Source organism: Hyperolius riggenbachi, chromosome 11 (genome assembly GCF_040937935.1).
Source record: "Hyperolius riggenbachi isolate aHypRig1 chromosome 11, aHypRig1.pri, whole genome shotgun sequence".
In the NCBI taxonomy this organism is placed as follows: Eukaryota; Metazoa; Chordata; class Amphibia; order Anura; family Hyperoliidae; genus Hyperolius; species Hyperolius riggenbachi.
In genome coordinates, this window is record NC_090656.1 from 49432903 (window position 1) to 49504991 (window position 72089).

Sequence of the window (72089 nt, forward strand, 5' to 3'; positions counted from 1 at the left end):
ACATATACTGGCCACATATACCCCTGACTACATATACTGGGCACATATACCCCTGGCTATATATACTGGGACATATACACCTGCCTACATATACTGGGACATATACACCTGCCTACATATACTGGGACATATACACCTGCCTACATATACACCTGCCTACATATACTGGGACATATACACCTGCATACTGGGACATATACACCTGCCTACATATACTGGGGACATATACACCTGCCTACATATACTGCGGACATATACACCTGCCTACATATACTGGGGACATATACATCTGCCTACATATACTGGGACATATACACCTGCCTACATATACTGGGACACATACCCCTGGCTACATATACTGGGACATATACCCCTGGCTACATATACTGGGACATATACCCCTGGCTACATATACTGGGACATATACCCCTGGCTACATATACTGGGACATATACCCCTGGCTACATATACTGGGACATATACCCCTGGCTACATATACTGGGACATATACCCCTGGCTACATATACTGGGACATATACCCCTTGCTACATATACTGGGGTCATCTATACCTCTGGCTACATATACTGGGGACATATACCCCTGGCTACATATACTGGGGACATATACCCCTGACTACATATACTGGCCACATATACCCCTGACTACATATACTGGGCACATATAACCTTAGCTATATATACTGGGCACATATACCCCTGGCTACATATACTGGGCACATATACCTCTGACTATATATACTGGGCACATATACCCCTGACTACATATACTGGACACATATACCACTGGCTATATATACTGGGACATATACACCTGCCTACATATACTGGGACAAATACCCCCCTGACTACATATCCTGGGACATATACACCTGCCTACATATACTGGGACATATACACCTGCCTACATATACTGGGACATATACACCTGCATACTGGGACATGTTCACCTGCCTACATATACTGGGGACATATACACCTGCCTACATATACTGGGCACATATACCCCTGACTACATATACTGGCCACATATACCCCTGACTACATATACTGGGCACATATACCCCTGGCTATATATACTGGGACATATACACCTGCCTACATATACTAGGACATATACACCTGCCTACATATACTGGGACATATACACCTGCCTACATATACTGGGACATATACACCTGCCTACATATACTGGGACATATACACCTGCCTACATATACACCTGCCTACATATACTGGGACATATACACCTGCATACTGGGACATATACACCTGCCTACATATACTGGGGACATATACACCTGCCTACATATACTGCGGACATATACACCTGCCTACATATACTGGGGACATATACACCTGCCTACATATACTGGGACATATACACCTGCCTACATATACACCTGCCTACATATACTGGGACATATACACCTGCATACTGGGACATATACACCTGCCTACATATACTGGGGACATATACACCTGCCTACATATACTGCGGACATATACACCTGCCTACATATACTGGGGACATATACACTTGCCTACATATACTGGGGACATATACACCTGCCTACATATACTGGGACATATACACCTGCCCACATATACTGGGACACATACCCCTGGCTACATATACTGGGACATATACCCCTGGCTACATATACTGGGACATATACCCCTGACTCCACCCACGACCACACCCACATTCTGGTTCGTAACCACACCCATTTTCCACCCCATTTTTTGGCGCGCAATGCGCGCCACACACCACCCGGGGTTATCGGCGCGGCGCACTATGCGCACCGCCCCTCTTTTTCCTCCCCCCTTTTTGCCCCCCTCTGGAAAATTTTCTGCGGACGCCCATGCTCCCCCCAATTGAGTTTCTTCGCCCTGCTAGGTGGAATACCTCTTCTGTCCTCCTTGGGCACCCTTCAGAAGTGCTCGCTTCTCCAAGGGCGTAGGGCCCGTGGTCGCAGCGGTCGCCTTGGCGACCGGGCCCGGCTCCTGAGGAGGCGGGGGAGGGGCCCGGGGGGCCCATCTCCGTTTGGAGGGCCATGCGCCCGTTCGCGCTGGTAGGAGGGAGCCGCAGCCGCGGGGAGGGCAGCCCGACCTCTTCCTCCCTTCCTCTCCCCGGGGCCCCCCCTCAGATGCAGAGTAAGCGGCTAACGGAAGCGCTATAGGCAGAACTCACCTCCCTGCGTTCCACTCGCCGCTGATCTCCTCTCTGGCTGGCTCTGCATAGATGTTGTTACACACGCAGCTTCCGGCTAAACAGGAAGCTGCGTGTGTAAGCATCTATGCAGAGCCAGCCAGAGAGGAGATCAGCGGCGATTGGAACCAGGGACGGAGGTGAGTTCTGCCTATAGCGCTTCCGTTAGCCGCTTACTCTGCATCTGAGGGGGGGCCCCGGGGAGAGGAAGGGAGGGAGAGGTCGGGCTGCCCTCCCCGCGGCTGCGGCCCCCCCTCCATTATGGGGATGGGCAGCTACCTAATCTATCCTGGGGGGCAGCTACCTAATCTATCCTGGGGGGCACCTACCTAATCTAACCTATACTGGGGGGCAGCTACCTAATCTATCCTGGGGGCAGCTACCTAATCTATCCTGGGGGGCACCTACCTAATCTAACCTAATCCTGGGGGGCAGCTACCTAATCTAACCTATACTGGGGGGCACCTACCTAATCTATCCTGGGGGCAGCTACCTAATCTATCCTGGGGGGCACCTACCTAATCTAACCTAATCCTGGGGGGCAGCTACCTAATCTAACCTATACTGGGGGGCACCTACCTAATCTATCCTGGGGGGCAGCTACCTAATCTATCCTGGGGGGCACCTACCTAATCTAACCTATACTGGGGGGCAGCTACCTAATCTATCCTGGGGGCAGCTACCTAATCTATCCTGGGGGGCACCTACCTAATCTAACCTAATCCTGGGGGGCAGCTACCTAATCTAACCTATACTGGGGGGCACCTACCTAATCTATCCTGGGGGCAGCTACCTAATCTATCCTGGGGGGCACCTACCTAATCTAACCTAATCCTGGGGGGCAGCTACCTAATCTAACCTATACTGGGGGGCACCTACCTAATCTATCCTGGGGGGCAGCTACCTAATCAATTCTGGGGGGCAGCTACCTAATCTAACCTATACTGGGAGGCACCTACCTAATCTATCCTGGGGGCAGCTACCTAATCTATCCTGGGGGGCAGCTACCTAATCTAACCTAATCCTGGGGGGCAGCTACCTAATCTAACCTATACTGGGGGGAACCTACCTAATCTATCCTGGGGGCAGCTACCTAATCTATCCTGGGGGGCACCTACCTAATCTAACCTAATCCTGGGGGGCAGCTACCTAATCTAACCTATACTGGGGGGCACCTACCTAATCTATCCTGGGGGGCAGCTACCTAATCTATTCTGGGGGGCAGCTACCTAATCTAACCTATACTGGTAGGCACCTACCTAATCTATCCTGGGGGCAGCTACCTAATCTATCCTGGGGGGCAGCTACCTAATCTAACCTAATCCTGGGGGGCAGCTACCTAATCTATCCTGGGGGCAGCTACCTAATCTAACCTAATCCTGGGGGGCAGCTACCTAATCTATCCTGGGGGGCACCTACCTATTCTAACCTAATCCTGGGGGGCAGCTACCTAATCTATCCTGGGGGGCAGCTACCTAATCTATCCTGGGGGGCAGCTACCTAATCTATCCTGGGGGGAAGCTACCTAACCTATCCTGGGGGGCAGCTACCTCATCTAACCTATACTGGGGGGCACCTACCTAATCTATCCTGGGGGCAGCTACCTAATCTATCCTGGGGGGCAGCTACCTAATCTAACCTATACTGGGGGGCAGCTACCTAATCTAACCTATACTAGGGGGCACCGACCTAATCTAATTTATACTGGGGGCACCTACCTATCTAACCTATACTGGGGGCACTTACTTATCTAACCTGTATTGGGGGCACCTAGCTAGCCTATACAGGTGGCAACTAAACTGGCTACCTATATTGGAGGCACCTACCTAACTAACCTATACTGGGGGCACCTACCTATCTAACCTACGCTGGGGGCAACTATTCTGGCTACCTATATTAGAGGCACCCACCTAGCTAACCTGTACTGGGGGCACCTATCTATCTAACTTATACCGGCGGCGCCTGCCTATCTCACCTATACCGGGGGCAACTATACTGGCTTACCTATGCCTGACTACCTATACTGGGGGTACCTATAGCTGGCTATAGGGATTTTGATATGTGTGTGCATCCGTCGGGTGTTGTCGGGGGAGGGGGGGCTGTTGTTGCCGGGGGGGCCCACATCCAGATTCCGCATCGGGGCCCAGAGGTTTGTAGCTACGCCACTGCGCTTCTCCAAACACTTCCAAGGACAAGGGCATCCATGCTGCACATGTGCAAGGGATTTTTAAATATATATTAACGCGGCTGTGCTCCCATCCCTGTATGAGCATGACAGCACTGGGAAGGCACACTGACAGCCCATGCCTGTGCAGTAGCACAGAGCTGCTTGTGCACAGTTTTTTAATCTGTGGACGCGTTGCTCCATCCATACTTCTGCAGAGGTTCAGGCAATCAGTGCATCTGCGCAGTGCGGCCGCGCTCGTAACCAGATGGGAGCGCGGCTGTAAAGAAGTGGGGAGTCCTGGCGAGCAGCAATGGAGTGAAAGCGAATTGGAGAAGCCCCTGGATCACCCAGAGTCTTCCCTCTACATATATATCTAACATTTTTTTTTTCCCTCACAGGTTCGCTTTGCACAAAAGTTGAAAACATTTTATATAATCAAACTGAAAGTATTGAGTTTTGCTCAACAGAGGCGGAATGTCTCTTCACAGTTCACACACCTGCACACGACTACAGAGCAAACATGCGTGCGTGCTTCTTGTTGTGCTTATAGATGATTTAGAAAGATGACAAGGCGGTGTGGGCGGAGCTAGGGCGGCATTTCAGGAGGCGGGGACCGGCGGCCATTTTCTTGGAGACTGTACCCTACGCGGCGACATTTTCCCTTTTTGTTAGCGAAGGATGTCATACGGAAGCAGAGCGGCATTGGCTGGCCGGAGAGGGAGCGGGATGTGAACTTCCTGCAGGTAGACAGTACAGGACGGGAGCTGTCCGGGTGCTGCGGAGGTGAGTGTGGCCGCGGCTAGCGGTGTGGTGATGAGAGGTGGGCGGGGCCGGGATCGCTGCTATTGCTGGAGGAGTGCGGGGCTGCAGGCGGGAAAGAACCTCAGCTCCCTCCTGTCACGTGGATCCCCAATACTCCTCTCATCGTGTTACTCTTTTTAGGACTTCTTTACAAATCTGCGTGAATAAATGCTGTTGCATTTAGTTATGTTTTTCTTCTGTATGAAGACTTTTTATTGGCCTGTTCCTACTTACCCTTATATAGCAAACTTAAAGTTAGGACAATCACAACAAGTTTAAAGGGGTTCCCTGGGCGGAGGGGGTGTTGAAAAAAAAAAAAACAGACACTTACCTGGGGCTTCTACTGGCCCCTTGCAAACGTAATCTCCCATGCCATCCTCTAATGATCCGCTGTTCCCCGCCGCTGGTCCCGGTCTAACGCGTCATCTCTTGCAACTGCGGCTGCGCGATCATGGCTGCGCATGTTCTCACTCCCGTGCAAGTCATTGGGAGCTTACTGCGCAGGCGCAGTACAAGAAACCATGGTAAGTAAGCTCTCCATGATGCATGCAGGAGCAAGCACTATTCGTCTTGTTAGACGGATATCAGACCGGGAAGGAACGGCGGATTGTTGGAGGATGGTGTGGGACATTACATCTGCAGGGGCCAGTAAAAGCCCCAGGTAAGTGTCTTTTTATTCTCAACCCCCCCCCCCCCCCCCCCCACAGAACCCCTTTAATACAGTACTTTCATAAGGATCTGGATCCTATAATAATTCCAGCATTTGTATAGCGCTTTTCCCCTGTTGGACTCAAAGCTCTTGCGAGGCAGCCACTAGAGCGCACTCAGTAGGCAGTAGCAGTGTTAGGGTGTCTTGTCTGAGAACTCCTAACTGAATAGATGCTGGCCTACTGAGTTAGGAAGAGCTGAGATTTGAACCCATGTCCACTATGTTAGAGGCACAGCCCTTAATCATTATACTTCCCAGCCACTACTATAGAGGCTTCCTGTTCCTCTGCGCTGCCCAATGTTTCTGCGCTGTGCCCAGTTAAACTTCCTCATCTGGCAGTGTTTGAAAGTACTCATCTCTGAGTATTTCCGAAGATGTGCTCATCCGTACTACGCACATGTGAGTCCAGGCTCCTGCATGCGGGATGTTCGAAAATACTCAGGGATGCAAGTACTTACAAAGACTACAGAAGCACCACTCTACCCAGGAGGAATGGCAAGGCTTTATTGCACAGGTGTCGAACTCCAGGCCTGAAGGGCCAGATCCATGCCAGTGCTTAGTATGGACTGAGAAAGAGAAATGTGTTCTACCTGATGGACCATACCTTTCCTGATTCAGACCTATCAATTCATTTGAGCTGTGTCAAAAATGTGTGAGGACCCCGGCCCTCGTAGGACCAGTTTGACATCCCTGCTTTATAGTATCCAGAGCCTTCCTTCTTAGGTAAGTATCAAAGCTGAAGTGAGCTACCCACTTCAGCATCAGTGGTCTGAACCAGTCGCCTGCAGCAATCCGGCGTCTTGATGCAAATGCATTTCTGAAAGCCTGCGGAAAAGCATTTACCAGCTATCAGCGGCTCTTCCTTGCATGCTGCGATTTTCATCCCCGCAAGGGGACGCGGAAGTGTGGTGGTAAATGATAGATTTGTCCAGCCTGGATATGCAGCCCTAAGGTATACGTAACCTTGTAGTCAACCAAATGTGCAAGTGCTTGTGCTATACCTCCAATAGGAGGACAGAGTTGCTCCTTTGCTAGAGATGGGCCGAATGGTACGCACGCAAACGGTTCCAGGCGAACATTGGGTGGTTCGCATTTGCCAGCGAAGGCGAACTATTGCGGAAGTTCGGTTCGCCCCGCCCCCATAATGCTCCATTAAGGTCAACTTTGGCCCTGTACATCAGTCAGCAGGCACATTGTAGCCAAACAGGCTACACTCACTCCTGGAGCCCACTGCCACCCCTTATAAAAGGCAAGGTTCTCCAGCCGTTTTACTCACTCATCTGCCTAAAGTAATTAGTTAAGGGACAGCTGCTAACAGACTACTAGGGAGAGCTTAGTTAGGCTTGTTAGCTTTCTCCTGGCTGATTGTTATTCCTTATATAGCAACCCACAACAGTGTTCTCCCCAGGATTATTTTCCAGCCGGGTGGCATGAAAAAGCAGCCGGGTGGGGAGAGATGGAACTGCAGGGCAACTCTGCTTACAGCATAGGCGGAGGTGAGGAGGTGAGCCGATGACAGTCGGGTGGTCAGCAAATTTAGCCGGGTGGAGCACCCGGCTAAAAGAGCCTGGGGAGAACACTGCACAACAACTTCTCCCTCCTTAAAAATGTAAGCAGACTGCAGAGTGGCGCAGAAGAAGTGTGCTGGGCCCATAACCCAGAGGTTGATGGATTAAAACCAACCTCTGCTAGGCATAATTTCATTTTTGCACCTCGCTTTATCGCATGGGCAAAACGGTTTCCATAGCCCTGTAAGAGAAAGTGTAATAAGGGCCCTGCCTTAATATAGATATTACGGTAGCTAAGACTACTCCTGGGCCTTTCTTGTAGTTGAAGAGATGAGTGAACTGTGACACCACCAAAAAAATAAAAATAAAACAGCAAACAGAGAAGCTTCCCCATATTGGAGCATTGGATTTGGTAAAGTCTTAAGCCAATGAGTTGTAAGACACAAGTAAGCTTTAGGTTAGCAGGAATGGTTGCATGGCCACCTAGCTTTTCATCCTTCCCAGGCCAGCTAGGCTGACTTCAGCCTGTAGTGTTGGTGGAATAGTGGTGAGCATAGCTGCCCTCCAAGCAGTTGACCTGGGTTCGATTCCTGGCCAATGTATGTGAGTTGGCTTTTGACATCCTACAAATCCCTAAGCAAGCTAATTTTTCTCTTGGATATATCACAATGGTACATGTTAGGCTGGCTTCAGCATGTAGCATTGTAGTGTGTTGTGTTGGTGGTATAATGGTTAGGATAGCAGCCTACCAAGTGGTAGGCCTGGGTTTGATTCCTGGCCAATGTATGTCAGTTGGCTTTTGACATCCTAAAAATCCCTAAGCAAGCTCATTTTTCTCTTGGATATATCATAATGGTACATGCTAGGCTGGCTTCAGCATGTAGTGTTGTTGGTGGTATAGCGGTGAGGAGAGCTGCCTACCAAGCACTAGACCTGTGTTCGATTCCCGGCCAATGTATGTGAGCTGGCTTTTGAAATCCTACAATTCCCTGGAAGACAAGACCCTCCGGAGGAGGAGGGGAGGATTACACTTCCTGATGTTGTAAAGCAGTGTAGGCCTGCAATTCAACATTCAATGAAATATCTGACCTTAATCAGCTGGGCGGTATGGACGAGCTCAGCTCGTCCATCACCGCCGGAGGCTGCCGCTCAGGCCCTGCAGTTCCGGCCAGCGCTAAGGGCTGGATCGGAGGCGGCAGACGTCAGGACGTCGGCTGACGTCCATGACGTCACTCCGCTCGTCGCTATGGCGACGATGTAAGCAAAACAAGGAAGGCCGCACATTGCGGCCTTCCTTGTTTATTCTGGGCGCCGGAGGCGATCGGAAGAACGCCTCCGGAGCGCCCTCTAGTGGGCGTTCATGCAGCCAACTTTCAGTTGGCTGCATGAAATCGTTTTTTTTTTATTTAAAAAAACCCCTCCCGCAGCCACCCTGGCGATTTAATCAGAACGCCAGGGTGGTTAAAACAGTCTTTCCCAGGACGTCTATCAGGACAGCACCCCTTCTTGAGACTTGTCTCTCCACCCCACCGCTGGACAGGAAGCTAAAAGATAAAAATTTGCATAGCAGATATGCGGCAGCATAAATACCCCCCAGCTCACCTAGAGCCCTCAGTTGTTTTTCTGTCCTGGACGGAGCGCAGGGGATCCTCCGCGGTGCCATCATTGTCAGGTGGCAGGGGCAGCGGTGTTGCGGGCTGTAGCTGGAGCTGGTCAGGGGAGCCGGCGTGCAGCCCGGACAGCGTGGAGGAGGCTTCTCCCAACTTGGCAGCACCTATATACGCGCATGGGCGCGCAAAGGGAAATTCCAGACGTTTACCGGAAGTGCGTCACGCGCTGCGTCCCGCGTGACCGGAAGTAGGAAGCGTCATTTGCAGGGGCAATTCGGCGCACCTGGATGGAGATAAGGTAATTACCCAACACTATTTAAATAATTAGCAGTACATGTTCCCACCTTTTGGCAACATGGAGGACGCTACAGGCCCTACTCCACTGCTATCTGCTGAGTCTGGCGCTGAACCCTCTCTGGTAAGCGGCACAGGGGTGCTCTAATACCGGGGGTATAGATGTGTGATGGGGTTTGAATGCTGCTGTATAGAGCTTCACTAATTTAGCCCATATTTTGCTTTATTTTAGCCTAAAAAAGATAAATCAAGTTCCCAGCATCATTCATCATCATCTGCATCTGCTTCTACATCTTCTTCTAAAGGGGAAAAGAAATGTCCATTATGCAATACAAAGATGTCCTCAAGTCGGAAATTATGTCACCATTGTACAGATAAAATAGTGAAAAATGAATCTCCTGTGATATTTAAGGATCTAATGGGATGGATGAGATCAGAAATGACCACAGCTATTAAGGAAATCAAGGATTCCGCCATAGCATCATCATCATCCTGTATCCAGGGCTCTCTACAAACACAGGTGGCGCAGCCTGAGGACCCTAATCCTCCTCCAGGATCCCCTCTAGTCTCCTTAAATCCGGCACCAGTTTCTAGGAAGAGAAGGGCTGAGGAATCGGTAGCATCCGAATTATCTGAGGGAGAATTAGGAATTTCATCCTTCGAGGAAATTTCTGAGGATGAGGAAAGAGAGAAATCGGGGAAAAATCAAAAATTTGTTGTATCTTGTGATAAACCGTGGTGGTGGGTCTGATGTGGTCGGAGAGGAGGACGGTGGAGCTAGGTTCATAGATTTTGCTCTCCGACTGGCGTCTCTAATCAGTTTTCTAGGATATTTACGAGCTGTGAATTTTTTGGTCAGTAATTTAGATTGTTCCTCATAGTCAATATTTTCAGTACAGTTGCGGTAAATACGTTTAAACTGACAATATGGGGTATTGAGTGTCCACGGCCGGTGATGATAACTGTTAAAGTGGATGTAGTTATTGGAATCGACTGTTTTAAAAAAGGTTTTGGTTTTTTTTACACTTGGTACTTTTCCATCTCTACTCCGCCCCACAGCAATGACATCATACGTTCCACATGGCAGTTGCTGATTGGTGGAAAAGCTTACACTCCCCCTTCTTAAGACACTGGAGCATTCTATGTGATTACAGAGGCGCTCAGTGTGGTTTTGATGCTGTTAAGGTAAGCCAGTGTTCAGGCAACGCTGGTCTGTTGTTTGATTGTCTTTTTGTTCTATTGTTTTATTGTTTAACAGAGATCATTATCACTACCATTTCTAGTACTATTATACTTTGATTGACCTCGTCCTCATCCTGGTAATAATACATATGTTTACCCTATAGTCTATAGATAATAATATGTGTATATATATATATTTTTTACTTTATATTTTTGTTCTGTATTTTTACTCCATATTTTTACTCTATATATTTTTACTCTTTGTCCTTTTAGCTGTAAATACGTTTTTACCTCTCTTGGTGACACGTTTGCCCTCCCCCGTCTTTCTTTAAATTTAGACCCAATACTGAATCAACAGGTAGCTCCCATTTATTATTATATACCACTTGATCCCATTAAGGAACATATTAATTTACATGCATTTATTCACCTGATCAAATGTACCTCTATGTATAACTGTTGCATGAAAAGCAAAAGGAATACAGTGGCCAGTAGAGCTAATAGGCTAAATCCTGAGTTTTCTACATGAAAATGTACTGCATAAAATCACTTTGCATAGAATTGCATGATTTAAGAGTGTTGCATAATAAGTACCTCTGAATATGTTTTGATGTTCATATAGTTATGTTTTGACATTGAATTGTTTGTGAACATGAGCGATACTCACAAAACCTGCCTTACACTATGTCCTCTGACACTTTGTTTTCAGCTGTATGCTCCTTTTTCATTGGCCTGATGAAGCGGGATTGAGCCCGTGAAACGCGTTGCCTATTTTTACTGTGGAGTATAAATAAATTGTTGTTTGACTGTTGATGCCACAGTCCTTCCTTTGTTTGCTTTGTCCGCATGGATGGGATAGGCCCACCACTGCCCCATCGGTTTTAAGCTCGTTTAAGTGACTTTTATTCTATTGGCGCCTCTGGAAAGCTTCTACATATTGCTTTTTCACCTGATCTTATTAATGATCTATTAGCTGCCATGCATAATACTATGGGCATTGAGTCAGAGAAGAAGTCTCTATCACAGTTGGATCAAATGTATGAGAGCCTATCTGATCCTCATTCCTCAGTTATCCCGGTTCATTCTTCCCTAAAAAATATGATAAGAAAGGAGTGGGATAACCCTGAGAAACGGGCCTTTTGGCCAAGGACCCTTAACAGGCGGTATCCTTTTGCCGTTGAGGATCAGAAATTCTGGGGTCCCTCTCCGAAGCTTGATCCAGCTTTGTCTAGAGTTTCAAAGAATACAGATTTACTCTTTGAGGATTTCGGGCACCTCAAAGACCCTATAGACAAAAAGACCGATAATCTTTTGAGAAGAGCAGGGGAGTCCTCCTCACTTACATTCAAACCCGCCGTGGCGTCTACAGCTGTAGGTAGATCCCTTAAAACCTGGTTAATGGAGACTCAAAATAAAATTGCCACGGGAGTACCTAGGGAGGAAATCTTACAGGATTTTCCTAACCTATTTAATGCCACTAATTATATGACTGATGCAGCAGACGACACAGTGAAACTTACTGCTAGGACTACTGCATTAGTCAACTCAGCCAGGCGTGGTGTTTGGGTCAAAACATGGAGGGGAGACAATTCCTCCAAAGCCAAACTATGTGGAATTCCTTGCGAGGGAGAATTCTTATTCGGGTCTAAACTAGATGAGACATTAGACAGAACTGCTGACGTCAAGAAGAACTTTCCTGTTAAGAGGAGAGTTTTTCCTTCTAAACGTCCCTTTCGTGCCAACACAAAGTCAGAGTCTGATAATAAGGCCCCTACCAGGAGAGGTGGAGAGAAAAGATGGGCCCCTTATAAAGTACAGAAGGGTAAACCAGTCTTTGCCACCCATTCTTCTACCCAGGCTAATAAACAATGATGCCAGCATCCCAGTGGGGGGAAGGCTTACCCACTTTTACGAGACATGGCAGGAAACCTTTCAAAATCAGTGGCTATTAAAAATATTTCTAGAGGGATACAGCATAGAGTTCTCGCAGACACCTCCTCAAAAATTTCTTGTTTGCCCAATTCCAGAGGACATTGTACAGCGTCTAGCATTGGAAAAGGAAATATACTCTCTGCTACACAAGAGAGTGATCAGGGATGTTCCAAAATGTCAACAGGGATTGGGATTTTACTCCCCAGTTTTCCTGGTAAAGAAACCTCAGGGAGAGTTTCGATTTATCCTGAATCTAAAGGAACTAAACAAATCAATAAGATACAGAAGATTTCGAATGGACAATATTTACTCTGTGATAACTCTCTTACAGAAAGATTGTTTCCTGGCATCCCTGGACTTAAAGGATGCATATCTGCATGTTCCAATTCATCTGAATTCACAACAGTTTCTCAGATTTGCGGTGCACCTGGAGGGAAAGGTAAGACACTTCCAGTTTAATGCTCTACCTTTCGGAATTTCTTCTGCTCCTTGGCTCTTCACAAAGATTTTGTCAGAAGTATTAGCAGTTATCAGGGACAGGTCCATATCTGTTCTTAGTTATCTGGATGATTTATTGATTTGGGGGCAATCTAGAGACTCAGTGTTACTACAGGTAGAATCCACTATGGAATTTTTGCAGTCAATTGGATGGCTTATTAACTACTCCAAATCATCCCTAATTCCTTCTCAGCTCATGGAATTTTTAGGGTTCAATATTTCCACTACTAATGAAAGGCTTTTATTACCAGAGAGGAAGGTTTCTGCAATACTTAATACTGTTTCTTCTTTCCAGCAGGCCCACTACATCTCCCTCAGAAAAGCAATGGCGGTTCTGGGACTCCTAACTTCTGCCTTTCCGGCCATTCAGTGGGGTCAATTCCATGCCAGGACCTTGCAAATTTGGATTCTGACAAAATGGAACAGGGATATAAAACTTCTGGACAAGAAGGTGTTCATTCCCTACAGTGTAAAGGTCTCACTCATGTGGTGGCAAGATCTCACACATCTATCAGAGGGTCGGCTGTGGCATTATCCATCTCAGTTAGTGATAACAACGGACGCCAGTCTATGGGGTTGGGGAGCACACATGGATGGTCGTCCAGCTCAGGGACAATGGTCCAACAGGATGAGAACCAGGTCATCGAACAGCAGGGAGCTTCAGGCTGTTTGGTTGGCGCTACAAAACTTCAGTCAGGACATAAGACAGTGTCATGTGCTGATAAGGTCAGACAACAGCAGCGTGGTAGCTTATCTGAATCGTCAGGGAGGAACGAGAAGTTCATTACTGTGGTCCCAAACCAGACAAATCCTAAATTGGGCAGAAAGGAATCTAATGTCCTTAAAGGCCCGACATCTAAAGGGTACAGCCAACCAGTTGGCAGACTTCTTAAGCAGGTCCCCTCTGAAACAGGACGAGTGGTCCCTAAATCCATCAGTTTTTCAAGAGATCAAGGATCAATGGGGGTCCCCGGAAGTGGACCTCTTTGCCAACAAGGACAATGCCAAGTGTCAGAGGTTCTGCTCACTATGTCCCCTAGACAAACCTTGGGCAGTGGATGCTTTTTCAATAAATTGGGGAACACAGTTGATGTACAGTTTTCCCCCAATATCACTCATTCCACAGGTTCTGAACAAGGTTGTACAGGATCAAGCTCAAATGATCCTGATAGCCCCCTCCTGGCCGAAGAGACCGTGGTTCACTTTGTTACAGAAATTGACAGTATGTCAGCCAATTACTCTTCAGAGTCGACAGGATCTACTACAGCAGGGCATAGCCTTTCACCCAAACCTTCAACTTCTTCACCTTACAGCATGGAGGCTGAGTGGAAAATCTTGAAGGCTAGAGGATTCTCGGATAAATTATCCGAAACCCTGATACAATGTCGTAAAAAGGTAACCAGAGATATTTATAATAAGACATGGACAGTGTATCTGAATTGGTGTAAAGAGAAATCTTTAGATTTATCTTTATCTACGTCAGTGCTTGAGTTTCTTCAACAGGGATTACAAAAAGGATTAAGTGTCAGTACCTTGAAGGTTCAGACATCGGCAATCAGTGTCTTCTTGGAAAGGAGACTGGCGGCAGAAGAATACTTTATCAGATTTTTCCAGGCTCTGAAGAGAATTCGGCCATTAGTTCGTTCTCAAATTCCCTCATGGGACTTAAATACTGTTCTCCAGGCTATGTGTGAACCACCATTCGAACCCATAAAGGAAATATCCGACAAATTTCTTTCTTTAAAAACCACCTTTTTGTTAGCCATCACATCAGCCAGGAGAATTGGTGAAATTCAGGCTTTGTCAATTCAAGAACCGTATTGTATTATTGCAGACGATCGAATTACACTAAAGTTAGACAACGCATTTCTCCCTAAAGTGGTATCTAAATTCCACAGATCCCAAGAGATATTTTTACCTTCCTTTTGTGCTAATCCAACCAATGAGAAGGAAAGACGTCTACACTGTCTAGATGTAAGAAGATGTGTGATTCATTACCTTGAAAAAACTAAGGAATGGAGGAAATCTGATTCAATGTTGATACTGTATGGAGGAATATCTAGGGGGAGACAGGCCTCCAAAGCTACATTGGCCAGATGGATTAAAGAAGCTATTACTACATCTTACAAATCCCAGGGTAAATTACTTTCTACTCCAATCAAAGCTCATTCAACAAGGGGTGTTTCCACATCCTGGGCAGAGAGGGCTGGTGCATCCATCGAACAGATCTGCAGAGCGGCCACCTGGTCCAGCCAAAATACTTTTGTCAGACACTACAGGCTTAATGTCTTATCCAGTGCAGACTTAAGTTTTGGCAGAAGGGTTCTTCAAGCAGTGGTCCCACCCTAAGATTTCATCTTGTCTATCTCTCAAGAAGGGGTGCTGTCCTGATAGACGTCCTGGGAAAGACCACATTTACTTACGGTAAAGTCTTTTCCAGTAGTCTGAAGGACAGCACCCCTGCGACCCACCCTGTGTGGGAAATATTAAGGTAAATATACATATGGTTTTGTTTTTTGTTGTATGCATACGTCCATATAATCTTTTTATAACTGAGGGCTCTAGGTGAGCTGGGGGGTATTTATGCTGCCGCATATCTGCTATGCAAATTTTTATCTTTTAGCTTCCTGTCCAGCGGTGGGGTGGAGAGACAAGTCTCAAGAAGGGGTGCTGTCCTTCAGACTACTGGAAAAGACTTTACCGTAAGTAAATGTGGTCTTTTGGATCAAATCTAGGTTTTTTATTGAGACTTTTGACGTGTATCCCACTCAACCATGTCTCTGTCCAGGTTTTAGACCGTTTAAAACATCTTTTTCATCATTTTTCTGGCCACCATAATTATTTCTAAATTTCCAAGTTCGCCTCTCCATTGAAGTCTATTGCGGTTCGCAAAAGTTCGCGCGAACCGAACTTTCGCAGTAGGTTCGCGAACCCAAAATAGGAGGTTCGGCCCATCTCTATCCTTTGCTGCAGAGAATGTACCAGGACAAGCTGGGCTATTTCTAGGACAATTGCTGATATAGTAAACTTCTGATCTAGTAAACCACTTCTTTTGGTCCCTTGGAGTTTACTATAACAAGATTATACTGTATATGCAATTCTTATAAGTTTTTAGGTAGCACATTTTGATTGTTGTTGGTACATTTAACAGGCCTTGTTTCTCCTTTTCAAACAGGTACTGCTTCATAAATATGGGACTTCTGTACAGCCAGAAGTCCTTCTTTCCCCTTTACTCCTTGGAATCTCTCATCAGTCTCTTCAAATGGGAAATTTCACGTCCCGAGCCTGATCTAGCTCTGCTGTCTCTTACTATTGGCTTTGTGGAGCATTTCTTGGCAGTTAACCGAGTGATCCCTACTAATGTGAATAGCATACCAGGAGACCCTGATCTGTTGTCTAAAATAAGCGGTGAAGCAGCAAAGAAAAAACGTGGGGATTTGACGAGCCAAGGAAACCGAGGTGGTCCTAGGGCGGAACAAGGAAAGAAAGGTGCTAGGAATGATAATGCAAAGAAGGGAAGTGTGGGACCCCAGACAAGGAAAGAGAAGGATGTCAGTTCTAAGGAGACTGGTGTAAAACTAGCAAGAAAGGAGACTAACAAAGCAGAGAGCAAGAAAGACAAGGAAGTACTGCATGAAGAAAACACGGCTGCAGATGAAAGTTCAAAGCCTGGAACTGGAAAAGACCGTACAAAGGATTCTGATGAGAATGCAAAGCCGGGGCTCGTGCAACACGGAATACCCTATTTCCCATCCATGGATTTATCAGTAGCTCAGGCACTCCATGCCCGATTCACAGCCCAAGTGAAGGGTGCTGTGGATTTGTCTTCCTATCCTCGAGAAAATGGCTCCTCTGGTCGAGACTTAATCCGCAGAGTGGCTGATATCATCTGGAATGGATTAAGTAGGTCTTACTTTAAGGACAGAGCACATATACAATCACTGTTCAGCTTCGTAACAGGTGAGCACAACTTGTGCCTCCAATTCATATGGCGTTTACTTTCCTAATTATGTATGCTTGTACTGTAAGGGGTTTAAACCACTTTAGTCTTTTTATTAACTTATTCTTGCAATTTTTCCCAGGTTTAACAATTCAGTAATTGTGCTTCTATTGTTTCTCCACTGTGCTGATTATTATGTGCCCTAATGTCCTGGTTGGCATTTCTCCCATTGCCAACTAGGCTTTATTACAGGGCTGTGGTACAAAAATCCTTAAGGTGGGTACACACATCAGATAAAAGTCTTTGGAAAATGAAAGATCACAGACAAATGTTACCCCTTTCTGTGTAGTATGAGGGCATACCTACACAGTCTATTCTATTGAGCTAAACTCCCCATCAGATAATGCAAGATGCTGCACACAAAGATGCTGTACACATGCAACAGATCAGTATCTGCAAAAGATCCGTTCCTGCAAAAGATCACTTCCTGCAAAATGCATTCATCGTCTATGATATCTGCACATCTCATACACACCTTGTTTAAAGAGAATCTGTAACCTAAAAACCTCATATAAATAAACATACCAGCCTGTAGGTTTTCATCTCCTGTCCCCCTCTGTCACATTTTCGCTGCTCCCCACCAGGATCCTGGCCCATAAAAAACAGTTTTATAAACTGTTTTGTAAACAAAAAATATGGCTGCCAAACAGGAAGTTCATCATAATATTGCATGTCCCTGTAAACTGCATTACAGTTTCCATGAAAGGTTATATTATTGAACAATAAATTCAGCCTTTAGAGTTTATTTCATAGTTTAGAAAAAGATTTAACTCGTAAAGAATGCTGCAATCTTTAGTAGTGATTACTGATAGCAGGTCCGTGTCTGCATTCTGCAATAGTCTATGAGCTATGCTTCTCACAATTATCAGCTTTTATCAGTAGATGATACTGAGTTACTGAGAGCAGGGAATGTGTGAGCTCTGCTTTTCACAGTTTTCAGTGTGTGAAAGACTCAAAGAAACTCAGAGCCGGGCTATCAGTGTAACCTCCTCCTGTCTGTAAACAATTACAGCCACTTCCTCTTTGGGCTGACAAGCCTAACAAAGGAGAGTAAATTTGATTTATTATAGAAATGGAGCAACTTAAAAAGGTTGCAGTAAGCCAGAGCACTTTAGAATAGATATAGGAACTTGTAGGATAGTAGAAAAAAGGCTGAAAAATTTGTTACAGAGTCTCTTTAACAGACATTCATCTGCAGATCAGATCCACCAGGATGGATCTTCAGATGATTGTCCGTTAAACAAGGTGTGTATGAGATCTGCAGATATAGACTATGAATGCACTTTGCAGGAAGTGATCTTTTGCAGATACTGATCTTTTGCAGATACTGATCTGTTGAATTGTGCAGCATCTTGCAAAGATTTCTGATGGGTAGTTCAGCTCAATAGAATATACTCTGTAGAGTATGCTCTCATACTACATGGAAGAGGGAAAAATTGGTCTGTGATCTTTCATTTTCCAAAGACTTTTATCTGTGTGTACCCACCTTAAAGGTGAGTACACACGCACTACTGCCTCCAACGACGGGTCCGTCAGACTCTCCCGCTGGGCGGACTTTCAGGCGACAGTAGCGCGTGTGTACACACTGTCGGCAGACTGAGAAGGCTGTTTCTGAACGATCCTCCCACAAGACTCATCAGTTTAAGATTACACGAATTTAAAGGGAAGGTTCAGGGAGTGGGAAAAAATAAAATAAAAATCCATATCCACTTACCTGGGGCTTCCTCCAGCCCGTGGCAGGCAGGAGGTGCCCTCGCCGCCGCTCCGCAGGCTCCCAGTGGCCGACCCGACCTGGTCAGGCCAGCAGCCAGGTCGGGCTCTTCTGCGCTCCGATGGGCTCTTCTGCGTTCCACGCGGGCGCGCTGACGTCCTCCGGGCTGTACTGCGCAGGCGCAGAACTACTGCGTCTGCGCAGTACAGCCCGGAGGATGTCCGATGACGTCAGCGCGCCCTCGTGAGGCGCAGAAGAGCCCGACCTGGCAGCCGGGCCTGGCCATGTCGGGTCGGCCACCGTAGACGACAGGGAGCCTCCGGAGAAGCGGCGAGGGCACCTCCTGCCTGCCACGGGCTGGAGGAAGCCCCAGGTAAGTGGATATGGATTTTTATTTTTCCCACTCCCTGAACCTTCCCTTTAAAGGGATACTGTAGGGGGGTCGGGGGAAAATGAGTTGAACTTACCCGGGGCTTCTAATGGTCGCCCGCAGACATACTGTGCCCGCGCAGCCACTCACCGATGCTCTGGCCCCGCCTCCGGTTCACTTCTGGAATTTCTGACTTTAAAGTCAGAAAACCACTGCGCCTGCGTTGCCGTGTCCTCGATCCCGCTGATGTCATCAAGAGCGCACAGCGCAGGCCCAGTATGGTCTGTGTCTGCGCAGTACACTCCTGGTGACATCAGCGGGAGCGAGGACACGGCAACGCAGGCGCAGTGGTTTTCTGACTTTAAAGTCAGAAATTCCAGAAGTGAACTGGAGGCGGGGCCGGAGCATCGGTGACTGGCTGCACGGACACAGGATGTCTGCGGGGGACCATTAGAAGCCCCAGGTAAGTTCAGCTCATTTTCCCCCGACCTCCCCTACAGTATCCCTTTAAGATTGCACCGACTCCTGTAATTTGCATATTACAATCTTGTTATAAGGTAGTATCCTACTAATATTATAAATGGGAAAGTTTGTATAGTTGGATGTTCGTTACTCGATCACGCAAAAAATGACTAAACGGATTTGAATGAAATTTGGCACACACATAGTATACTACCTGGAATAACATATAGGATACTTTTTATTCCCATAACCAAAAAGTGGGCGGAGAGAAATATAAATTTCACTGGGAAATGTAAAAAGCAGCCATTCTTACACTGTTAATGCTGGGGTTCTCAAACTTTACACAGTTGGTAACTGGGATTAATATTTTGAAGAGGGTGGAGCCTACATAAGCCAATCAAAATTCACCTATTGATTTTTAAAGGAATACTTAAGTCACTTAAAAAAAATGACTTTTACTCACCTGGGGCTCCCCTCAGCCCCCTGCAGCTGAACGGTGCCCTCGCCGTGTCCCTCCGATGCGCCTGGTCTCGCCGGCGGCCACTTCCGGTTTGGCCGTCACCGGCCGACAGGCTGTGAACGCGGCTGATTATCCGCATCCCCGGACGCAATAGCGCCTTCTACAATGCTATTGCGTCCGGGGACGCGGATAATCAGCCGCGTTCACAGCCTGTCGGCCGGTGACGGACAAACCGGAAGTGGCCGCCGGCGAGACCAGCCGCGTTGGAGGGACACGGCGAGGGCACCGTTCAGCTGCAGGGGGCTGAGGGGAGCCCCAGGTGAGTAAAAGTCATTTTTTTTAAATGACTTAAGTATTCCTTTAAGGGAAATATTTTATTGCTGTCATTCTTGCACTGTTAATGGCACAAGCCTCAAACCTGGTACAGTTGGTCGTTGGGTGACTGGGGTTCAATTTCAGAAAAGTGGGTGGAGCCACAAACAGCCAATCCAGATTTTTCATTTTAATGAAAATTATTCATGCCAAAGACCACAAATCTCACAAACTTGGTCATTGAGTAATTGTGTGTTAGGGTCCATTCACACTTGCGTTTGCAAAACGCCGGCGATTTTTGCGGAAAAATCACTGAACACTGCGGCGATTTTTTTTTTTATTTTTTTTTTCCCCCTGTGATCGCGTTTAGCACTTCTATAGCACTGAAACGCGATCTCCGGGATATCGCCTGAAAATAGTGCAGGCTACGCGTTTGCGTTTGGCGGTTTTGGGCGATTTGCGGTCATTAGCGCAAATCGTCTAAGAACGGGCCCATAGGGTTTCATTGCACTAGCGCTTTTAACAAGCGCTAACGTTTGAGCGTTTTGCCGAAATCGTGGCAAAACGCTCAAGTGTGAATGGGCCCTCAGGGTTAGAGAAAGTGGCCACAGCCAAAACCAGCCAAATACACACCCGGGCAATGTCAGGACATCAGTGGACGGAGACAAATACAAATTTCACTGGGAAAATGTAAACTGCAGCCATTCTTACACTGTCAGTGGTAGAGTTCTCAATATTTGCACAGTTGGTCACTGGGTAATATTCAGAAAAGTGGATGGAGCCTACAAACCAATCAAAATTCACCTATTGATTTTTAAGGGGAAATATTTCATTGCTGCCATTCTTGCACTGTTAATGGCACAAGCCTCAAGCCTGGTACAGTTGGCCTTTTGGTGACTGTAGTTCAAATTCGGAAAAGGAGGTGAAGCCACAGCCAATTAGATTTATTTCATTTCAATGCAACTCATTGATGCCAAAGACTGCAAAGCACACAAACTAGGTTATTGAGTAATTGTGTGTTAGGATTAGAAAGAGTGGGCAGAGCCAACACTTGCCAAATGCATACCCGGGCAACCAGCTAGTGTAACATAAAAAGCATCTCATCACTGCCAAAGCATATGAATTTTAAAGTTATATGAAGATGGCATCTGCTTTTGGGAACAAAAAGCTCCTGGCCAGGAAGCTGACACTTTACCCTGTCAGCCATCCTGGCCTGTCATTGTCAACGTGAATGCCCCAGTATGTTGTTTGTATAATATGATTCACCGGAGCCCCATATCAGCTGGGTTCCAGCGTGTAGCCCTGCCACCTTGCAGCAAAAGCCTCTACCTTTTCTATGGGCCAGTGCACAAAAAAACCTCTATCAGATCTGTAAATGCTAGAGGTTTTTGAAGCAGAGCAATTCCTAGGCATGTTTAGGGCCCATTCACACTTGAGCGTTTTGGCGGCGATTTCTGCAAAACGCTCAAACACTAGCGCTTTTGAAAGCGCTAGTGTAATTAAACCCTATGGGCCCGTTCTTACTTGCGCTAATCGCCGTAAATCACCCAAAATCGTGAAACACAAGTGCCTCGCCTGCACAATTTTCAGACGATTTCCTGGCAATCGCGTTTCAGAACTATAGAAGCGCTAAACGCGATCGCGGAAAAATCGCTGCAGTGTTCAGTGATTTTTTTTTTTTTCCGCTGAAAAATCACTCGCGCAAAGCGTGTTGCGCTTTCAAGTGTGAATAGGCCCTTAGAGAGATTTTCTAAACCTGCCTAGCGTTTTTTGGAGCGTTTTTGTGTAGCAGTAGCAGATTTCAAATATTGTTACAACAAAGCTGTTACTGAACAGCTACTGTAATAAAAGCGCCTGGAAAACCGCTCTGATCTAGCATTTTTCAGAGCTGTTTTCCACTTTCCTATACTTGCCTCAGAAATCTAAAAAATACTGCAGCCTCCGAGTTTGCGTTTGGGGGAAAAACTAGCCGCTCTGGTGTGCACCAACCCATTGAAATATATTAGCCAAGCGGTTTTCTATCCCCAAGCGTTTTAAAAATACTCAAGAACCAGCCCTAAATCTGATATAGAAAAGGCCAGGGCAGATCTATGCATTGGAACCCAGCTGATACGGGCCAAAATTGGTCTTGTTGATCGGGCATGCACTTGGCAGCATCAAACGGGTGGTCAATCGGAACCCAAGTTGTCTGATGTATGGCCACCTTAAAGCACCAGGTTCTGTATCCTGCCAGGAGACTGTATGGACTCTGTATTCTTTTCCCATGTTTCCTGTACACACTTTGATTTCCTCCCATTTCTCAAAAACATACCGGTACTTGTACTTTAACTGGCTTGCCTGCAAACTGGTCTCCATGATATGGTAGGGATACTGACTATGACTATAGGGCTGTGGAGTCGGTGCAATTTTTGGGTGCCTGGAGTCGGATGATTTTTGTATCGACTCCCCAGCCCTGGATGCCTATGCTAGTACCACTAGACTGTAAGCTCTTTTATAGAGCAGTTAGTGACATGATGTGTCATTGACCCATAATTGGAAATCTATATTTAACCCTTGTGCTGAGAGATGTCTCTGCAAGCTTAGGTTTGCTGTACTGGATGCGTGTTGATACCAATTAGGTTTTCTTCATCTGTCTTTTAGGCACAAAACTTGACTCCCCCGGAGTGGCGTTTGCAGTTGTGGCTGCCTGTCAAGTCCTAGGCCTCTCCGATGTACATCTAGCTCTTTCTGAGGACCATGCATGGGTAGTGTTTGGGAAAAACGGGGACCAGACAGCAGAGGTGACCTGGCATGGCAAGGGTAATGAGGATCGAAGAGGGCAATCTGTCAACACGGGTATAACGGAAAAGGTGAGTGGAATTTCATATTATTTTTGTTGTTGTCAATTTAGATAACTCCATGTTCCTTCTGATTTTCTGAAAGACTCCAGCTTCTTTTACGTTAGGGCACTTTTTTGTGTTGAATTATCCTTTCTGCATGCAGGGTAGCACAATAGCAAAGAAAGTGTACGGGGCTCAGAACACTAACTGCGTCATGACGCATTATGCCGGAAGTACATGAAGTTGACCTCCTGCAAAGTCAACCGCACCTTACTGTGCGACTTCAACGGCACAGAGGTGGCAAATTGCATTGAAATCGATGAGTGACAAAGACATTTTTAATTTGCTGGCAGCAGTGCAGCACACATGTACTGAGCCTGAAACTGGTTGAAAGTGTTCAAATTTTAAAACCTATTGGCTTAAAGAGAAACCGTGACCAAGGATTGAACTTCATCCCGATCAGTAGCTGATACCCCCTTTCCCATAAGAAATATTTTCCTTTTCTCAAACGGATCATCTGGGGGCTTTGTATGGCTGATATTGTGTTGAAACCCCTCCCATATGTGATGTCTGGACCATGGTGCTGACATCACACCGTGAGAGCCTTGTTGCATTGTGGGAAATAACAACCAAAAAAAGCAAGCGGCAGCTACTTCCACTGACATCACCTGCCAGCAGTAAAAATGTCACCATATAATACATTTACGAATGTAAATCAGGGAGAGGAAAGATGTTGCAATGGGCAAACACTGACTAAATCATTTATACACTAGTAGACCTAAGCCCTTTTTAAAAACGGGCTCTAGGTCTATCTCGCGCTGCCACTGCTGCAGGTCAGCGCGCGCTTTCATTTCAAATTAAAGTGAAATTAAAGTGGAGATAAACTGATGAGATAAACAGTTGTATCTACCCTTCGTTAATCAGCGTTCTGTTTTACAGCTTACGTCTTTTGCTCCTTCTCTCCTTTCTTAGAGCTGGCTGTATTTAAATGGGCAATTTCTGCGCTGTGACCGGCACATGGAAGTGGCCTTCATGGTCTGTGCCATTAACCCTTCAATTGATGCTCACACAGACAGTTTGGAATTACTGCAGCTACAACAGGTAATCGCCCTTGAAGTACTGATGCTGATATTGCAGATCGCTTCCAGATTATTATTATTTTTTTTTTTTTTTACAATTCTCTGGTATGCTGGCAGAACCATGGCCTGCCGAAGTGAAAAAAAAGTGTTCTTTTTCTTTATACACATATTTTATGCTAGGTACACACCATACAATTTTTTGACAGATTTACTGTTCAATCGACTATTTCCAACATGTCTGATCTGCTTTCCGATAGATTATTCGTTCACTTCTATGGAACATCGATTGGAAGAATGATTTGAAATCACATTGGACATGTTGTTGTAAATAGTCGATCTGACAGTAAATCTGTGAGAGAATTGTATCGTGTGTACCTAGCATTAGATGCCATGGACCTGCCAGTAATCATTTTTATAAGAAACTTCCACAGTGATTCAGAAAATGTGTTGATTTGTATGGTATTTATCTCCACCTGGGATTTACCGGTAAAAGTTTTGATTGTCACATAAAATCTTCTATCAGCTGATCCGCTCAGTAGTGGTTACATCGTGGCCCTATAAGTGCTTTGCTTACTTAGCACTTACAGCTAGATGTTTTGGGGTTGTTTACATTAAGAATTTATACCTACCGGCCCACATTTCATGTAGGCTAAAGGCTTTTTAGGGACAATTCAGTGTGCGATTGACTATCTCCGATGAAGGACAGTGTCCAATACGTGTGAGATTAGGCGCAACAGACGGGCCTCAGTGTGCGGCTTGATCCATCTCAGGGTGAGTGTGTATTTACAACAGCTCGAGTCATTCATTTTGTCAGACTATTGCTATGAGGAGTCACGCTGCAGCATTTGTGATCTGCTGTGTTTGACACTATATATAATCATTGTACTACTAGTAGAACTCAGCCCGTGTAAAAACGGGCTCTAGGTCTGCCACCGCTGCCATCTGACAATGCACAAGCACACGTAGCCGGCCCCCTGGCCCATCCTGCACCTGTCCCAGGCTGTCCGTGTGGCACATGCGCAGTAGCGCAAACGCACAGACACACACACGCACAGGGACGCAGAGACACGGGGATTATTCTATAGGATTCCTTGTGACTCCTCATCTTGTTGGTGGGCATTATTTTGCAATGATTGTTATTGCCGCGCTCTGTCACTCCCATCCGCTTTGCCTTGTTTTAAATTGTTTTTATGGGATATGTTCCTTAATAAAGATTTATTGATTACACATATGGGGCTTGATTCACACTAACTCATAGCACGGTCGCGCTAGCAGTTTACGTGCGCAATCATGGATTTTTGCATGTTAATGCAAATTTTCCTGTGGAAAAATGTGCGTTACCGTGCAAAAATCCACGATTGCGCACGAAAACAGTTGCTCGCGTTATAACGTGCGCAAAACGCTAGCGCAACTGTGCTATGAGTTAGCATGGCTTTGTGAATTCTGTGCAGAGAGCATTAGAAACAGTGCATACATGTTCACCTATATATTTTGTCATTGCAGAGTTTGCTTTGGGTGCTGTATGATGGAGGACATCTGGAAAAGTAAGCATTACTAGGGTGTGTGTGTGTGTGTGTGTGTGTGTGTGTGTGTGTGTGTGTGTGTGTGTGTGTGTATTATTATATAATATAATATTTTTTTTTTTATTTGGGTACAGTGTCTTTATTGTATGTATGCAAGTGAACTTTTAAATCATAATTCACATAAAGCTTTAAAAGTAAGCCTGGAGCAATAGTGCTAAAATGTAGCATTTTTTTGTCTCAGTATTATGCATTTTCCTCAGTGCTTTAGAGAGTCCATTGAACAATTTCAGTCATAAACTGTCCCTCAGAGGGACACGCATTCTAATGTCCTACCATAGTCTTATATCCATGGTATATTCTAAGACTTATTGTGGGGGAAGTCTGCCCATTGGTTTTGGGGCTATGGGAGGAAATCGGAGTGCCCAGAGGAAACCTGCACTAACACAAATAGACCATACAAACTCTGTGCAGATAGTGTCTTGGCCACGAGTATTCAGACCTGGGACGCTTCAATGCAAGAATGCTAATTGCTTAGCCACACTCATTCTGGTCAGCCTTGAGGAGTTAAAGAGAATCTGCCTCGGTAGCAGTCTCGCTGTGCCCATCTGAACAGCGGGAATGTAAATATATACCTTCATGGCTCCAGTGCCGGTGCAGTAGTGGCTCTCCACTCGGAAATAGGCGGAAATAGCCGATCTGTCGGTCCGCCCTACTGCGCAGGTGCAAGTCTCGTGCGCAGTAGAGCAGACCCGACTGGAATCAGCTATTTCCGTCTATTTCCGTGCTGAGAGCCGCAACACCGCCACCCGCTGGAGCTAGGAAAGGTAAATATATCAAGCCTTGTCAGGCTTGTCGAACGAGGATTGCGGGTACAGAGTCTCTAAAGCAGACGTGGGCAGAACAGAAAGGGGGAGAGGAGGGAGAGAGTATACTTGCCCCTTGCCCTATGCCGCTTAAAATCCACATACAGATCATGGTGAGGTTTGTGGTCTCATTTCCACTCTTCAGAAGAGCTTATGGAGCTGTGTCCAGGAACAGTGCTTGCATCCATGGCCTGTGTATAGAGGAAGGAGGTCAGTATACTCTCTCCTCTCCCCAGACAGTTTTTCAGTTTTAACCAGTGATGAACTTTGTGGGTTTAGCCTAGCTTGCTTTCTGGTCAGAACCAGTCCCAAATGCTGCTTACACAAGTGGATTCAATTTTCAAATTTCCTTCTCAGCAATTTAAAATGATGCCGACTTTCTTAAAGAGCTGCATGATACTTGGACTGACTCTGTGGTTAGTATGTAAGCTGACCTTAGTGTGTTATTTGTATTAAAGCGGAATATAACCCTGCATTTCAACTTTGCTCTAAAACATTATTTACAGCATATTATATGCAAAAAGCATTTTTTTTTTAGTAGACCAGCATTGGAAGGGTTAAACACAGAGGTTTTAAGTTCCGTGCAGACGTTCAGATAGTTACATTCTATTTAGTTAGATGTATCTATTGATGAACAGTTACACACTCTTTGGCTGTCCTCCAAGCTCCTTCTCAGTGAGAGAGATGAGTCACAATAAACACTTAGATACTTATTTGTAAACAAAAAGTATCTAACTGAAGTTCGGATGCCTCTGCAAAAATCTCCAGGGACTTTAAAGCCCTGTGTAACCCTTCCAATGCTGGTCTAGTAAAAAAAAAAAATGCTGGTTGCATATAATATACTGTAAATAATGTTTTAGAGCAAAGTTGAAATGCAGGGTTATATTCCGCTTTAACTAAGCTGCAGATCTGGGCAGGGAGAGTACTGTAATTGTACAGTGGAGTCCCGGTTAGCCAGATGTCAGGCAACCGACACTCAAGTAATTGGCTCCTACGGGGGCTATTTTGGCGTGCCTCTCTCCCACTAATGCAGAGCAGTGTGCAGCAGAAAATGCATGCCAGAGCTCTGGGTTCCGGTCATTTTTACTTCGGCTCCAGATGTATGTCACCTGACATGCATGTGTGTATTGGGAGCGGTATGGAGGATGCAGCAGAACAGCCGGCAACTGTAAGGACGGTGCCTGGAGCTGTGGTATGTGTTTTCTGCTGTGCACTGCATGTAGCGGGAGGGGGGCCTGCGGTAGGTAAAGTGGCACACTGAGGCAGCACCTGTTTTGGAAGCGCATTACTGGATAAAATCAACAATGAAAGATATTTGCATAATTGGTCAGGAACTGCTTCTAAAACTGCCTGTGAAGAAAGTGCAGCTACTATTAAAGCTAGTGAAGAAGAGGCGTGCCACACAATGTCCAATGCACAATATGAGCCTTTAAACCAAGTTCCCAACCACTGTAGTACTATTAAGCTCCTTAGCATGAGCTAGACTCTGGGTGGAAAACCGCAGCTCAGAGCGGTAACCCCGAGCTACACTCGTGGCAGCCGCTGGGAGGTTCATGCAGGCCTTTCCTCTTCCTCTCCTCCAAGGCTCTGCATCCTCCTGGTGAGATTGCCGACTGTCATCTTGACAAAAAAAAAATGGCAGTATTTGTATAGCGCCTTTCTCCTGTCGGACTCAAAGCGCTTGCGAGGCAGCCACTAGAGCGCACTCAGTAGGCAGTAGCAGTGTTAGGGCTGGAACCCACAGGAGCGCTTTTGGCAGCGTTTTGGCAGCACTGCGATACGCTAGCAGTTTGCCAAAACGCTGCGCTAATGTTAATGGATGGGGCAACTTCCACAGGAGCGTTTGCGTTTCCCAGAAACGCAAACGCAGGACCTGCAGCATTTTGGGAGCGTTAGCGCTTCAATGTAAAGAAACGCTAGCAGAAACGCTCAGCAAAACCTAAACTGAGCGGTTTTGCGGTTCAGCACACTGTAACAAAATGAAAAATAATTCACAGGACCAATCAGGATAAAAACGCAAAACGCTAGGCACCCGCTGGGGAAAAAAATACAATGTTGCAAAACACGACCAAAAACGCGCATGAATCCGCTTGCAAACCGCTCAGACAAAACGCTAGCGGTTGCGTTTTGCGTTTGCGGTTTTCAGTGGGTTCCAGGCCTTAGGGAGTCTTGCCTAATGAACTCCTTACTGAATTACTGGCTTACTGAACAGGCAGAGCCAAGATTCGAACCCTGGTCTCCCGTGTCAGAGGCAGAGCCCTTAACCAGTACACCATCCAGCCACAACAGCTGGCAATCTCACATTAGGGTTACAGCACCACCCGGAGGACGGAGGGAGAACTGCAGTGCTGGATCCCAGGGAGGTGTGTAAGTGCAGGGACGGCTCCAGGCTCTCTCGTGGTTTATTTATTTATTTTTTCTTGCTTTTAGGGTCTAAAAGCACATGAAAGAATTGCACTGCTTTTAGGCCCTAAAATCAGGAAGGAATCATACTGCCAGGGAGGTTAAAGTGGACTTGAACTCAGAACGTCCTCTCTGCTCTAAAACATACACAACAGCATAATAACATTCAGACAAAAAACATTTTTGTTACAGCTGATTTAAATTCTAAAATAAATGTGCACTGTTTCTTCTTCCTGATTCATGGAAGCAGACATAGGGCCTGATTCACAAAGCGGTGCAAACTTTTTCGCGGACTTTTGCGCGCGCAATTTGCCGCGAATTGCGGCAAATTCTGCGCGCAAAAGTCCGCGAAAAATTTTGCACCGCTTTGTGAATCAGGCCCAAATTGTTTACAGCCTGTGCTTTCAAATCAGCTTATCTGCCATTGGCAGTCATGTGACACAGGAAGATATCAAATTTACAACTTGTGATTAGATACAAATAAGGGGGAATTAGACAAGCTAAACCGTCTAAATACATACAGGGTGCATTTCTCTCTGTATTCTTCTGTCCTGTTCAAGAGTTCAAGTCCACTTTAAGGCTGCTTTCACAGTGAGACGTTACAGGCGCGCGGTAGTGCAGCCTGTAACGCAGCCCACCGCACAGCAATGATAAATCAATGGACTGTTCACAGTGCCCACGTTGCGTTACATTGTAACGCAGCAGCTAAAATCAAAGTGCTGCATGCTGTGCATTCTACGCGGCTAAGCCGCGTTAGACTCAGTGATATTGGAGGAGGAGGTCTCCCGTCTTCCTCCGCGGCCAGGCACATGGCTAATTAATATTCACTGCACGGTGTGACGTGCAGTGTTTACTTCCTGGAGCGCCGCTCTGTGCGGCGATTGGCCGGCGGGACCACGTGATGCCGTATGTGTCAAATAGTACACATCACAGGACGCATGAAGAGGCGCTTAACGCGGCTCGATCGGACGTCCAGCTTCTAGCCCACTATGCGTTGCGTTAGGTGCACGTTATGCGACCTTAACGTAGCATCTAATGCAACGTCTTCGTGGGAAAGAAGCCTAAAGCTAGCTATGCATGGCTCGATTATGAGCTGATGTGCCTATCTCTGACTCTCTGACCTGATTGGATTGTGATTGATTTCCTTCCACAGTACATCGATTAACAGATTCCAGTAAGGAATTGATTGAAAATCGGTCGAACCATAGCACTGCATTGTTCAATGCAGTTTAATGCTACGACCCTTAGATCGATTACCAATCCTGCCCCATGACCGATTGATGGAAATCTTTTTTTTTTCCTGTCCAATCGATACTTCCGTTACATTTTTTGCACTATATCGCTGTCAGGGGTTTCATTTTAAGGAGAGTTGTCACTGCTGTTTTGCTTTGCTGACAGCACAGATAAAGCATGTGGTTTATTAGTTCCTGCAATGATAAAAACAAAAGGGAACGCAGTCAAGTTCTAAGTTGGACTGGTACTATATGTATATATGTGTCTGTTTATGCTGAAACCAGGATATTTAACGTAAAAGTGGTTATCCTGAATAATTTACTACATTCTAACCAGGGCTGTGGAGTCGGTCCAAAAATCCACCGACTCCGAATTCTCAGTTTAGGATTCCACCGACTCCTCGACTCCGACTCCTCTAATTTGCATATTACAATTTTGTTGATTTAAAAGTATGTAACATGAAATTCGTCTCTTAACTGCCAACGCTTAGGAATTTTACAAGACAACTGAAGTGAGAAGGATATGTAGACTACTATATTTATTCCCTTTAGACTAAAACTAGTCCTTGGTAAGAGTACTTGTAAAAGGTACAAACCGGAACAAAGAACATCTATCAGTCCCTAGGCAATGTAAGTGTGGGTACATGTAAGAATGATGTGCAGGTACTCTGCAGGGGAATGAGGAGATTCTTCCTCTATTACACATTCTTCATGCACAATCTGAACAAGGTTTATGGGTGACAGACAACACCTCTGTGTTCAATGTGCACAGCATTCTCAGTGGATTTCCTGCAGCTCTGTGGGGAGTGCATATGTAGAGTATAGTACTACTGTGTGACAAAGTAAACCTGAGACAGATGAAGTTAAAGTTTTATACATACCTGGGGCTTCCTCCAGCCACCTTCAGGATAATCAGTCCCTCGTTGTCCTCCTCCACCACCTGGATCTTCTGCTATGAGTCCAGGTACTTGAGCCAGTTGGGCGTAGTGCGCATGCACACACTCCACCGCCAGGAGCATATTACACCTGTGCAGCACTATTGCGCAGGTGCAGAATGTTCCTGGCTGTGGGAGCGGCATGCGGCTGGACAGCGCTGACTGGCTGAATTACCAGGACTCATAGCAGAAGATCCGGGTGGTGGAGGACAGCGAGGGACTGATTAGCCTGAAGGGGGCTGGAGGAAGCCCCAGGTATGTATAAAACTTTACTTTTCATCCGTCTCAGGTACCCTTTAATTTGTAGTCACCAAACCAGATTTTAACAACCTATCAAATTATTTGATTTCATCAGCAAAGGGAGTGCATACATTTGCATTAATCAGCATCAGTGCAGAATTATTTCCATCTCGTTGACCATCTCTATTAGTGACACAGCTACACATCAGGCTTTATTCTTACAGCATAGATGTTATTTAGTATATATAAGAGATTCCTGTGTACACATCATATATACAGTCACAATCAGATATGTATATCTGACCTTAAAAATACGGGGACTGCTTTATTGAAGCAGCACAAGTAACTAATTTTGATTGGTTTATTTCATTTTTGTGGACTAAGCACAGCTATTACTGTATATATACATTATTTTTAATGACTATTATCTGAGAAATAGAACATTTTATCATATTTTCTATTTTAATTACAGTTACAAATTCATTAGGAGTCGGAGTCGGTGCATTTTTTCCCGACTCCGACTCCAGGCACCCAAAATTGCCCGACTCCACGACTCCGACTCCACAGCCCTGATTCTAACTATTGTGCCTCTTTACATAGAGGTCCGCAGTGTTTGGTGGAACATTACTCCCTCCACATCCATGGCTGTAGTAAAGCCTGGTACACACTTACAATTATGATTGAACAATCACTGACCAATGTTACCACCTTCATGTAGTATGTGGATCAATAGATACAGAATGCTAGGAGCCAGGGCCGGATTTACCATAGGGCACTGTAGGCAACTGCCTACAAGCGCCTGATGATGGAAAGGCATCCCACTCCCCTCTCTGAGTGCCTCTCCCCCCTTCCCTATGCAGAGTGCTGATGGGTGTAAATGAGAGGTTACTCACCCTGCCCTCGTCATTCCACTAATGAGATCTCCCTTCAGTCAGGGGCACCTCTAGCTACTTAACGTTGAGTGTACGTCTGGCTACCTAATACTAAGGGGCACCTGTAGCTACCTATGACAGGCAAGGGATGTAAGGGAGAAGTGACAGCTGTTTCTGCTTTCTTCGGAACATCTGCTGACTAAGGGCAACCTCCTCTTCAAAGTCAATGAAGCATGTTCGCTGAGCACAAACTGACACAGACCTTAGAGCACTTAACCACTTCCCGACCGCCTAACGCACAGAGGCGGCCGGGAAGTGGAGCCCTGAAGGACCGGCTCACCCACAGAGGCGGCGGTCCTTCTAAGGGCATGGGCGGAGCGATCGCGTCATCCGTGACGCGATCCTCCGCCGGCGCCTGTCACCGCTCGCCCGCCGCAACATCCCGCCGGCTATACGGAAGCGCCGGCGGGATGTTAACCCCGCGATCGCCGCATACAAAGTGTATAATACACTTTGTAATGTTTACAAAGTGTATTATACAGGCTGCCTCCTGCCCTGGTGGTCCCAGTTTCCGAGGGACCACCAGGGCAGGCTGCAGCCACCCTAGTCTGCACCCAAGCACACTGATTTCTCCCCCCCCCCCCCTGCCCCAGATCGCCCACAGCACCTCTCAGACCCCCCCCTGCCCACCCCCCAGACCCCTGTTTGCACCCAATCACCCCCCTAATCACCCATCAATCACTCCCTGTCACTATCTGTCAACGCTATTTTTTTTTTATCTCCCCCCCCCCCCCCCCTGCCCACTGCCCCCTCCTGATCACCCCCCACCCAGACCCCCCCCCCCCCTGTGTACTGTATGCATCTATCCCCCCTGATCACCTGTCAATCACCTGTCAACCACCCATCAATCACCCCCTGTCACTGCCACCCATCAATCAGCCCCTAACCTGCCCCTTGCGGGCAATCTGATCACCCACCCACACCAATAGATCGCCCGCAGATCCGACATCAGATCACCACCCAAACGCAGCGTTTACATCTATTCTCTCCTCTAAACACCCACTAATTACCCATCAATCACCCATCAATCACCCCCTATCACCACCCGTCACTGTTACCCATCAGATCAGACCCTAATCTGCCCCTTGCGGGCACCCAATCACCCGCCTACACGCTCAGATTGCCCTCAGACCCCCCCCCCCTTATCAATTCGCCAGTGCATTAGTTACATCTGTTCTTCCCTGTAATAACCCACTGATCACCTGTCAATCACCCATCAATCACCCCCTGTCACTGCCACCCATCAATCACCCCCTGGCACTGCCACACCCATCAATCACCCCCTGGCACTGCCACACCCATCAATCACCCCCTGGCACTGCCACTCATCAATCAGCCCCTAACCTGCCCCTTGCGGGCAATCTGATCACCCACCCACACCAATAGTTCGCCCGCAGATCCGACGTCAGATCACCTCCCAAGGGCAGTGTTTATATCTGTTCTCTACCCTAAACACCCACTAATTACCCATCAATCACCCCCTGTCACTGCTACCTATCAGATTGGACCCCTATCTGCCCCTAGGGCACTCAATCACCCGCCCACACCCTCAGAATGCCCTCAGGCCCCAGCCCTGATCACCTCGCCAGTGCATTGCTTGCATCTATTCCCCACTCTAATCACACCTTGAGACACCCATCAATCACCTCCTGTCACCCCCTAGCACACCTACCCATCAGATCAGGCCCTAATTTGCCCCGTGTGGGCTCCTGATCACTAGGCCAAACCCTCGGATCCCCCTCAGACCCCCTTCCGATCACCTCCCCAGTGCATTGATTGCATCTATTTTCCCCTCTAACCACCCCCTGAGACACCCATCAATCACCTCCTGTCACCCCCCCTAGCACTCCTATCCATCAGATCAGGCCCAATACAACCTGTCATCTAAAAGGCCACCCTGCATATGACTGGTTCCACAAAATTCGCCCCCTCATAGACCACCTGTCATCAAAATTTGCAGATGCTTATACCCCTGAACAGTCATTTTGAGACATTTGGTTTCCAGACTACTCACGGTTTTGGGCCCGTAAAATGCCAGGGCGGTATAGGAACCCCAGAAACGGACCCCATTTTAGAAAAAAGACACCCCAATGTATTCTGTTAGGTGTATGACGAGTTCATAGAAGATTTTATTTTTTGTCAAAAGTTAGCGGAAATTGATTTTTGTTTTTTTTTCACAAAGTGTCATTTTTCACTAACTTGTGACAAAAAATAAAATCTTCTATGAACTCGCCATACACCTAACGGAATACCTTGGGGTGTCTTCTTTCTAAAATGGGGTCACTTGTGGGGTTCCTATACTGCCCTGGCATTTTAGGGGCCCTAAACCGTGAGGAGTTGTCTAGAAAACAAATGCCTCAAAATGACCTGTGATTAGGACGTTGGTCCCCTTAGCGCACCTAGGCTGCAAAAAAGTGTCACACATGTGGTATCGCCGTACTCAGGAGAAGTAGTATAATGTGTTTTGGGGTGTATTTTTACACATACCCATGTTGGGTGGGAGAAATCTCTCTGTAAATGGACAATTGTGTGTAAAAAAAAAATCAAACAATTGTCATTTACAGAGGTATTTCTCCCACCCAGCATGGGTATGTGTAAAAATACACCCCAAAACACATTATACTACATCTCCCGAGTACGGCGATACCACATGATTGGCACTTTTTTGCAGCCTAACTGCGCTAAGGGGCCCAAAGTCCAATGAGTACCTTTAGGATTTCACAGGTCATTTTTGTTTCAAGACTACTCCTCACGGTTTAGGGCCCCTAAAATGCCAGGGCAGTATAGGAACCCCACAAATGACCCCATTCTAGAAAGAAGACACCCAAACGTATTCCGTTAGGAGTATGGTGAGTTCATAGAAGATTTTATTTTTTGTCACAAGTTAGCGGAAAATGACACTTTGTGAAAAAACACAATTAAAATCAATTTCCGCTAACTTGTGACAAAAAATAAAATCTTCTATGAACTCACCATACTCCTAACGGAATACCTTGGGGTGTCTTCTTTCTAAAATGGGGTCATTAGTGGGGTTCCTATACTGCCCTGGCATTTTAGGGGCCCTAAACCGTGAGTAGTAGTCTTGAAACAAAAATGACCTGTGAAATCCTAAAGGTACTCATTGGACTTTGGGCCCTTTAGCGCAGTTAGGGTGCAAAAAAGTGCCACACATGTGGTATCGCCGTACTCGGGAGAAGTAGTACAATGTGTTTTGGGGTGTATTTTTACACATACCCATGCTGGGTGGGAGAAATACCGCTGTAAATGGACAATTGTGTGTAAAAAAAAATCAAAAGATTGTCATTTACAGAGGTGTTTCTCCCACCCAGCATGGGTATGTGTAAAAAATGCACCCCAAAACACATTGTACTAGTTCTCCCAAGTACCGTGATACCACATGTGTGGCACTTTTTTGCACCCTAACTGCGCTAAAGGGCCCAAAGTCCAATGAGTACCTTTAGGATTTCACAGGTCATTTTGAGAAATTTCGTTTCAAGACTACTCCTCACGGTTTAGGGCCCCCAAAATGCCAGGGCAGTATAGGAACCCCACAAATGACCCCATTTTAGAAAGAAGACACCCCAAGGTATTCCGTTAGTAGTATGGCGAGTTCATAGAAGATTTTATTTTTTGTCACAAGTTAGCGGAAATTGATTTTAATTGTGTTTTTTCACAAAGTGTCATTTTCCGCTAACTTGTGACAAAAAATAAAATCTTCTATGAACTCACCATACTCCTAACGGAATACCTTGGGGTGTCTTCTTTCTAAAATGGGGTCATTTGTGGGGTTCCTATACTGCCCTGGCATTTTAGGGGCCCTAAACCGTGAGGAGTAGTCTTGAAACGAAATTTCTCAAAATGACCTGTGAAATCCTAAAGGTACTCATTGGACTTTGGGCCCTTTAGCGCAGTTAGGGTGCAAAAAAGTGCCACACATGTGGTATCGCCGTACTCAGGAGAAGTAGTATAATGTGTTTTGGGGTGTATTTTTACACATACCCATGCTGAGTGGGAGAAAGATCTCTGTAAATGGACAATTGTGTAACAAATTGTCATTTACAGAGATATTTCTCCCACCCAGCATGGGTATGTGTAAAAATACACCCCAAAACACATTATACTACTTCTCCTGAGTACGGCGATACCACATGTGTGGCACTTTTTTGCAGCCTAACTGCGCTAAGGGGTCCAAAGTCCATTGAGCACCTTTAGGCTTTACAGGGGTGCTTACAATTTAGCACCCCCCAAAATGTCAGGACAGTAAACACACCCCACAAATGACCCCATTTTGGAAAGTAGACCCTTCAAGGTATTCAGAGAGGGGCATGGTGAGTCCGTGGCAGATTTCATTTTTTTTTTGGTCGCAAGTTAGAAGAAATGGAAACTTTTTTTTTTTTTTTTTCACAAAGTGTCATTTTCCGCTTACTTGTGACAAAAAATATCTTCTATGAACTCACTATGCCTCTCAGTGAATACTTTGGGATGTCTTCTTTCCAAAATGGGGTCATTTGGGGGGTATTTATACTATCCTGGAATTCTAGCCCCTCATGAAACATGACAGGGGGTCAGAAAAGTCATAGATGCTTGAAAATGGGAAAATTCACTTTTTGCACCATAGTTTGTAAACGCTATAACTTTTACCCAAACCAATAAATATACACTGAATGGTTTTTTTTTAATCAAAAACATGTTTGTCCACATTTTTCGCGCTGCATGTATACAGAAATTTTACTTTATTTGAAAAATGTCAGCACAGAAAGTTAAAAAAATCATTTTTTTGCCAAAATTCATGTCTTTTTTGATGAATATAATAAAAAGTAAAAATCGCAGGAGCAATCAAATAGCACCAAAAGAAAGCTTTATTAGTGACAAGAAAAGGAGCCAAAATTCATTTAGGTGGTAGGTTGTATGAGCGAGCAATAAACCGTGAAAGCTGCAGTGGTCTGAATGGAAAAAAAGTGGCCAGTCCTTAAGGGGTAGAAAGCCCTAGGTCCTCAAGTGGTTAAAGAGACTCTGAAGCGAGAATAAATCTCGCCTCAGAGCTCATAGTTAGCAGGGGCACGTGTGCCCCTGCTAAACCGCCGCATACGCGCCGCTAAACGGGGGTCCCTTCACCCCCAAACCCCCCACTGCGACACTTGGTTGCAGGCTTGGTCGCTCCTGGAGGCAGGGCTAACGGCTGCAGCCCTGCCTCCATTCGCGTCTATCAGCGGCGCATCGCCGCCTCTCCCCCGCCACTCTCAGTGAAGGAAGACTGAGAGGGGCGGGGGAGAGGCGGAGATACGCGCTGACAGACGCGCGTGGGGCAGGGCTGCGGCGGTTAGCCCTGCCCCAACCAGGAAGCGCTCCCCCGCATTACGGAGGGGATTTGGGGGATCAGAGACCCCCGTTAAGCCGCGGGATAGCGGCGGTTTAACGGGCACACGTGCCCCTGCTATATATGAGGTCTGAAGCGAGATTTATTCTCGCTTCAGACTCTTTTTAAGGGGAACTTCAGCCTAAACAAACTTACTGTAAGTTACATTAGTTATGTTAATTAAAATAGATAGGTATAATCTCTTACATACCCCGTTTTTTTAAAAAACAGGCAAATGTTTGTGATTTCATGGGGCAGCCATCTTTGTCATGGGGGCAGCCATCTTTTTGGTTGAAAGGAGGTGACGGGGAGCATGAGACACAGGGCCAGATTTATCAAGTTGTCTGAGACAAAACATTGGTAGGTTTTTAGAAGTCCATGCAGAGCTGTCTCGGGCATCTTAAGAAATCATTAGTGCAGATTCCTTCTAAAACTGTTGTAAAATAGGAGGGGCTAGGAAAGTCTCTCAGACAGTACAGTGTGTGAGGGGAATTGCTGTTGCTGAGGTAACCAACACACCTGCTGTATTGATAGCAGCAGGCTCTGAGGAGGAATTCAGCAGGGGGGAGGAGGACATCACAAATCATGTCTAGCCTGCTGTTCTACACCTGTTGAACTGCTATCAAGCATTTCTTAATCTGCGCCAGTTTAGGGGTTAGATTTGCACTTTTCTTAAGGGCCCTTTCACACCAGAGGACTTTTGCGTCGTTTTAACGCCACAGCCGAAGTTGGTGTTTTCCAAGGTAAAATGAAAGTCCATAGACTTTCATTTTACCTTTCACATCTAACTCGGCGTTTTGGAGCGTTGCGTTTCACCGCTCCCAGGAGCTTTTTCAGGGCTGTTTACAGCCGAAGTTGGCTGTTGGCGTTTCAATGATGGTCAATGGAAAACGCCAACTTCAGCGTTTTCAAAGCGTTTTACAGCTGACTTGTTCACTTATTTTTATAGAAGAAAAAAAAAAGACGTATTCATATGAGCTGTAGAACGCTTTGAAAGCGCTTTGAAAACGCTATGTATTGGCGTTAAGCAAAAGGCGGAGTTTCAGGCTTTTCTACCGCAGCCTCTAGTGTGAAAGAGCCCTAAATGTAGTGCAACTCTAGACATTCACACACACATGCAGAACTGTTCTCCCTGCTTGTTAGAACAGATTAAGAAGAAAAAACGGTAATCGGTAATTCGTTGATAAAACTCCCCCACAGTTCCAACTGTCCTGTGTCCTGATCACCCCTCCCAGCTGCACACGCTAGGCTTCAAATCTCAAATAAAAAAAACAAAAAAAAAAACAATTTGCACCAAAACAGCAGAACGAGAACAACAATATGCATGTAGAAATTATTCAGGATAATAATTTGTTCTCCCAGTGGTGTTTAGCCTAAGCTGTTTTATTATGTAGCCTCCTCCCTGTGCACTCTGGGAAACTAGGTGTTGTTTCTGCTCTTTGGAACACGCAACAAACATACATTCTGAAGTGATGCACCTTGCCAGCTGTAAAGATATCACCACGTGTTCTAAATTTTAAAGTGTAAATCGGGATGGGGAAGATGTTATAATTGGCAAAAGTAATATAAGAGTGAAGGTTAAATTCAACTCTGTAGATGTAGCAGTAATTGTGCTTCCGTTTGTAACATTCCAAGGTATCCAATGGCTCTGGGTAATCTCGCAGACCTTGAAGACTTGGCTCCAACACCCGGGCGTCCAAAAGCACTAGAGCTCTACAACAAGGTAATGGTCTGTCTTCACTCCTACAGAACCATATGTGTGATATTTCATGGGTATGAAAACATTCTACATGTTCTATGTTCTAAAATGAGGATTGCGATTGCGTACATAAAAACCATGCCCAGAAATTTGGGTACCTAGAAAAGCTGATAATAGAATATTGGTAAATCTACTGATCTACTGTTGGAGGTGGAGGGTCTAATTTTCCTACTGATTTTCCTAAGTATATTCAGGATAATGAAATCTATTTTGTGGCTATTATTAGTATTTTCTATTATACATATGTGTACTGTCACAGAGATCTGAGTGGTTTGGCGTGATGTCGGTGGAAAACCACAGTTCAGAGCGGTAACCCCGTGGTAGCCGCCGGGAAGTCCATGCAGAGCATTGCGCACAGCAGGCGATTTCACCTACCTCCCGGGCGATCCAGATGCTGGCGGCCATTCCTCTTCCTGTCCACGGAGGCTTTGCATCCCCCTGGTGCAATCGCAGACTGTCGCCATGACGATAGCTGGCATTCTCACTATAGGGTAACTGTGCCACCAGAAGGATGGAGGGAGAACTGCAGCACGGGATCCCAGGGAGGTAAGTGCTGAGCTGCTCCAGGCTCTCTTGTGGTATGATTTATTTTTTTCTTGCTTTTAGGGTCTAAAAGCACATGAAAAAAAATTGTACCGCTTTTAGACCATAAAATCAGGAAGGAATCATACTGCCTGCAGGGCCGGAGCTACAATAGGAAAAAATGGGCAATTGCCCCAGAGCTTGTAGGGGCCCCCAAGGTGTCCCTCCCCCATCTTAACTTTTGCTCCTCAGGGACTCTGCAGAGTCTGTTAAGTTGGGAGGTGATTGGGGGAGGGTCAGCAGCCAGCTCAGGGAACCAGGAGGGAAATTTGGCTGCAACAAAGGGCCTCTAATGACGCTTTTTGTTTGGGGGGTGTCTGTTGGGGGGCCCCCAGGCTAATTTTGCTCTAGGGCCCAATTGTTACTTGAACCGGCCCTGACTGCCTGGGAGGTTAATTGAGAATTAAGTCCGATGGCCGATACTGACGGACTGTGGATGAGTTTATTCTGGTCATTGAGGGAAACATGCAGGCTGCCGCTTTTCTAAGATGTTAAAGCGCTCTCTTAACTGAGATAAGTCCCAAAGGATAAAGCTCACCATACAGTATTTCTGCATTCCATTAGACAAAAACATCTAAAGTAATTGAACAAAAAGTGTTTTCTTTTTGGCACCACAACATTACATAATCTGGAATGGCAGTGTTGATTGTGGGGCCAGTCGTATAGTGCATAGCAGACTTTATTCCAAAATTTTCTGACTAATTATAACATTTCAAAAATCTGACCAGTGTGTACCACACACGTTAAATTTTTTCCCAATTAAGAAAAAAATGATTGAAAACTAAGAAAAAAATTGCTTGGGTCTGTACATCAAGAAATTGACAATCTACCGTACACCATTCAATTTTCATAAAAATTGATCTGAAAAAGCGAACACTCTCGATCTCCATTTATCAAATAAAAATGTAAAATTGGATCAGAATTCTCGAACGAATGGAAAAAAAAGCTTAAGATTTTTCGGTACAACCGATCGTATTTTTGTACTGTCTGTGGCCACCTTAAGGCTAGGTTCACAGTGGGAGCTGCATTTCGTTGCCTGTAAGAGCAGAAGCGCAACAGATTGGAAAAGCATCACCACATGTTATCCATGCGTTGTTGCATGCAATGTATAATATGCTTCTTTGTTAAAGAGAACCAGAGATGAAGCACCCTCATGTATTTTACTACATTTATCAGTGGGAACATGACAGTAAATACCCTGTTTTTAGGCCTAGTGCACACCAAGCTGTTTTGGTTGCGTTTTTAGAACCGCTTGCGGATGTGGAAACGCTTGGGTAATGAATTTCAATGGGCTGATGCACACCAGAGCGGTAGGCGTTTTGCAGAAACGCATACTCCCGGGCTGCAGCATTTTTTGGATTTCTGAGGCGTTTCTGCCTCCAATGTTAAGTATAGGAAAACCGCAAAACGCTTGATAAAACGCCAGATCAGAGTGGTTTTCCAGGCGTTTTTGTTACAGTAGCTGTTCAGTAACAGCTTTACTGTAACAATATCTGTTATCTGCTACACAAAAAAACCGCTACACAAAACCGCAAAACGCTTCATAATAATAAGAAAAAAAAACACCTTCAAAAACCGCTAGCGTTTTGCGGATCTGCTAGCAGTTTTTGGTGTGCACTGGGCCTTAGTTTCATTTTTTCTCTGCTCAATCTGCCTTTTATCAGCTGTGATAAGAATCCCCGACTGAGCATTCAGTCTAGGTTTGACCTGGAATCATTATAGCGGAGTCAGTCTTCTGTCAAGTCTTTTCAAGCCTGCCCACTCCTGGCTCAGCTTTCCTGCTTTGCATACTCAGAGCTCTGATGACATGGGAGGGGCTGCTCTGCTGAGAAAGAAGACAAGTGAAACAGACAAGTGTGGCTGCTGTGTGATCTGTGTGCACTGTGCAGTCATTTTCATTCCAGTGAGAGACACTTCCTACAGGCAGCCACACAGCATACCAGAATAATAAAGTTGCAAGCGCCCAGTTGCAAGCGCCCAGTTGCAAGCGCCCAGTTGCAAGCGCCCAGTTGCAAGCGCCCAGTTGCAAGCGCCCAGTTGCAAGCGCACAGTTGAAAGCACACAGATGTGCTTGTCTAGAGCGTAGACAGCACATCCAGAACAACTCATAACCTGGAAGCAGAAGGGATATGAGCTGGTGGCCATATTGGATTTTTCCTGGAGCAATAATGGATAAACACTCAAAGGCACACCAGGGCGGCAAAATTATCAGGTAGAGCATTTATTCTTTACAAGCTATCGACTGATATGTTTATTTTGTGTGAAACTTTCATCTCTGGTTCCCTTCAATGTGCACGTTTGCAGTAATGTGCTGCATTATGATGCCTCATGCCGTTATACTGCAATGCACCAACCGTGCTGTGAATGTCACATAAGTGGTGCACATCAATGCGGCCGTTATACTGCAACGCACCACTGTGAGCCTAGCCTGAAGGTTTACTGTTCCGTCCAAAAGCAGAAATTGGTGTTAGAAGAAAGGTTACTCTTATGGTGCCCATACATTGTGTAATAAAAATGTTCGATTTTTCCCTTTTATTCGACCAAAATGATCGAATTGAATGAAAGTAAAAAAAATCTTTTTTTTTTTTTTCCCCCCCTCAAGAAAAAAACCAATGATTATCCCGTTTCTTTTAATAAAAATCCTATTTGACATGTTTGAAAAATCTTTATATTTGATCTAACGGAATAATTGAACAAAATTATTTAATCTGAAAAAAAAAAATTGTACCATGTATGGGTTTAATGATAGAAATTTTAAAATCAAAATCTCCAGATATTATAACAGTAGTAATAAGCGATTGAATTTTAGCCTGGCCACGTGGAAAGCAGTATTGTCTCATTTCTGTGACTGGATAAACGCTTCGTTGGTCGCTCTACAGTGTATATCAGTACTAAGGAGACAGTGTTGTCATTTCATCTTTTTTTTTTTTTCTCCTAAAGGCTATACAGTCTTCCAAAGTACACTATGAAAATCAGCACTTATATCCGCACATTTATTTGGCTGCTTATCACTGCCGCAACAAGAACGTGATAGAAGCTTTAAAGGCCTGGGCTGAGACATCTGCAGTTGTTCAGGAGTAAGTCTTATGCTTTATTTATTATCACTCTGAATTAATTTGTGATATTTTGTACCCTACAGAGGGAGTCTCTGATATCTGGTACCCTACTGGGGATCTCTTAGATTTGGTACCCTACCGGCGTTCTCTTTAGATTTGGTGCCCTACAGGCATTCTCTGAGATCTGGTACCCTACTGGGGATCTCTTAGATTTGGTACCCTACAGGCGTTCTCTTTAGATTTGGTGCCCTACAGGCATTCTCTGAGATCTGGTACCCTACTGGGGATCTCTTAGATTTGGTACCCTACCGGCGTTCTCTGAGATTTGGTACCCTACAACGAGTCTCTGAGATTTGGTGTCCTACTGGGAGTGTCTGAGATGGATAACCCTTCATTTACCTCATAAAACAGTCTTGGAGTAAATCAAAAGCCATCAATGTTATATATTATATATGAATATATATATTATAAATTAATATATTCCTGTTTTTAGGTATAATTATTGTCGTGAGGATGAAGAGATCTACAAAGATCTTTTTGACATTGCCAATGATTTAATACCTAATTTATTGAAAGAGGAGGCCTCATCAAACAGTCAGGTCAGTGGCTGCCATGGTCTTGATTAAGCTGCACTTGATAAGAATACTCTATCAACATTCTCTCCCCCCCGCCCCCCCCCCCCCCTTCCTCTCTCTAGACCAGTTGTGCTCTTCAAGATGCAACCAGCTTTGCAAACCTCCTTCGTTTTTATGATGGAATCTGCAAGTGGGAGGAGGACAGCCCAACGCCTGTGCTGCATGTAGGATGGGCAACATTCCTTGTGCAGTCACTTGGTAGATTTGATGCTCAGGTAAATATCACTCTCAATTTAAAAAAAAAAGTTATTTGACTTGTACCCACAGAGTCCATACCGTTCGTATCAGTGGTTTGGTCGTAAGTCTGGGACTACCTGTAATACATTCTAAACCTATCTGTCTAGCATATAATCTGCTTTTTTCCATGACAAGTGATGTTATGACCATGGTCCTGACAGGTTGCTGTTTGTGAACCTTGTTGCATTGTGGGAAATAACAGCTGTTTCCAACTGCCAAGCAACCAGTATCTCCCTCTGCATAGAACTCTCAGTAACGAACATTCTGTATAGATCACCTCGCAGGACTGAAGAGGTCTCCACCAGTGGTAAATCTCAGAATGTAAATCAGGGAGAGGAAAGATTTTACTGTAGGCAAACACTGACTAAATAATCTGCAAATGAATGTTATGAAAAATAAGCAATTTTATTCATTGTTCTTTTCACTACAGTTCTTCTTTAACCCTTTTGCAGCCAATGTATTTAGAGGCTTGCAAGTGCTCCAGGCCAATTTCTTTTAGCACAATTTGTATTTCTTATTTTGTTACATATTCCCTCCTCCTAATTAGTATTGCTGTAATGTGTATTTATGGCCACGTGTCACTAGGGTGCAGTGTGAGACAATAACAGAGGACTTCTACTTTCGGTTTCTATATTTTCTGCTAGTAGAGAGAGATCAAAGCATTCCAAGAATTTAGAGCACAAGTTCTGCAGACTGAGGTCAAAAGCAGAGCACTTACCTCAAACGAGATAACTCTATTGAAGCTGCGAATCTGTTTTGTGTATGCTTGACTAGCCTTTTTTTCACACACAGGTAAGACAGCAGGTCGTCCTAATAAACTCAGACCCTGCTAATGAAGACGATGACTCTGAAGAAGTAAGGCGAAGAGCCCCTCGGCGAGACGCGAGGCCTGGGGAGCTGGTTCCCCCTGTACAGCGACCAACACAGGAGCCAAAAGGAGAAAGTCCAGAGCTTGCCGAGTCGGTCACAATTGCTTTTCAGAGTCAGAAAATGAAAGGCATGAAAGAGCTGCTGGTAGCTACTAAAGTGAACTCCAGCGCTATAAAATTACAACTTACTGCTCAATCCCAGGTGCAGCCGAAGCGGGTACGTGCCTCTGGGCCCAGGGACTACAATCTGGGATACCTGAAGAGGCAGCGCAAGGGGACCTGAGGCCAGAGTGAAATGAAAGGACCCTAATGTAAAAGGCAATAGTTAGCCTAGAAGAAAGTAAAGATTATTTTTGGAACATATTTTTTTAACACTTTAGGATGTTTGCATTTGTAACATGTGAATATGAATAAGAGTTCAATAATTTGTATGCTTTCATAGCTGAAAATGGAAATGGGTTCCTGTTAGAGAAGAATCGCTTTTCAGTGATTTCCGAGTTCGGAGTAGTGAAGGCCCAAGTCCAGGCCGAGCAAACTGTACAATATGTAATGTGCATATGGCCACTTGCGCATTTAACGGCCACTCAGTCTTGCTGTTCTTACATTGCAAAGCTGTTCTTCTGTTAAGGAACAGAAGGATGCTTTTCTAACTTGCCTGGGCCTAGGCTTTAATCCTTTGAAGACTGCTGTAAGCTTGTCATTTAGCGCTGCATCAGTTTAATCCATAACAACAGTTAACACTTTGCGATATGCATCTGAGACTGTTTTCCTGACAAACGCAACATTTATTAGTAGTACAATCAAATATCTGTTTCAGTTTGCAAGTATATTTAAAAAAACGAATTGACAAAAAAACCCACCCATTTTTGTTAACCTTACAATTTAGTGTATAAAAATAGTACATTACAAATAACCTGACCTAATAATTTTTGTACATTTATTATTAAACTTTTTTTTTATAAAGTACCAGCATATTTTTGCAGTACTTAATATATTAAAGCCCAACTACAAGCACAGATGTTCTGACTGTGTAGAGGTTCCTTCATTAGCTGGTGATAACCAGATAAGAACCAATACACCAGGTATCTCTAGTAGCATGGACATTCTCAGCTCCGTGCCTTAACACCTTACAATCGGTGTGGCATGTGATGCAGAGCTAAGCAGTAAACCCATTTCCCCAACTTAGGGCCGGTTCACACTTGAGCAGATGCAGAACGGAAATGGTAAGCGCATCCGCTAGGCAGATGCATACCATCCGTTCCACATCCACACCTCATCCATTCTGCGTCCGCTCCTGCGTCAATAACTTCTGCCTGTATCGCCACTCACCTATCCCACCGCTGTTCGGTCCCTTCAGCCCGGAGGCCAGCAGAAGCATGTGTCTCATCATAGGCTGCAGCAGATCAATTCTTCATTGCAAGTGAGAATTTTCATTGGTCCAACATGAACCAATGAAAATTCTCCCTGTGGCTGAGGATTCCCATTGGTCTTTCTCAGAGCGTCATTTCGGACAGCATCCCTAATGAGACTTGTCTCCCTCCCTGACTGTGGACAGGAAGCTGCTAAGATTCAAACATTTGCATAACAAATGGGCAGCAGCATATAAGTACCTTCAGCACTTCAGTTTAGTTTCCTGTCCTGGACTGAATGCGTGGGAGACCTCCATTTGGGCCATCCATTTTAGGCGGCAGGGGCGACGTATGCAGGACTCCAGGGCAGACTGTTCGGTGAGATGGATTGGAGTCCTGCAGCGTGGAGGAGGCTACTCCATTGGTGGCAGCAGCTTTATGCATGCAGACGCGCGCACGGGAAGTTCCGGTCTCCGGACCAGAAGTTGTCATGCGCTGACATCCGGTGTGACGCGTATACCCAGATGCGCATGCGTACAGCCTGTAGTGGCTGTTTGGCGGCATGGGCCGCGGCTGTGATTATCCACAGCTGATCCAGGTTAGTGAAATGATTTAAGTGTTGGCTTGTTGGTCCATGATCCTTCTTCACTTCAGTTGTGATCATGGTGGATGTCTCTGCTCTTCCTCTCTGCAGTCTGCAGAGCCTTCCCAGATCCCTCTCTGGCAAGTGGGTGTGACCAAGGCGACAGCCCCAGGACTGCCTAACGCCAATTGGCATCAAGTCCTGAAGCGGGATTTTGCAGGAGATCGCGCACGCATCTCCGCATGAATGACGGAGCTCCGCTCTGCCATCAGTCTCCCAACGGTGATCGCCGCTAGGATACTGTTAGATGGTGAAACCTCCGTCTAATAACACTCTACAGCACTGCGATATAAGGGAAATATTTACAGAAAAATAAACACCCCAGCACCAATCGGAAAGCTCTGTTGGTGGGCAGAAAGGGGGGGGGGGGTATCACTTGTGTGCTGAATTGTACAGCCCTACAGCGAGGCCTTAAAGGACAACTGTAGGGAGGTTGCCATGTTTTTTTTTCCTTTTGTGCAATACCAGTTGCCTGGTTGTCCTGCTGATCCTGTCTCTAATATTTTTAGCCATAGACACTGAAAAAGCATAGAGCAGATCAGATGTTTCCGACTTTAATGTCGGAACGGACAAGATTAGCTGCATGCTGATTTCCGTTGTTATGCAAACATTACTGCATCCAAATAGATCAACAGGGCTGCCAGGCAACTAGTATTGCACTAAAGAGGAAAAAAATTGCAGCCTCCGTACAGTTGTCCTTTAAAGTGTGTAAGCCCAAGGTCCTCAAGAGGTTAAGTTATGTTATTAATGTTACCTAGTGCATTTGCCAGGCCTAAAAAATGACAATTTTTTACAGTTTTGGATGTGAGGTTGAGGCCTACACTGCCCTAACCTGGCTGTGCCTAATGGGTGGGTTTTTTAATTCCTGTAACTATATCTCCAATGATTCCAGTGGGCAACCATTTTCTTATTCAATTTAACATACATAATTAACAGTATAATAATCCTGTATGTGATGTGACTTGAGCAGCTACACACAATATTTACATTACTGTATTACTGACTGTCAGTTGAGCTCTGTTGCCTCCCACCTCATTTATACTGTCTCCATCTTTTAGATGTTGTGGTGAAATATTACAGTTGACTAGGTGTGAAGAGCAGGTAACTAAGGATTTATTGTGACATGCTAACAAATCATCCATACACATAAAACTGTTAAGAGATGGGCTCTATAATAGAAGAGGCAGTCTATTATAAAGAGACACGTTTTGTTCATTTAGGGCTCATTCACACTACACAACCCAAGCATGAACACGGTTTCGTGCTTGCAATGCCATCGCACGGTCAACGCTCGGGGAGCGCTAGAGCGTAGGCGCCGGCAGACGTACCCGTCGGGAGACGTGTGCGTCGTGCGATTTTGTCCCCAGAAGCGTTACATCGTAACGCATGGGAGCACACACCTGTAGTATGAATGGTAACATGAAAGTCTATGGACTTTCATGTTGCCATGTGGATCGTACACTATAAAGTGTAATTAGACCCATTCAGTAAACAAAGAACAAAATAAATCACAAGTACATAAAATGAGTAGCAGGATGGAGAACTTAAAACAATGAAAAATGTAGGTAATGTTTTTACACACAGTCTGACGTAGAAGGAGCCTTAGACTTATAGAGATCCTATTCCTTGTTGAAGGGGATGTATATTTTTGTAATGTTTTATTTATTATGTTTAGTATTAAAAAAAAAAAGTATGAAAAGTTGTGTTTTAATTAGAGCCTTGAGTATTTCAAATTACATTGTCTTTTCTTTTTGGCAAACTTTGACATTCGAAAACATCTTGCTTTAGGGTGCATTTACACTGAATCAGTTGCTGTCAGTTATAACTGATCGTGCAGTTCAGTGTTCATTTTTCCCGATGGGGCAGTTTTTGGGGTTGAAACAGCATGTCAGTAATCCTCAGAGGTGTGCAGTGACCCACCTCTTGTACCAACGGGGTTGGAGTAGCTCTGTTGAAGATGAGGGTCCGCACCACATCCAAGTAAAATTCTGTCCTTTATTGAAGATTCATGTATGCTGTCAGTCATGTATGAGTCAGTACACATTATATGCGTTGTAACTGAAAGCTTTTCACAATACACTGCTATGGAACAACCGATTAGTTAAAATGCTTCTGTTTTTTAGCGTTCTTTATGATTAGGAATTTACTGCTGTAGTAAAAAAAAAAAAATAGGGTCCAGGTTAAAAAAAAATACCTTTTTCTCTTGAGTTTTCTCGCAGGGGAAGTTTTCACACGCAAGCAATAAAGTACCTAAAACTGGTTGTCATAAATTTTCTAAAAGGAAACCAGAGACAATCTCTATAATAAAAGTTTTATACGTACCTGGGTGTTTTCTCCAGCCCCATGCACATGGATCGCTCCCGCGCCACTGTCCTCAGTCTGCTGTATCTCTGGTACTGGGTCCTGTAACTTCGGCCAATCTGTGCAAGAGAAGTGCGACCTCTATGTATCTCTCTAACAGTTGCCGGAGAGATATGTAGAGAGAACTTCTCCTGTGCAGATTGGCCACGACAGGTTGAAGTTAAGGGACCCAGTACCGGCGCTACAGAAGACTGAGGACAGCTGCGTGTATGTATAAAACTTATTATAGATTGTCTCTGGTACACTTAAAAAGGTGGCCACACACCATGCATTTTTGTTTTTAGATTTTAAGAATTCAGATGTATTTTTCCAATTGATTGTAACTTCTGAAACATCTGACTAATGTACACACGTAACGAAAACTTAAAAAAAAATTAGTTTGGGTCTATAAATAAAGAAATTGAAAACTCTATCCTATACTATTCCAGTTTCTGAAAAGTGTATAAAAATGTTCCTCCACTTCAGATGAGCTTGTATCAAAAAAAAACAAAAACTGGAGCGTTGATCACAATTTAAGATGAGGGGGAATAATAAAACTTGATTTTTCTGTACAACTGTTTTTATCGAAAAACAGAAAGCTGAATATTTTTCTTGCGTGTGTGGCAACTTTGTTTGATATTACTTTTTTAGCACCATTTCATTTGCTAGGAGATGAAAAGGTGTTTTGAATGTAACATGAGAAAAAACTTAGTATCCAAGTTAGTTGAACAAGGGTCCTAGTCTCCTTGAGGTTTGTGAGACTTGCATCTTCTGGCATAATGGGAGATACTAAAACACTCCAAAAGGTAGTACCAGGGAAACAATATGCAACATGTTCCAGTGGAAAGGCCTCCATATACCTGAGAACCAGAATCAGCTTTATTTGCCAAGTATGACAACTGTCATATCAGGAATTATTTGTAGTTCACATGGCATTGACAGTAGACACAGAACATTTATATTGCGCTTTTCTCCTGGCGGACTCAAAGCGCCAACAGTATAGACAGACATTGCATGGACAAATATTTGAGATATACATTGAAGCAGGCAGAAGAGAACTTACATTTAGAGCAGTTGGGGACTTGTGAGACTTGAGTGCCACAGGGATTTGGGGGGGACAAGTTCAGCAGGACTGCTCGGGGGAAGAAGGTGCATTTGTTCCTGATGGTTCTGTAGCAGGTGGCCTGATGGGAGGAGCTCAAAGAAGCTTCTGCCTGGGTGGGAGGGATCGTGCGAAAGCCGTGTGGCCCTAGTCATCATTCTAGAAGTGTATATATAACTTTTATTAGATCATAATAACTAGCAGAAATTTGCATAAGTGAGAGTTTGCCATGCAGGGACCTGTGGCCAGTTTCTTTTGTATGGATCACTCTGACTTTGTTGGTGTGATCAGCCAGAGAATCACATAATGGTATATACAAGCATGGGAGGGTTGGTCTAGCTCAATTCATAAGAAAACCCTACTCGCATACACATATGAAAGACCGTCCCCCCTGGCATAGCTGACTGGGAGCAAGGACACTAGTTTAGCTGGACAGTGTGTGAGTGCACTCAATTGTGTTCTGTACACTACAAACTACTTAACATGTTTCACCCTTTTGCAAAGACTTCATCAAAGACGTCCCCATAATGGTAGCCATACATGGTACAATTTTTTAGAGAAATTTTATCGATTATTCTGTATGGTTGGATAGTTTTTAAAATTATTTTTGAGGTACCATACATGAATGTTTGATTTTTCTAAAAATCTGAGAAAAATTATCAAATATGAAGAAAAAGTTGGTTTATGTAATAGTATTTTCTTATATAACCTACCAGACACTATACAATTTCACAGACAATCAGATTTTTAGTTTATAGAAAAACTGAATAATCGTTTGTTTTTTCTGGATCAAAGAAGATTATTTTCAATTTTCCCTCTATTTGAAAGTTTTGGTTGAATAAACTGGAAAATTTAACGTTTTAATCACTTCACCTCGGAGGAAACCCCTTAACCCCTAATCCTTAAAAAACAGCGCAATTTTTACCTTTCAGTGCTGCGTCCATTCATCTGCCAATAACTAAATCATTATTTCTCAGTTTTCGGCCATTATAGTTTTAAAATAATACATGCTACCATAATTAAAACCCACACATTTTATTTGCCCATTTGTCCCGGTTATTGCAAAGTTAAAATGTATTCCCTAGTACAATGTATGGCGCCAATATTTTATTTGGAAATAAAGGTGCATTTTTTCAGTTTTGCTTCCATCACTAATTACAAGCCCATACATTTAACAGTAATATACCCTCTTGACATACATATTAAAAATTCAGTCCCTAAGGTAACTATTTTTTTTTTAATTCTATTTATTACAAAAACATTTTTTGGGTAACTATTGGGGAGTGTGGGATGTAAGGGGTTCATTTTAAATGTTAATGAAAAAAAATGTTTGTAGATGTAATTTTACTATTTGACCACAATATGTCCTCGCGCATAAATTTCCTGTGCTGTGTGTGTGTTACTACGCAAACAGGAAGTAATGCGTGGACATGTAAGTATTGGTTCTTGTGAATGATGGCACTCATTAATGGTGACGTTCATTCACACGGTGACTTAGATCAATGAATGGGAACTGTGTTCCCATTCATTGATCTCCCGTCTAACGATTGGCGGCGGGAGGGGGAGTGCACGGCAACAAGGGAGGTAGTAGCTAGGTCCTTGTGCAGTGTTATGAGATTTTGCAGGGATGTAGTTACTTGTCCCGGGGAAGGGGAAGTGAGTGGTTAATTGTACAGTGTATGAGCAGCATAAGTGTATGGTGAATAGAAAAAAATATATATATATATACGGTACATGAGAGAAAGAACACCACCACCACAAAAGAACGTTGTCATAAAGACATGACAGGCTTGAAGTAGCTCCAATAAAAGCTCTATTACAAACTACACCAAATTCGTATTTAAATTGGTGTAACTCCAAGACACAATAAAATCATTTGCACCCCTCATGTTATCCTTACAAAGTATCGATTTACTGTTTAAATAGGCTATTAACGTCCATACAATTCTTTCACGTTTGAGCCAGTAAAGACTCAAGAAATAGATGATAGAACGCAAAGAGCATGTTAAAGGAGAACTGTAGTGAGAGGGATATGGAGGCTGCCATATTTATTTCCTTTTAAGCAATACCAGTTGCCTGCCAGCCCTGCTGGTCTATTTGGCTGAAGAAGTGTCTGAATCACACCAGGAACAAGCATGCAGATAATCTTGTCATATCTGTCTAATTTGTCAGAAACACCTGATCTGCATGCTTGTTCAGGGCCTATTGTTGAAAGTATTAGAGGCAGAGGATTAGCTGAATAGCCAGGCAACTGGTATTGCTTAAAAGGAAATAAATATGGCAGCCTCCATATACCTCTCACTACAGTTCTCCTTTAAGGACCTCTAAAATTCAGTGCATATTCCCTAAACATTTGAACGAACGTATGCATTTGGGCCAAGACAAAAGATCCTGAGGCAGGCTCTGTAGCAAGGTTAGTAGAAGGTCCTAAAAAGGCCAGAGAAAGCAAGAGGAGAGTTCTGACAGTATATTTAAAATATAAAACCTAACCTGCAGATGCTGGGATCAAGATGGCAGGATGAGTAACTGCAAACAAAGTCAGATCTATGGAAAATTTTAGGTGAATCACAAAACAATGAAATTGATGGAAATTCAGAAAACCAGAATCTGCAAATAAGTAATACAGAAAGTATGCAAAGTGCTAGTACTAAATAAACAGTGTTATGAATCACTTAGGGCTCTTTCACATCAGAGCTTGCGTTGGAGAACGCTCAAAGCATACATTTTGTTGTATGCGTTTTAATGCGTTTTGATTTGCGTTGCACTGCAGTGAGAGTGCGTTTTTAATCCGTTTTCAATGCGTTACAGCACATAGAAAAAGGTAATTATTTTTTCTTTTAGTTTTCAACTTTCTAAATTGTTCCTCTGTTGCATTCTAGGACTGATTGCCTGCATTAACGGATTAAAAACGTGCATAGTGTGCGTTTTACATTGACTAACATTGTAACACATAAAGCTAGCGTCGGCCGAAAAACTGCGCCTGGGTGCAGCGTAACGCAACGCACAAAAAGGCTGCGTTATATGTGAAAGCTAAAATGAAAGTCTATGGACTTCCATTTCACCTTGGGTAACGCAAACTTTACCCTTTGCGTTGAAACGCAGAAAATCTGCCCTAATGTGAAAGAGCCCTAACTTGGATGCAGAAAGTCTATGATTAGAACCAACGTACAAAATCACTAGTGAGGAAAATAGATCTGAGCACCCTGTACTAACTTACTTACTTAAAGCGGATCAGAGATGAAAAACGAATTATACAAGTAACTTGTCTATATATCTTATCTAAAGTTTACACAGCAAATATGGCTGCATACAGCTTCAACAGTTAATGATTATTTATTCCTGTGATACAATGAGAGCAGCCATGTTCTGTTTGTCATCATTACACAGGTAATCTGCAACTGCATCTCCACCCCTCAGCCTGTGAAAAATTCACTCCTCTCTCCCCTCTGCCTCTGAAATCTCTGGCTAGTAACTTCCTCCTCCTCCTGCCATAGACTGAGCTCCCATAAGCCCTTGCTACATGGGTCTGAGTGCCTTGGCGTTTTGGAGAAGCTGTGGGCGTGGCTTGTTTAGTTTGTAGGGAATTAGAGTATTAAAACAAAAACAAAAAAGTATTTGGCTTGAGGAATGCCCTATAATGTAAGGAACACAATTATGCAATGAATAAAAGTTCATCTCGGATCCACTTTAAACATACTTTGGACAATGAAATGCTCATTGCATGAATCACAAAATTCACGTTCTTCCTAAGTAGGCATCTCCCAGTAGCCGAGTAAGGGCTGCCAATAACACCTGTGATGCAGCTGGCATTGACCAAGCAAAGGCTGCATTACCCACCCTTCCATGACTACTGCAAAGAAATAAAGCTTTTTTCACGCTATGGCCCATATGCAATTAACTTTTACACCTGAGTTTTCTCCTAGGTGATATTTTCACAACGTGTGAATAAAGTACATTTTACACCATCAGCAAGCAAAAAAATGCTCAAAATAATGTTGCCAGTACTTTCTCACCTACTTTTTCCATTGCAAAGTGCTAAAAAAAGTTAATTTAAATTGAAGATGAAAAATGATCTCCTAGGAGAAAACGTGAAAAGGAGAAAAAGTGAATTGCATATGGCCCTATGTATGTTGAGTTGCTTCTGACTATATCATCACAATGCAGATGTAATGATTTGCCTGGATTCCTTGATTACAATGTGGCGGGTTCCGTCAGGGTAACACACAGCGACAGCGTGCAGTGCGTTTACAGTGACAGTGAGGTATGGTGTAAATTATTATTTTTTTCTTAATTAAAAGCTGATCCAGAGCTAAACTGTATAAAAGGGTTGTATTCTGAGAATATGTAAATTTTGACCAAATGTCTGCCTTAGAGCTGAATTCAGCTAAATATGTGATGAAAATCTCACCCCTACCCACATTGTATAAGAATGTCAACATTTTATAAACAGCTGCTAATTAGACGAAAGAAGTAGTAACCACATAACCGTAATGAAACCGTGACCCATACAGGCTAGGGGGCGTGCCCTTCCTAGCAGCCTGGAAACAAAAAGAAGAGAAGACATATGGAACACCAATATAGTGTAAAGGGTGTATTGGAATACAATAGAACCTCATTATAATAAACTCTGATAAAGTAAACATCTGGCTATAGTAAACTCAGTCCGCAGAGAGAAAGGGAAAGAAAGAGTGGAAAAGAAAGAAGAGACAATTATGCACTACCCATTACACACTGGTTTCAATTGTACGCCCCAGAGCCTCGCAGTGTAATGCCCCAGCTATAAGTTTGTTGTTGCCATGAGCTACTTTTTTGTCCCTGTCTGCTTTAAAAATTGCATCAACCCCCTTGCCCCACTCATCAAAGGCTGGGATATTTGTACTCAGACAGTATTTTATACTTAGTTTTTCACTCCTCATCCTCCAGATCTGCTAAATACATGAGAGATAGCTGGCTCTTCCCCAAAGGAAACAAACCTGATACAGAATTTTGCATGAAGCCACCCCATCCACACCACTTATCAGTTCTGCTCCTCTCCCCCTCTAGTCCTGGAGGCTTGCGTGTGAGCTTGCGTCGGAGACAGCTGGGTTTTCTTAGCCATTCAGAGTAACTACAAGGGTTTTTTCTTCACCAATCTTACCCCTTCTATTTGTGACCCTGAATAAGCTTGTAAAGTTGCCTAATCTTGAAATAATACCAGTGTTGTTATGACATAGAAAGGATTCTATTTTTCTCCATAGGAAAGTTAGGTTGGGGCAAGTCCGCCAGATGTGTAGATGGTGTCTTAGATCAAGATTGCATCGCCAACACTGTTTGTTTTTGGAAAAATTGATGCTGGGCATTGAGTACCATGGGTTGACTGGTTTCAATTGTAGTAGTTGTAGACCAGGTTCTGGTACTAGCCAGATACATTGAATGGCTCATGTGCAAGTATCCTCTGTTGTTATAATATTATTATTATCATCCCCACCTCCACCTCACAAGCCACCATTTAAAGACCACCCATGCGACACACTTGTGGTATGTAACCTCAACGATTATGGACTTTGCTGAATAAATTTACAGACGGAAGGTGCCCGGACGTTTCTCTTTCCTCTTTGTTTCTTGAATAATATTATTAAGATCAGCTGCCCATTTTTCACACCGTTTTTCCTTATGGTTTAGTATAGCAGGAGTGAGGGAATTTATAGATTTATGAGAGAGACCTCTGTGGCATATTCTTTGCCGCAAAACACTTCTCAAATTCAGAGAGATCACCATCTAATAAGTCACTAGATTTCTTTATTTTCTTCATACAGTCTTTCAATTGATTCTCTCCCATCTGTGTATTAAAGTGTAACTGTCGGGCATAACATGAAAAATCAATTCTTTATTTCTATGGTAAACAAGTAATAAGGATGCTAACCAGGCAATCCAATAGTTAAAAATCACGATCACTTTTCTTGTTGATAAATGATCATTCCCCAGGTTACCTGACTCTTATTTGGTACATTGCCGCACAAAAGAAGTTGCAGGGCATGCTGGGTTGTCCTTTCTTGCTTCTCTACTTTCCCCTCAGACTTAACTAATGCAGCCTGATTGGCTGAAGCCTCTTTCCTTCCTGTTTTCCCCTCCCACACCTCTGTTCCTCTCTGATTGGCCAATATTTCTCATGCTGAGACAATGCACTTTCTATTGCAGAGCTGGGTGGGAGTGACTGAAGACTGGGAGGAGGGCGGGCAATGCATACACAACCAGGCAGAGGAGAGTAAGGGAGGAAATGACATCAGGATTGGCTTCAAAATAGATAAAGTTAAAATGGAGAATCCTAAAAAGGATTTTCTCTTTTTTATTATAGAAAAATCACTAAAATCAAAATGTGGACAGTGCAATACATATGTTATGTAAGTAGAGCAAGTATTTATCTACTTATATATGTGTTTTTTTTCCTGAGATAGTATGGCTGACAGCTCTTTAAGCTTTCCTATTTCTATAGCGATCTTTAATTTGATTAAGTCTTATCTCCGGGTCTAGACCATTGCTTCTAAACCATCCCGGCTTGTCTGCAAAGGGAAACTAGCAGAGGATTTCAGTATGGCTATGGTTGACGTTCGATTTGAAGGGTTGGTTTCCGTATGCACTTTAATATTTCATAAATAGCGGGTTTTACTAGAGGCTGGTCACAGCATGTTGCCAGCATGTTTAATTTGTTTTATGTTGGGGGAAAATAGTTTGTTGGTGTCAATATTTGCCAACTAATCGACTTTCAAGTTTTGAACAAAGTTTAATCCCGAGGTATTGGATTTGATGATATTCCCACATGTATGACAAATTTGAGCTATATTCTGTCTTGTCGCTGGTTTACAACCGATATCTAGCAGAAAAGTTTTATCTATATTTAATTTGAAATCTGAGAGTTGGCTTAAGTCTGCCAATGTGTCCTGCAGTTTAACTTGGGAGTCAATCAGACTTTTAAGTAGGTCATCAGTATAGGCAATCGCCTCAAGGTTTTGTTCTCCCATCTTTAGCCCCTCAATCTGGTTATTGTGTTGTACAGAAATAATTATTATCTCAACCTCCAAATTAAAAGTATCGGGAAGATTGGACAACCCTGCCAAACTCTGTTTTTTTTTTTATTGGTAGTGAGTCAGAAATATACCAGTTGACTTTTACACAGGTAGATTGGATACTATATTGTTTTTTTTTTTTTTAAATCTAGATTTAATGTCCTCCTCAAATCCACATTTCCATAATGCCAGGAATATAAATGATCTATTAAGCCTGTCAAAAGCTTTTTCCACGTCAACTGCCATGGTTATCACCTCCTCGGCATACAGTGGCTGGATGGTGTATTGATTAAGGGCTTTGACACAGGAGACCAGGATTCAAATCCCGGCGTTTCCTGTTCAGCAAACCAGTATCCTATTCAGTAAGGAGTTCCTGGGCTAGACTGTCTAACACTGCTACTGCCTATAGAGCCCTAGTGGCTGCAGCTTTGGTGCTTTGATTCCACCAGGAGAAAAGCTCAATATAAATGTTCTATGTCTCATGTCTTGGTGGATAAAATTCACTGCCAAATATGTATTGTCAGCCACATGTCTTCCCTTTACTAGGTCCTGACTGTTGAGGGCCTAATAAACTGTCAATTACCCTTTCGACCCTCATTACCCGTATCTTAGCATACATTTTGATCTTAATTATGGAGAGGGGTCTAAAATTGGCACAATTATTGGTTGGCGTGCCCTCTTTTGGGATTTCTGACATGACTGCTCTGTTGGTTTCTTCACTGAAGGTCAATATCAATCCCTGCCATGTACTGAGGAGGACCAAAAGTCCGAAACAGGCTGTCTACATGTGGAGTTGATGTGGCTGTGTAAAATGTAAAGCTATAGGCTTGCTATAAACCAGCTGTTATGGATGCTAGCTTGGCTTACAGGGGCAAAAAGAGATAATTTGCATATTCAGTAGTGGTGCATTGTGGGTAACCACAAATGTTCACTTATAGCTGAATTATTGCAAGTTTCCTTCTGTTTTAAGGAGGCAAATTACACCAAGCATTACTTTAACCAGTTCGGCCTATCTGGACGAGCTTCCTCGTCCAGATAGGCACTGCTGCTGGCGCCGGCTAGTGCGCGCGATCGGGCGTGCCCCCGCGCGCGCTCCCGCTGCCCGCCGCTAGCCCCCCGATCAGTGAATGGGAATATAATTCCCATTCACCGATCTAACTTCCCCGCAGAAATACCGACGCTTTCTCTCCAGAGAGCGCGGTATTTCTACCCCCAGGAAACTTCTCCCCAGCATTTTAGTTCCTGGATGCGAGATTGTTCACATCCAGGACTTTTTTCACTGTGGCCATCTTGTGGCCAAATAGTAAACTGCACCCACATACATTTTTAATTAAAAAAAAAAATTATTATTTTACATTTAAAATTAGCAGTGTCCCTCCCACACCAAAAATTACCCACATATATTTTTTTTTATTAAAAAAAAAAATACAATTAAAAAAAAAAACAAAAACAACATAAATAGTTAACCAAGGGTCTGAACTTTTTAAATATGCATGTCAAGAGAATATGTTATTATATTATTTAAAATTATAAGCTTATAAATAGTGATGGAAGCAAATTGAAAAAATGCACCTTTATTTCTAAATGAAATATCGGCACCATAAATTGTGATAGGGACATCGTTTAAACGGTGTAATAACCGGGACAGATGGGCAAATAAAATACATGCGTTTTAATTACGGTAGCGTATATTAATTTCAAACTATAATGGCCAAAAACTGAGAAATAATGATTTTTTTTTCCGTTTTTTTTCTTATTCTTCCTGTTAAAATGCATTTACAGTAAAGTGGCTCTTAGCAAAATGTACCCCCCAAAGAAAGCCTAATTGGTGGCGGAAAAGACAAGGTATAGATCAATTCATTGTGATAAGTAGCAATAAAGTTATAGGCGAATGAATGGGAGGTGAACGTTGCTCGGATGCATGAGATTTTCGGCACTGCGGTGCTGAACCGGTTATAGTAGGAGCGCTTTTCGGTCTCTTTTAACCCCCTATACATTCCTAGTGGTTTGGGTCACCCCGAGCTTCTTGGTTTACTCTGTTTCACTGAAGGTTACTAATCCAATGCTTGAATTAACAAGCATACTAAAGTGTTCTGCCAAATCATCTGCAAAAGTTTGATAGAATTCCCCTGGGAAGCTATCCAATCTTGGGGACTTCCCTCTGTTTGATCCAAAACTGGGATATATTCAGTAAGGACGGCAGGTTGGTGAGAACCATCAACAGCAGGTGAGTCTAAATTATATTGTTTATTGTAAAAATATTGAAAACAGTTGGTTATTTCCTATGTTCCAAAACAAGTTACATATTTGTCACTTTACATCGTTGTCACTGCATACTTTCAATGAATCTCTGCTCTTTGCTTTTTAATTTTATCCACCTTGATGCAAGGAGGGTGCTTTTTTTATTTAGGGTGGCTTCAGGATTACTTAAAGTGTTCTCTTGCCCTTGGTGAACTGTGCAAGCTACTTTTTTCACCTAATAATTTCTGGCTGAGTACCTGGCTAGAGCAGAATCAGAATCAATTTTATTTTGCCAAGTAAGTTTGCACCTACAAGGAATTTGTCTTGGCAGTTGCTTAACAAACACAAACAAAAACAATACAAGGGCAGACAGTGTGTATATTACAAGTCAAGGACATAATAAGTATAGTGGCAGTAAGCAGTGTGAGAATTGTTCATTTTCAGTTCTGTGCTGATTACTTTCAAGTCCTAGCTGCTCTAGCGTGGTTCAGCATTAAGTATGGCTACCGCTTGAGGAAAAAAGCTGTTCCTGTGTCTGGAGGTTTTGGTAGCGATTGACCGGAATCTTATTCCTGAAGGCAAGCGCTGGAAAATGGAGTGAGCAGGGTGAGAGGGGTCAGAGGCAATTTTGGTTGCTCTTTTTCTGCACCTGCTAGCGTAAAGATCCTGCAGGGAAGGTAAGCTACAGCCAATTATCCTTTCCGCTGTTCGGATGATGCGCTGCAGCCTCCCCTTTTCTAATGCTGAGCAGGAGCTGAACCATACAGTCATAGATGATGTTATGGTGGATTCAATAATTGCAGTGTAGAACTGCACCATTAAATTTTGAGGTAGGCCAAACTTTTTCAGCTGCTGTAGATGGTACATCCTCTGTTGCGCTTTCTTGACAATAGTGACCGTATTGTTATCCCATTTTAGGTTGTGTGAGATCGTGGACCCAAGAAACTTGAATGACTCTACCTGGGTTATTGTGGAGCACCTTTTAACAGCACTCACTTGGAGCAACCATAAAAGTTTTATGACTTTTCACCAACTTTCCTGTTCTGCATACTGGTTCCAGGGAGAGTGGCTCAAAGGAAACCAGAGACCAACGATACTTACCTTTTTATACATACCTGGAGCTTCCTCCAGCCCCATGGGCAAGCATCGCTCCCACGCTGCCGTCCTCCGCTGCCTGCAGCTCCGGTATCGGGTCCCGTTACTTCAGCCAGGGCGGCAGGCAGCGGAGGATGGCGGCGTGGGAGCGATCCACACCATAGGGCTGGAGGAAGCCCCAGGTGTGTAAAAAAATGTAGGTATTGTTGGTCTCTGGTACACTTTAAATGTCCCTGTAACCAGAGGATCAGCATTACTGACAAGAAATTATAGCTTTGTAAATGTCAGAAGGATGATTCCATCACTCCCTTAAATCAAGGAAGCTTTAAAGCCACATATTGTCAAAGTACTCTAGGCCTATGTCATCATCGCCTCTAACAGATGTTGTTGGTCCCTTCCTGCAGTTTATCTTTGTTTTTTTACCAGTGTACTGCCTTCTTTCTGAAGAGGCACTGAAAGAGCCAGAGACTCTTGTTGTGTTGTTGCTTTCTTCAGTACTAGGTCTGGCTATACATGATACACTTTCAGTTGCTGCAGACTCTGTAGAGACTGTTTGCACATCTGTGCTAGGCCCAACTTCTGACTCTTCAGCTGGACAAAGCCACAAATTTTGCTTTTTTTTTGGAACAGCTGTGGGGATGGTTGTCATTTGTGGCATTTTGTTTGAGAAGTTTGCACAGTTCATTAAATTGGTGACATACACATTTGAGGCAGGATGTTGAGTTATGGAATGGATGCCCATGGACTTCTGGTCTGTAGCAATTTTTCTTATAATGCTGAATAGCTTTTCACCAGAACCATCACTGTGAGGTATCAAAAGTAGAAATTTGTCAAGTAAGCAAATTATTTCATATCTGCACCGGCCTGTCACATGATCTTTCACTTGTCTTGATGGAACTTCACTTGTCTGATATTCACTAAATTCTGCATCCAGTCTATCCATGTTTCAACTAATATTTGAAATCTGGAGACAACAGTCAGATAACAGTCTGCAGATTATCAATAGTTGCAGATTACTCTGGACTTTGGATTTAGGAAAGGTATATTTTTAACCACTTGAGGACCATGGGCTTTACCCCCCTTAAAGAGACTCTGTAACATTAAAAAGATCAATGTTGCAAAGAAGGAAATGCTAAAACGATGGCACTGCAGACAACAAACTTCTATTGGGATGGAGGGAGAGGGGCAGGCAGCTCATACCACACAGTCAGGTACAGTCTGGTGACACCATGCGTGCTCAGGCATCAGAGAGTCTGTATGTAGAAGGAGAGGGATGAAGCGCCGGCACTGCTGTAAGTCACGTTTATTTAGGTCAGCAAAACATCAAAGTGCGTATACATGCAGGCATGAAGACATAATTGTGAAGACACGTACCCCTTGGTGGATGATGGTGGCGTGCTGGTGGGTGCAGAGGGAGGAAGAGCCTGACGGCCGTTTCGCGCTATGCGCTTCTACGGAGGCTGCAAATGAGGATGTGGGACACGCAGCTTAAATACATTTACTAGGCGGCGTGCGGCGTTCTACCGCTGAAGGTCCCGCCCCTCTATCATCACTGGTCCTTCCGCCTCGGCTGCGTACAGCGGAAGCAGCTCGGGGCGGATGACGTCAGGTATTCCCCAGCGACGGTGGCCCGAATAGGGAAACACTTAGATTAGGTTTCCCAGGCAACAAATGCATCTCGGGCCACCCCGTCATCCGGGAAGATATACTGCCATCATGTGGCATATTTTGTAATTGCAGCTTCATAGACGGCCATACGTGCAAAGTGTGACACGTGGACAGAGGGCATCATGTGATGAGCAAGTGTGTGCTAAAAACATGTAAAAAATTTGGGACTCTGAATGGGCCCTATAAAGTGCAAAATTAGTACATGGATAGATATGTGAACAATATGTAGCAACCACAAATTGTGTGTGTGGGATAAGGCCATGAGACATGCAAAACTGGGATCATGGCAAGGAGGTGCTGAAAACATCCATATTTGTGTGTGATGCACCCTGCACATATGACTGTAAACAAACCTGAAGTGATGATTAAAAATGGGGAGAGGGGAAAAAAAATTTAATTTAATTAAAAACAACCAATCTGGAACGGCTATTTGGAGGAAAGCAGGAGGGGGAGAGAAAAGGGAGAAAAATTACATAGTGTTCTGGACAATATATCCTCATCATATTTGTATCTTTAAATTATATCTTAGGAGCAGGGAGTGGCCATTTTTTGTCAGGGAGTAGGCAGACATATATGTAACTCCTCTGTAGGGGTATTATTAACATTCAATGTGTTCAAAAAGACAGAGATAGACTATAGCTAAGGGCTCATGAATGCACATGGCCCACAATTATCATATCTGTGGGTCCAAAAAACATGCAAGGTCCGTGTGATCATTCATGCCCAGGGGGCCCATCGCATCAGACTGTAATATTATCCGTGCTTCTTCTCTCTTTAAAATACTTTCCCTGTTGCCTCCACGTCTCGGGGGCAACACATGTTTCAAACCGGCAAAAGTCAATTTTGTGGGGTCCCCCTGATGGACTTCTCTAATGTGGGTAATGACCCGAGTGGAGCCTTTGCCTGATTCAATAGAATGGAAATGCTCACGATATCTCCTTGTGAGTGGCCTCGTGGTCTCTCCTATATAAAATCTGCCACAGGGGCACCACAACGCATATACTACAAACGACGTTTGACACGTGATGAATTCCCGGGTGAAGCGCGAGAGGGGACCCACTTGATGTCGGGAGCCAGTGGCCATAAACTCGCACGACACGCACCTACCACACCGGTGGTTTCCCTGTGGCAGATGGTCACTTAACCAGTTCCCGTTCTTTTGCGAGATAAACTCGCTCCTAGTGACTCTGGATCCAATTGTTGGGGCCCTCCTATATGAAAAAAGAGGTCCATCCTTAACTAGGGGCCTCAAAAGGGGATCCCCAAGGAGAATATCCCAGTTTTTCTTCGTAATTTCCTTCAATTTGTTGGCCATAGGGGAATACTGAAATGTGAATGGGACTTGGCCCTCATTGAGGGATCTTCCCTTACGTTTCTGTCTCATAAGGAGGTCCTTCCTATCAATCTTATGCACTGCCTTAAAGGCTTTCTGGATTGTTTCCTGTTCGTATCCCCTACTCAATAATCTACCTCCTAAATCCTCTGACTGCATGATGAAAGCGTTCTCCTCTGCATTGTTCCTCCGCAGCCTGAGGAACTGACTGTATGGTATTGACTGAGTTACATGTTGGGGATGGAAACTTGATTTATGTAGGAGGGCATTTGAGGCAGTGGGTTTCCGAAAACCTCTGGGGACCAAGATGTCATTTTGGACGACCAGTTCCAGATCTAAAAAGGGCACTCTACTCTCACTGATAGTGGCAGTAAAGGCCATATTCATTGGATTATTACCAATGTACGCCACAAAATCATGGAAAGCTGCACAAGTCCCGGACCAGAAAATGAGGATGTCGTCCACGTACCTGGACCACATCCTGAGTTGCCCGCGGAAAGGATTGGCATCTGTGTGGATGTATATTTCCTCAAACCATGCCAAAAAGATGTTGGCATAGGTGCAGGAAACCGCCGTTCCCATGGCTGTTCCCGCCACCTGCCAGTACCAACTCCCGTCGAAAAGAAAAGCGTTGTGGGTCAAAACAAAGGTGAGACATTCACACAAAAAGTCCTTATATTCATTACTCATGTCAGTTCTGTCTAAGAACACTCTCACAGCCCGCACCCCCAAATCATGGGGGATGCGGCTGTATAGGCTCTCCACGTCTATAGTGGCAAGGGTGTCGCCCCGGATCCACGTGAGACTTTCAATCCCCCTGAGGACATCCAGTGTGTCCCCCAGGTGAGATGGAATCTCATCTAAAAGGGGTCTCAGGACGTGGTCCAAGTACCTGGACAACCGTTCCGTCACCGACCCAACGCACTTTGATGTTTTGCTGACCTAAATAAACGTGACTTACAGCAGTGCCGGCGCTTCATCCCTCTCCTTCTACATACAGACTCTCTGATGCCTGAGCACGCATGGTGTCACCAGACTGTACCTGACTGTGTGGTATGAGCTGCCTCCCCCTCTCCCTCCATCCCAATAGAAGTTTGTTGTCTGCAGTGCCATCGTTTTAGCATTTCCTTCTTTGCAACATTGATCCAACTTGATTTCCATACGGTTGAGCACGCAGTAATGACATCCAGATCATCTGATAATTATACAACTTATGTTGAAACGGAGAATGATGATTCATCCAGTGGAGACGAGCAAGAAGGAGTGGCGGTGGAGAAGGGCAGGAGCGATATAAAAAGCTTCTTTAAGAATCCTGCCGCCTCCACAACAGCCAACAAAACGGTGGGTGCCAGAGTGGCAGAAACTAATCTGGAACGGCTATGTGAAAAGGAGGTAAAATTATTCTGGACAAAAACAACCTTGCAGCAGTATAAGGATGACGGCCTAACAGCCAGGGGTTTTAGACGTTACACTGAACCCTCAGAGTATCAAGACGACGAAGATTTCGTCAAGATATGGAAAGGGGCTTTCATTGAACAAGCTATTCGCTTGCAAGATATAGTCTTGGAGCGTACCAAACAAGAACATTCCAAAACAATTAAAGAGATAGAAACAACAAAGGCTCAGTATCAAGGTCTGGTGAGCCGGGAGCAATATATGAAAACATTAAAACGCATAGACAAAAAACTGACCGTGCTACAAGACACTATTAAAGAGAGGAAGTTGCGGAAGTTCCAAAGAGATAAAGAGGACTATTCACTGAAGCGTTTCTTCTCTTGGCAAAAGACCAGAACATCCAAGAGCCCAAGGAGGGGTAGAGGCCACTGGACTACCGACTCCGAGTCGAGTGACGAAGAGAGAGGGAAACCAAAAGGCCAACCCAGTGATTCCAACTCAGAGACCCGCCCTTTAGGCGGAGGACAAGGAGGGGGAGAGGCAGGAAGAAAACAACAACAAAAAAGGAAAGGGAGAAGGATCTCCTGGGAGGACAGGAGGAATCCAGCCCATCCGAAACGGAGAAAGAACTAACTCTACTGGATCAGACCAATGAACAGTTGGAGATTTTGAATTTAACAGACTGCCAGTTACCTGAAGGCACGATCTCCCTGTTGCAAAAAGGCCTCAATTTCAGCATTTCCACCAACTTTGACTACAGCCAGTTTAAAATTGACCTGTACAAGAATATAAGGCGTATGAACATACAATTACAATTCCTGAAGAGGGATTCCATCACCAGGAAACAAGGAAATATGGGTCGACATTCCACAGTAATTAGTGCCTTGGGATTCAGCCCTGGAATAGAATGGGATCAACAAGATATCCTAAATTTGGAAATCCTACGGGAATTAGAGGGAACAGATCTCCATCAGCCGGAACAACCTAATTTTAGGGCTTGTAGATCGACATCACCATTCCCTGTACAGCCGGGTTCAAGTCTGGACATTTTCCAAAAGATAATGGAGAAAGATATGAGAGCTGAGATATATCCACAACCCCCAGGGAACCTAACATTACAGGAAGAGAGAGCCCTAAAGTGGCTACAAAAGAGGCCTGACCTCCAGATTAAAAATGCAGATAAGGGAGGAAGCATTGTTATCATGACAGAACAGCAATATAAGCAAGAGGCCCTAAGGCAACTCCAGGATACTAGCACATATAGGCCCTTACATCAGGATCCCACAGTAGGCTACCAGGCTAGATTAAGATCCCTCCTAAGACGGGGCGCAGAGCAAGGTCTAATTAATATCAAGTTGGCCAATGATCTGCTCCCCGATTTTCCCATTAGGCCAGTATGGTACCATGTACCGAAGGTGCACAAGTCCCGGACTAGTCCCCCGGGCCGGCCCATTGTCTCTGGCATTGGGTCGGTGACGGAACGGTTGTCCAGGTACTTGGACCACGTCCTGAGACCCCTTTTAGATGAGATTCCATCTCACCTGGGGGACACACTGGATGTCCTCAGGGGGATTGAAAGTCTCACGTGGATCCGGGGCGACACCCTTGCCACTATAGACGTGGAGAGCCTATACAGCCGCATCCCCCATGATTTGGGGGTGCGGGCTGTGAGAGTGTTCTTAGACAGAACTGACATGAGTAATGAATATAAGGACTTTTTGTGTGAATGTCTCACCTTTGTTTTGACCCACAACGCTTTTCTTTTCGACGGGAGTTGGTACTGGCAGGTGGCGGGAACAGCCATGGGAACGGCGGTTTCCTGCACCTATGCCAACATCTTTTTGGCATGGTTTGAGGAAATATACATCCACACAGATGCCAATCCTTTCCGCGGGCAACTCAGGATGTGGTCCAGGTACGTGGACGACATCCTCATTTTCTGGTCCGGGACTTGTGCAGCTTTCCATGATTTTGTGGCGTACATTGGTAATAATCCAATGAATATGGCCTTTACTGCCACTATCAGTGAGAGTAGAGTGCCCTTTTTAGATCTGGAACTGGTCGTCCAAAATGACATCTTGGTCCCCAGAGGTTTTCGGAAACCCACTGCCTCAAATGCCCTCCTACATAAATCAAGTATCCATCCCCAACATGTAACTCAGTCAATACCATACAGTCAGTTCCTCAGGCTGCGGAGGAACAATGCAGAGGAGAACGCTTTCATCATGCAGTCAGAGGATTTAGGAGGTAGATTATTGAGTAGGGGATACGAACAGGAAACAATCCAGAAAGCCTTTAAGGCGGTGCATAAGATTGATAGGAAGGACCTCCTTATGAGACAGAAACGTAAGGGAAGATCCCTCAATGAGGGCCAAGTCCCATTCACATTTCAATATTCCCCTATGGCCAACAAATTGAAGGAAATTACGAAGAAAAACTGGGATATTCTCCTTGGGGATCCCCTTTTGAGGCCCCTAGTTAAGGATGGACCTCTTTTTTCATATAGGAGGGCCCCAACAATTGGATCCAGAGTCACTAGGAGCGAGTTTATCTCGCAAAAGAACGGGAACTGGTTAAGTGACCATCTGCCACAGGGAAACCACCGGTGTGGTAGGTGCGTGTCGTGCGAGTTTATGGCCACTGGCTCCCGACATCAAGTGGGTCCCCTCTCGCGCTTCACCCGGGAATTCATCACGTGTCAAACGTTGTTTGTAGTATATGCGTTGTGGTGCCCCTGTGGCAGATTTTATATAGGAGAGACCACGAGGCCACTCACAAGGAGATATCGTGAGCATTTCATTCTATTGAATCAGGCAAAGGCTCCACTCGGGTCATTACCCATATTAGAGAAGTCCATCAGGGGGACCCCACAAAATTGACTTTTGCCGGTTTGAAACATGTGTTGCCCCCGAGACGTGGAGGCAACAGGGAAAGAATTTTAAAGAGAGAAGAAGCACGGATAATATTACAGTCTGATGCGATGGGCCCCCTGGGCATGAATGATCACACGGACCTTGCATGTTTTTTGGACCCACAGATATGATAATTGTGGGCCATGTGCATTCATGAGCCCTTAGCTATAGTCTATCTCTGTCTTTTTGAAAACATTGAATGTTAATAATACCCCTACAGAGGAGTTACATATATGTCTGCCTACTCCCTGACAAAAAATGGCCACTCCCTGCTCCTAAGATATAATTTAAAGATACAAATATGATGAGGATATATTGTCCAGAACACTATGTAATTTTTCTCCCTTTTCTCTCCCCCTCCTGCTTTCCTCCAAATAGCCGTTCCAGATTGGTTGTTTTTAATTAAATTAAATTTTTTTTCCCCTCTCCCCATTTTTAATCATCACTTCAGGTTTGTTTACAGTCATATGTGCAGGGTGCATCACACACAAATATGGATGTTTTCAGCACCTCCTTGCCATGATCCCAGTTTTGCATGTCTCATGGCCTTATCCCACACACACAATTTGTGGTTGCTACATATTGTTCACATATCTATCCATGTACTAATTTTGCACTTTATAGGGCCCATTCAGAGTCCCAAATTTTTTACATGTTTTTAGCACACACTTGCTCATCACATGATGCCCTCTGTCCACGTGTCACACTTTGCACGTATGGCCGTCTATGAAGCTGCAATTACAAAATATGCCACATGATGGCAGTATATCTTCCCGGATGACGGGGTGGCCCGAGATGCATTTGTTGCCTGGGAAACCTAATCTAAGTGTTTCCCTATTCGGGCCACCGTCGCTGGGGAATACCTGACGTCATCCGCCCCGAGCTGCTTCCGCTGTACGCAGCCGAGGCGGAAGGACCAGTGATGATAGAGGGGCGGGACCTTCAGCGGTAGAACGCCGCACGCCGCCTAGTAAATGTATTTAAGCTGCGTGTCCCACATCCTCATTTGCAGCCTCCGTAGAAGCGCATAGCGCGAAACGGCCGCCAGGCTCTTCCTCCCTCTGCACCCACCAGCACGCCACCATCATCCACCAAGGGGTACGTGTCTTCACAATTATGTCTTCATGCCTGCATGTATACGCACTTTGATGTTTTGCTGAGCTAAATAAACGTGACTTACAGCAGTGCCGGCGCTTCATCCCTCTCCTTCTACACACATTAAAAAGATCCCCTGGGGGGTACTCACCTCGGGTGGGGGAAGCCTCCGGATCCTAATGAGGCTTCCCACGCCGTCCTCTGTCCCACGGGGGTCTCGCTGCAGCCCTCCGAACAGCCGGCGACTGTGCCGACTGTCAGTTCAATATTTACCTTTGCTGGCTCCAGCGAGGGCGCTGTGGCGACTTTCGGCACGGAAATAGACGGAAATACCCGATCTCCGTCGGGTCCGCTCTACTGCGCAGGCGCCGGAAACTTGCGCCTGCGCAGTAGAGCAGACCCGACGGCGATCGGGTATTTCCGCCTACTTCGGAGCCGTCAGCCGTCAGAGCGCCTGCGCAGGAGCCAGGAAGGTAAATATTACGTCACCGCTGCACGGAGGGCTGCAGCGAGACCCCTGACGGATGGAGGACGGCGTGGGAAGCCTCATTAGGATCCGGAGGCTTCCCCCACCCGAGGTGAGTACCCCCCAGGGGCCGTTTTGTCGTTACAGTTCCTCTTTAAGGACAAGGCACTTTTTTCCCATTCAGACCACTGCAGCTTTCACGGTTTATTGCTCGCTCATACAACCTACCACCTAAATGAATTTTGTCTCCTTTTCTTGTCACTAATAAAGCTTTCTTTTGGTGCTATTTGATTGCTGCTGCGATTTCTACTTTTAATTATATTCATCAAAAAAGACATGAATTTTGGCAAAAAAATGATTTTTTGTTAACTTTCTGTGCTGACATTTTTCAAATAAAGTAAAATTTCTGTATACATGCAGTACGAAAAATGTGGACAAACATGTTTTTGATCAAAAAAAACCCATTCAGCCTATATTTATTGGTTTGGGTAAAAGTTATAGCGTTTACAAACTATGGTGCAAAAAGTGAATTTTCCCATTTTCCAGCATCTCTGCCTTTTCTGACCACCTGACATGTTTCATGAGGGGCTATAATTCCAGGATAGTATAAATACCCCCCAAATGACCCCATTTTGGAAAGAAGACATCCCAAAGTATTCACTGAGAGGCATAGTGAGTTCATAGAAGATATTATTTTTTGTAACAAGTAAGCGGAAAATTACACTTTGTGACAAAAAAAATTAAAAAATTTCCATTTCTTCTAACTTGCGACAAAAAAAAGTGAAATCTGCCACGGACTCACTATGCTCCTCTCTGAATACCTTGAAGTGTCTACTTTCCAAAATGGGGTCATTTGTGGGGTGTGTTTACTGTCCTGACATTTTGGGGGATGCTAAATTGTAAGCACCCCTGTAAAGCCTAATGGTGCTCATTGGACTTTGGGCCCCTTAGCGCAGTTAGGCTGCAAAAAAAGTGCCACACATGGTATTGCCGTACTCAGGAGAAGTAGTATAATGTGTTTTGGGGTGTATTTTTACACATACCCATGCTGGGTGGGAGAAATATCTCTGTAAATGACAATTGTTTGATTTTTTTTTTACACACAATTGTCCATTTACAGAGATATTTCTCCCACTCAGCATGGGTATGTGTAAAAATACACCCCAAAACACATTATACTACTTCTTCTGAGTACAGCGATACCACATGTGTGCCACTTTTTTGCACCCTAACTGCGCTAAGGGGCCCAAAGTCCAATGAGTACCTTTAGGATTTCACAGGTCATTTTTCTTTCAAGACTACTCCTCACGGTTTAGGGCCCCTAAAATGCCAGGGCAGTATAGGAACCCTACTAATGACCCCATTTTAGAAAGAAGACACCCCAAGGTATTCCGTTAGGAGTATGGTGAGTTCTTAGAAGATTTTATTTTTTTCTCACAAGTTAGCGGAAATTGATTTTAATTGTTTTTTTCACAAAGTGTCATTTTCCGCTAACTTGTGACAAAAAGTAAAATCTTCTATGAACTAACCATACTCCTAACGGAATACCTTTGGGTGTCTTCTTTCTAGAATGGGGTCATTTGTGGGGTTCCTATACTGCCCTGGCATTTTAGGGGCCCTAAACCGTGAGGAGTAGTCTTAAAACCAAATGTCGCAAAATGACCTGTGAAATCCTAAAGGTACTCATTGGACTTTGGGCCCCTTAGCGTACTTAGGGTGTAAAAAAGTGCCACACATGTGGTACCGCCGTACTCAGGAGAAGTAGTATAATGTGTTTTGGGGTGTATTTTTACACATACCCATGCTGGGTGGGAGAAATATCTCTGTAATGTAAATGACAATTGTTTGATTTTTTTTACACACAATTGTCCATTTACAGAGAGATTTCTCCCACCCAGCATGGGTATGTGTAAATATACACCACAAAACACATTATACTACTTTTCCTGAGTACGGCGGTACCAGATGTGTGACACTTTTTTGCAGCCTAGGTGCGCTAAGGGGCCCAACGTCCTATTCACAGGTCATTTTGAGGCATTTGTTTTCTAGACTACTCCTCACGGTTTAGGGCCCCTAAAATGCCAGGGCAGTATAGGAACCCCACAAGTGACCCCATTTTAGAAAGAAGACACCCCAAGGTATTCCATTAGGTGTATGGCGAGTTCATAGAAGGTTTATTTTTTGTCACAAGTTAGTGAAAAATGACACTTTGTGAAAAAAAAACCAATAAAAATCAATTTCCTCTAACTTTTGACAAAAAATAAAATCTTCTATGAACTTGTCATACATGTCAACAGAATACCTTGGGGTGTCTTTTTTTTCTAAAATGGGGTCACTTGTGGGGTTCCTATACCGCCCTGGCATTTTAGGGGCCCAAAACCGTGAGTAGTCTGAAAACCAAATGTCTCAAAATGACTGTTCAGGGGTATAACATCTGCAAATTTTGATGACAGGTGGTCTATGAGGGGGCGAACTTTTTGGAACCGGTCATAAGCAGGGTGGCCTATTAGATGACAGGTTGTATTGGGCCTGATCTGATGGATAGGAATGCTAGGGGGGTGACAGGAGGTGATTGATGGGTGTCTCAGGGGGTGGTTAGAGGGGAAAATAGATGCAATCAATGCACTGGGTAGGTGATCGG

The 72089-nt window shown here is 44.5% G+C and overlaps 1 protein-coding gene across 1 annotated transcript; it reads left to right on the plus strand.

The window, feature by feature from the left end:
- The first annotated feature begins 5017 nt into the window (after nt 1-5017).
- MEN1 (menin 1) lies at nt 5018-48855 on the plus strand. The gene is made up of 10 exons (XM_068261536.1): nt 5018-5180; nt 16107-16891; nt 22887-23095; nt 24038-24166; nt 25648-25688; nt 39264-39351; nt 42910-43046; nt 43519-43624; nt 43723-43875; nt 44690-48855. The coding sequence occupies exons 2-10, from the start codon at nt 16123-16125 to the stop codon at nt 45047-45049; spliced, it is 1992 nt and encodes a 663-aa protein (XP_068117637.1). The 5' UTR covers nt 5018-5180; nt 16107-16122; the 3' UTR covers nt 45050-48855.
- Nucleotides 48856-72089: the final 23234 nt, after the last annotated feature.

What these genes read in the sequence shown, in the direction of transcription:
- MEN1 (XM_068261536.1), top strand. Translation starts at nt 16,123, where the DNA reads ATGGGACTTCTGTACAGCCAGAAGTCCTTCTTTCCCCTTTACTCCTTG. An exon ending in ACTGTTCAGCTTCGTAACAG is followed by an intron (nt 16,892 to 22,886) that starts GTGAGCACAACT and finishes TCTGTCTTTTAG; the next exon opens with GCACAAAACTTGACTCCCCC. An exon ending in ACACGGGTATAACGGAAAAG is followed by an intron (nt 23,096 to 24,037) that starts GTGAGTGGAATT and finishes CTCCTTTCTTAG; the next exon opens with AGCTGGCTGTATTTAAATGG.